This window comes from Hypanus sabinus, unplaced genomic scaffold, assembly GCF_030144855.1.
Source record: "Hypanus sabinus isolate sHypSab1 unplaced genomic scaffold, sHypSab1.hap1 scaffold_1438, whole genome shotgun sequence".
Lineage (NCBI taxonomy): Eukaryota > Metazoa > Chordata > Chondrichthyes > Myliobatiformes > Dasyatidae > Hypanus > Hypanus sabinus.
The window spans coordinates 6,833-78,921 of record NW_026779511.1 but is presented as its reverse complement, the minus strand read 5'-3'; the positions used below and the strand labels follow the sequence as shown (position 1 = coordinate 78,921).

Below are 72,089 nucleotides of genomic sequence, written 5' to 3'. Positions count from 1 at the left end.
CCTCACCTACACCCCTCACCAACTCCATAACCCCATCACCTACACCCCTCCCCATCTCCATAACTCCCTCACCTACTCCCCTCCCCATCTCCATAACCCCCTCTCCTACACCCCTCTCCATCTCCATAACCCCCTGACCTACACCCCTCCCCATCTCCATAACCCCCTCACCTACACCCCTCCCCATCTCCATAATCCCCTCACCTACACCCCTCCCCATCTCCATAACCCCCTCACCTACACACCTCCCCATCTCCATAACCCCCTCACCTACACCCCTCCCCATCTCCATAACCCCCTCACCTACACCCCTCCCCATCTCCATAACCCCCCACCTACAGCCCTCCCCATCTCCATAACCCCCTCACGTACACCCATCTCCATATCCATAACCCCCTCACCTACACCCCACTCCATCTCCATAACCCCCTCACCTACATACCTCTCCCTCCATAACCCCCTCACCTACACCCCTCTCCATCTCCATAACCCTCTCACCTACACGCATCCCCGTCTCCATAACCACCTCACCTACACCCAACTCCTTCTCCATAACCCCCTCACCTACAACCCTCCCCATCTCCCTAACCCCCTCACCTAAACCCCTCCCCATCCCCATAACCCCCTCACCTACACCCCTCGCCATCTCCATAACCCCCTCACCTACACCCCACCCCATCCCCATAACCCCCTCACCTACAACCCTCCCCGTCTCCATATCCCCCTCACCTACACCCCTCCCCGGCTCCATAACCCCCTCACCTTCACCCCTCCCCATCTCCATAACCCCCTCACCTACACCCAACTCCTTCTCCATAACCCCCTCACCTACACCCCTCCCCGTCTCCATAACCCCCTCACCTACACCCCTCTCCATCTCCATAACCCCCTCACCTATACCCCTCCCCATCCCCATAACCCCCTCACCTACACCCCTCCACGTCTCCATAATCCCCTCACCTACACCCCTCCCCAGCTCCATAACCCCCTCACTTACACCCCACCCCATCTCCATAACCCCCTCAACTACACCCCTCCCCTTCTCCATAATCCCCTCACCTACACCCCTCCCCAACACCATAATCCCCTCACCTACACCCCACCCCATCCCCATAAACCCCTCAACTACTCCCTTCCCCGTCTCCATAATCCCCTCACCTACACCCCTCCCGAACTCCATAATCCCCTCACCTACACCCCTCCCCATCCCCATAATCCCCTCTCCTACACCCCTCCCCATCTCCATAACCTCCTCAGCTACACCCCTCCCCATCTCCATAACCCCCTCACATACACCCCTCTCCATCTCCATAACCCCCTCACCTACACCCCTCCCCATCCCCATAACCCCCTCACCTACACCCCTCTCCATCTCAATAACCCCCTCACCTACACCCCTCTCCATCTCCATAACCCCCTCACCTACACCCCTCCCCATCTCCATAACCCCCTCACCTACACCCCTCTCCATCTCCATAACCCCCTCACCTACACCCCTACCCGTCTCCATAACCCCCTCACCTACACCCCTCCCCATCTCCATAACCCCCTCACCTGCACCCCTCTCCATCTCCATAACCCCCTCAGCTACACCCCTCCCCATCTCCATAACCCCCTCAGCTACACCCCTCCCCGTCTCCATAACCCCCTCACCTACACCCCTCCCCAACTCCGTAACCCCATCACCTACATCCCTCTCCATGTCCATAACCCCCTCACCAACACCCCTCTCCATGTCCATAACCCACTCACCTACACCCCACTCCATCCCCATAACCCCCTCACCTACACCCCTCCCCGTCTCCATAACCCCCTCACCTACACCCCTCCCCATCCCCATAACCCCCTCAGCTACACCCCTCCCTGTCTGTCACCCCTCATCTGCACCCCTCTCCATCTCCATAACCCCCTCACCTACACACCTCCCTGTCTGTCACCCCTCATCTACACCCCTCCCCATCTCCATAACCCCTCAACTACACACCTCCGCATCTCCATCATCCCATCACTACACCCCTCCCTGTCTCCATCACCTGTCAACTACACCCCTCCCTCTCTCTGTCACCCCTCAACTACACCCCTCCCCGTTTCCATCACCCCTCAACTACACCCCTCCCCATCTCCGTCACCCCTCAACTACACCCCTCCACGTCTCCATCACCTCTCAACTACACCCCTCCCCATCTCTATCAGCCCATCACTACACCCCTGCCTGTATCTGTCACCCCTGAACTACACCCCTCCCTGTCTCCATCACCCCTCAAATACACCCCTCCCTGTCTCTGTCACCTCTCAACTACACCCCTCCCTGTCTCCATCACCCCTCAACTACAGCCCTCCCTGTCTCCATCACCCCTCAACTACACCCCTCGCTGTCTCCATCACCCCTCAACTACACCCCTCCCTGTCTCCATCACCCCTCAACTACACCCCTGCCTGTCTCAATCACCCCTCAACTTCAACCCTCCCGATCTCCATCACCACTCAACTACACCCCTCCCCATCTCCGTCACCCCTCAACTACACCCCTCAACGTCTCCATCACCCCTCAACTACACCCCACCCCATCTCCGTCACCCTTCAACTACAACCCGCCCCATCTCCATCACCCCATCACTACACCCCTCCCTGCATCTGTCCCCCCTCAACTACACCCCTCCCTGTCTCCATCACCCCTCAACTACACCCCTCCGTCTCCATCACCCCTCAACTACACCCCTCCCTGTCTCCATCACCCCTCAACTACACCCCTCCCTGTCTCTCACCCCTCAACTACACCCCTCCCAGTCTCTGTCACCGCTCAACTACACACCTCCCTGTCTCCATGACCCCTCAACTACACCCCTCCCCATCTCCATAACCCCCTCACCTACACCCCTCCCCAACTCCATAACCCCATCACCTACACCCCTCCCCATCTCCATAACCCCCTCACCTACTCCCCTCCCCATCTCCATAACCCCCTCTCCTACACCCCTCCCCGTCTCCATAACCCCCTCTCCTACACCCCTCTCCATAACCCCCTGACCTACACCCCTCCCCATCTCCATAACCCCCTCACCTACTCCCCTCCCCATCTCCATAACCCCCTCTCCTACACCCATCTCCATAACCCCCTCACCTACACCCCTCGCCGTCTCCATAACCCCCTCACCTACACCCCTCCCCAACTCCGTAACCCGCTCACCTACACCCCTCCCCATCTCCGTAACCCCCTCACCTACACCCCTCCCCATCTCCATAACCCCCTCACCTACACCCCTCCCCATCTGCATAACCCCCTCACCTACACCCCTCCCCATCTCCATCACCCCCTCACCTACAGCCCTCCCCATCTCCATAACCCCCTCACCTACACCCCTCCCCATCCCCTTAAACTCCTCACCTACACCCCTCACCCTCCATAACCCCCTCACCTACACCAATCTCCATCTCCATAACCCCCTCACCTACACCCCTCCCTGTCTGTCACCCCTCAACTACACCCTCCCCATCTTCATCACCCGTCAACTGCACCCCTCCCTGTCTCTGTCACCCCTCAACTACATCCCTCCCCATCTCCAAAACCCCATCACTACACCCCTCCCTTTCTCTGTCACCCCTGAACTACACCCTCCCTGCCTCTGTCACCCCTCAACTACACCCCTCTCTGTCTCTGTCACCCCTCAACTGCACCCCTCCCTGTCTCTGTCACCCTTCACCTACACCCCTCCCCATCTCCATAACCCCCTCACCTACACCCCTCTCCATCTCCATAACCCCCTCACCTGCACCCCTGCCCGTCTCCATAACCCCCTCACCTACACCCCTCCCCACCTCCATAACCCCCTCAGCTACACCCCTCTCCATCTCCATAACCCCCTCACCTACACCCCTACCCGTCTCCATAACCCCCTCACCTACACCCCTCCCCATCTCCATAACCCCCTCACCTACACCCCTCTCCATCTCCATAACCCCCCTCAGCTACACCCCTCCCCATCCCCATAACCCCCTCACCTACACCCATCTCATTCTCCATAACCCCCTCACCTACTCCCCTCCCCGTCTCCATAACCCCTTCACCTACACCCCTCTCCATCTCCATAACCCCCTCACCTACACCCCTCTCCATCCCCATAACCCCCTCACCTACACCCATCTCATTCTCCATAACCCCCTCACCTACACCCCTCTCCATCTCCATAACCCCCTCACCTACACCCCTCTCCATCTACATAACCCCCTCACCTACACCCCTCTCCATCTCCATAACCCCCTCACCTACACCCCTCCCCATCTCCATAACCCTCTCACCTACACCCCTCCCCGTCTCCATAACCCCCTCACCTACACCCCTCTCCATCTCCATAACCCCCTCATCTACACCCCTCCCCATCCCCATAACCCCCTCAGCTGCACCCCTCTCCATCTCCATAATCCCCTCACCTACACCCCTCCCCATCTCCATAACCCCCTCACCTACACCCATCTCATTCTCCATAACCCCCTCACCTACTCCCCTCCCCGTCTCCATAACCCTCTCACTTACACCCCTCCCCGTCTCTATAACCCCTTCACCTACACCCCTCTCCATCTCCATAACCCCCTCACCTACACCCCTCTCCATCTCCATAACCCCCTCACCTACACCCCTCCCCATCTCCATAACCCTCTCACCTACACCCCTCTCCATCTCCATAACCCCCTCACCTACACCCCTCTCCATCTACATAACCCCCTCACCTACACCGCTCCCCATTTCGATAACCCTCTCACCTACACCCCTCTCCATCTCCATAACCCCCTCACCTACACCCAACTCCTTCTCCATAACCCCCTCACCTACACCCCTCTCCATCTCCATAACCCCCTCACCTACACCCCTCCCTGTCTGTCACCCCTCATCTACACCCCTCTCCATCTCCATAACCCCCTCAGCTACACCCCTCCCCATCCCCATAAGCCCCTCAGCTACACCCCTCTCCATCTCCATAATCCCCTCACCTACACCCCTCCCCATCTCCATAACCCCCTCACCTATACCCATCTCCTTCTCCATAACCCCCTCACCTACACCCCTCTCCATCTCCATAACCCCCTCACCTACACCCCTCTCCATCTCCATAACCCCCCTCACCTACACCCCTCCCCGTCTCCATAAATCCCCCTCACCTACACCCTTCTCCTTCTCCATAACCCCCTCACCTACACCCCTCCCCATCTCCATAACCCCCTCACCTACACCCCTCCCCATCTCCATAACCCCCTCACCTACACCCCTCTCCATCTCCATAAACCCCTCACCTACACCCCTCCCCATCCCCATAATCCCCTCAGCTACACCCCTCTCCATCTCCATAAACCCCTCACCTACACCCCTCTCCATCTCCATAACCCCCTCACCTACACCCCTCCCCGTCTCCATAAATCCCCCTCACCTACACCCTTCTCCTTCTCCATAACCCCCTGACCTACACCCCTCCCCATCTCCATAACCCCCTCACCTACACCCCTCCCCATCTAAATAACCCCCTCACCTACACCCCTCTCCATCTCCATAAACCCCTCACCTACACCCCTCTCCATCTCCATAACCCCCTCACCTACACCCCTCCCGTCTCCATAACCCCCTCACCTACACCCTTCTCCTTCTCCATAACCCCGTCACCTACACCACTCTCCATCTCCATAACCCCTCACCTACACCCCTCTCCATCTCCATAACCCCCTCACCTACACCCCTCTCCATCTCCATAACCCCCTCACCTACACCCCTCCCCATTTCCATATCCCCCTTCCCTACACCCTTCCCCGTCTCCATAACCCCCTCACCTACACCCCTCCCCATCTCCATAACCCCCTCACCTACACCCCTCCCCATCCCCATAAACCCCTCACCTACACCCCTCCCCCTCCATAACCCCCTCACCTACACCTCTCTCCATCTGCATAACCCCCTCACCTACACCCCTCCCCGTCTCCATAAAACCCCCTCACCTACACCCTTCTCCTTCTCCATAACCCCCTCAGCTACACCCCTCCCCATCTCCATAACCCCCTCACATACACCCCTCCCCATCTCCATAACCCCCTCACCTACACCCCTCACCATCTCCATAACCCCTCCATAACCCCCTCACCTACACCCCTCCCCATCTCCATAACCCCCTCACCTACACCCCTCCCCATCCCCATAATCCCCTCAGCTACACCCCTCTCCATCTCCATAACCCCCTCACCTACACCCCTCCCCATCTCCATAACCCCCTCACCTACACCCCTCCCCATCTCCATAACCCCCTCACCTTCACCCCTCCCCATCCCCATAACCTCCTCACCTTCACCCCTCCCCATCCCCATAACCCCCTCACCTACACCCCTCTCCATCTCCATAAACCCCTCACCTACACCCCTCTCCATCTCAATAATCCCCTCACCTACACCCCTCCCCATCCCCATAACCCCCTCACCTACACCCCTCTCCATCTCCATAACCCCCTCACCTACACCCCTCCCCATCTCCATAAACCCCTCACCTACACCCCTCCCCATCCCCATAACCCCCTCACCTACACCCCTCACCATCTCCATAACCCCCTCACCTACACCCCTCACCATCTCCATAACCCCCTCACCTACACCCCTCTCCATCTCCATAACCCCCTCACCTACACCCCTCTCCATCTCCATAACCCCCTCAGCTACACCCCTCTCCATCTCCGTAACCCCCTCACCTACACCCTTCCCCGTCTCCATAACCCCCTCACCTACACCCCTCCCCATCTCCATAACCCCCTCACCTACACCCCTCCCCATCTCCATAACCCCCTCACCTACACCCCTCCCCATCCCCTTAAACTCCTCACCTACACCCCTCACCCTCCATAACCCCCTCACCTACACCAAACTCCATCTCCATAACCCCCTCACCTACACCCCTCCCTGTCTGTCACCCCTCAACTACACCCTCCCCATCTTCATCACCCGTCAACTGCACCCCTCCCTGTCTCTGTCACCCCTCAACTACATCCCTCCCCATCTCCAAAACCCCATCACTACACCCCTCCCTTTCTCTGTCACCCCTGAACTACACCCTCCCTGCCTCTGTCACCCCTCAACTACACCCCTCTCTGTCTCTGTCACCCCTCAACTGCACCCCTCCCTGTCTCTGTCACCCTTCACCTACACCCCTCCCCATCTCCATAACCCCCTCACCTACACCCCTCTCCATCTCCATAACCCCCTCACCTGCACCCCTGCCCGTCTCCATAACCCCCTCACCTACACCCCTCCCCACCTCCATAACCCCCTCAGCTACACCCCTCTCCATCTCCATAACCCCCTCACCTACACCCCTACCCGTCTCCATAACCCCCTCACCTACACCCCTCCCCATCTCCATAACCCCCTCACATACACCCCTCCCATCCCCATAACCCCCTCACCTACACCCCTCCCCATCTCCATAACCCCCTCACCTACACCCCTCCCCATCTCCATAACCCCCTCACCTACACCCCTCCCCATCCCCATAACCCCCTCACCTACACCCCTCTCCATCTCCATAACCCCCTCACCTACACCCCTCCCCGTCTCCATAACCCCCTCACCTACACCCCTCCCCATCTCCATAACCCCCTCACCTACACCCCTCCCCATCTCCATAACCCCCTCAGCTACACCCCTCCCCATCTCCATAACCCCCTAACCAATGCCCCTCTCCATCTCCATAACCCCCTCAGCTACACCCCTCCCCTTCCCCATAACCCCCTCACCTACACCCCTCTCCATCTCCATAACCCCCTCAGCTACACCCCTCCCCATCCCCATAACCCCCTCAGCTGCACCCCTCTCCATCTCCATAATCCCCTCACCTACACCCCTCCCCATCTCCATAACCCCCTCACCTACACCCATCTCATTCTCCATAACCCCCTCACCTACACCCCTCCCCGTCTCCATAACCCTCTCACCTACACCCCTCTCCATCTCCATAACCCCCTCACCTACACCCCTCTCCATCTACATAACCCCCTCACCTACACCCCTCTCCATCTCCATAACCCCCTCACCTACACCCCTCCCCATCTCCATAACCCTCTCACCTACACCCCTCCCCGTCTCCATAACCCCCTCACCTACACCCCTCTCCATCTCCATAACCCCCTCAGCTGCACCCCTCTCCATCTCCATAATCCCCTCACCTACACCCCTCCCCATCTCCATAACCCCCTCACCTACACCCATCTCATTCTCCATAACCCCCTCACCTACTCCCCTCCCCGTCTCCATAACCCTCTCACTTACACCCCTCCCCGTCTCTATAACCCCTTCACCTACACCCCTCTCCATCTCCATAACCCCCTCACCTACATCCATAACCCCCTCACCTACACCCCTCCCCATCTCCATAACCCTCTCACCTACACCCCTCTCCATCTCCATAACCCCCTCACCTACACCCAACTCCTTCTCCATAACCCCCTCACCTACACCCCTCTCCATCTCCATAACCCCCTCACCTACACCCCTCCCTGTCTGTCACCCCTCATCTACACCCCTCTCCATCTCCATAACCCCCTCAGCTACACCCCTCCCCATCCCCATAAGCCCCTCAGCTACACCCCTCTCCATCTCCATAATCCCCTCACCTACACCCCTCCCCATCTCCATAACCCCCTCACCTATACCCATCTCCTTCTCCATAACCCCCTCACCTACACCCCTCTCCATCTCCATAACCCCCTCACCTACTCCCCTCCCCGTCTCCATAACCCTCTCACCTACACCCCTCCCCGTCTCCATAACCCCCTCACCTACACCCCTCTCCATCTCCATAACCCCCTCACCTACACCCCTCTCCATCTCCGTAACCCCCTCACCTACACCCCTCCCCATCTCCATAATCCTCTCACCTACACCCCTCTCCATCTCCATAACCCCCTCACCTACACCCCTCCCCATCTACATAACCCCCTCACCTACACCCCTCTCCATCTCCATAACCCCCTCACCTACACCCCTCCCCATCTCCATAACCCTCTCACCTACACCCCTCCCCGTCTCCATAACCCCCTCACCTACACCCCTCTCCATCTCCATAACCCCCTCACCTACACCCAACTCCTTCTCCATAACCCCCTCACCTACACCCCTCTCCATCTCCATAACCCCCTCACCTACACCCAACTCCTTCTCCATAACCCCCTCACCTACACCCCTCTCCATCTCCATAACCCCCTCACCTACACCTCTCTCCATCTGCATAATCCCCTCACCTACACCCCTCCCCATCTCCATAACCCCCTCACCTACACCCCTCTCCATCTCCATAACCCCCTCACCTACACCTCTCTCCATCTGCATAATCCCCTCACCTACACCCCTCCCCATCTCCATAACCCCCTCACCTACACCCCTCTCCATCTGCATAATCCCCTCACCTACACCCCTCCCCATCTCCATAACCCCCTCACCTACACCCCTCCCCATCTCCATAACCCCCTCACCTACACCCCTCCCTGTCTGTCACCCCTCACCTACACCCCTCCCCATCTCCATAACCCCCTCACCTACACCCCTCCCCATCCCCATAACCCCCTCACCTACACCCCTCTCCATCTCCATAACCCCCTCACCTACACCCCTCCCCGTCTCCATAACCCCCTCACCTACACCCCTCCCCATCTCCATAACCCCCTCACCTACACCCCTCCCCATCTCCATAACCCCCTCAGCTACACCCCTCCCCATCTCCATAACCCCCTAACCAATGCCCCTCTCCATCTCCATAACCCCCTCAGCTACACCCCTCCCCTTCCCCATAACCCCCTCACCTACACCCCTCTCCATCTCCATAACCCCCTCAGCTACACCCCTCCCCATCCCCATAACCCCCTCAGCTGCACCCCTCTCCATCTCCATAATCCCCTCACCTACACCCCTCCCCATCTCCATAACCCCCTCACCTACACCCATCTCATTCTCCATAACCCCCCTCACCTACACCCCTCCCCGTCTCCATAACCCTCTCACCTACACCCCTCTCCATCTCCATAACCCCCTCACCTACACCCCTCTCCATCTACATAACCCCCTCACCTACACCCCTCTCCATCTCCATAACCCCCTCACCTACACCCCTCCCCATCTCCATAACCCTCTCACCTACACCCCTCCCCGTCTCCATAACCCCCTCACCTACACCCCTCTCCATCTCCATAACCCCCTCAGCTGCACCCCTCTCCATCTCCATAATCCCCTCACCTACACCCCTCCCCATCTCTATAACCCCCTCACCTACACCCATCTCATTCTCCATAACCCCCTCACCTACTCCCCTCCCCGTCTCCATAACCCTCTCACTTACACCCCTCCCCGTCTCTATAACCCCTTCACCTACACCCCTCTCCATCTCCATAACCCCCTCACCTACACCCCTCTCCATCTCCATAACCCCCTCACCTACACCCCTCCCCATCTCCATAACCCTCTCACCTACACCCCTCTCCATCTCCATAACCCCCTCACCTACACCCAACTCCTTCTCCATAACCCCCTCACCTACACCCCTCTCCATCTCCATAACCCCCTCACCTACACCCCTCCCTGTCTGTCACCCCTCATCTACACCCCTCTCCATCTCCATAACCCCCTCAGCTACACCCCTCCCCATCCCCATAAGCCCCTCAGCTACACCCCTCTCCATCTCCATAATCCCCTCACCTACACCCCTCCCCATCTCCATAACCCCCTCACCTATACCCATCTCCTTCTCCATAACCCCCTCACCTACACCCCTCTCCATCTCCATAACCCCCTCACCTACTCCCCTCCCCGTCTCCATAACCCTCTCACCTACACCCCTCCCCGTCTCCATAACCCCCTCACCTACACCCCTCTCCATCTCCATAACCCCCTCACCTACACCCCTCTCCATCTCCGTAACCCCCTCACCTACACCCCTCCCCATCTCCATAATCCTCTCACCTACACCCCTCTCCATCTCCATAACCCCCTCACCTACACCCCTCCCCATCTACATAACCCCCTCACCTACACCCCTCTCCATCTCCATAACCCCCTCACCTACACCCCTCCCCATCTCCATAACCCTCTCACCTACACCCCTCCCCGTCTCCATAACCCCCTCACCTACACCCCTCTCCATCTCCATAACCCCCTCACCTACACCCAACTCCTTCTCCATAACCCCCTCACCTACACCCCTCTCCATCTCCATAACCCCCTCACCTACACCCAACTCCTTCTCCATAACCCCCTCACCTACACCCCTCTCCATCTCCATAACCCCCTCACCTACACCTCTCTCCATCTGCATAATCCCCTCACCTACACCCCTCCCCATCTCCATAACCCCCTCACCTACACCCCTCTCCATCTCCATAACCCCCTCACCTACACCTCTCTCCATCTGCATAATCCCCTCACCTACACCCCTCCCCATCTCCATAACCCCCTCACCTACACCCCTCTCCATCTGCATAATCCCCTCACCTACACCCCTCCCCATCTCCATAACCCCCTCACCTACACCCCTCCCCATCTCCATAACCCCCTCACCTACACCCCTCCCTGTCTGTCACCCCTCATCTATACCCCTCCCCATCTCCATATCCCCTCAACTACACCCCTCCCTGTCTCAATCTCCCCTCAACTACACCCCTCCCCGTCTCCGTCACCCAACCTCACCTCCCCCATCTCCATCACCCCTCAACTACACCCCTCCCTGTCTCCATCATCCCATCACTCCATCCCTCTCCATCTTTGTCACCCTCCCAGTCTATGTGACGTCACCACTGCACCCCTCTTTGTCTCTAAACCATGCCAGTTTTATCACCACACCACACTCCCCATCAAATCTTGTCTCTGTGTTTGGCTGCTTGGTGACGGTTCTCTAAGTTACTCTCGATATTTTCTTCTCTTCTCCTGCCACAGCCGGAGTGTTGTGAGGTGAGTGATCTGCTGGGTGTTTGGCGTCAATATCATCTCGGTTTTACATGACTCTCCCCGCGTCTTTCAGCCCCTCTGCTCCCTCTCTCACTTTGCACCATCCTCTCTATACCTTCTCTCTCCTCCCTCTCCCCCTCCTCCCTCCCATCCTCCCTCTCCCCTCCTCTCCCCCTCCCTCTCTCCTCCTTTCCCCCTCCTCTCTCCCTCCCCCTCCTCTCTCCCATCCTCCCTCCCCCTCCTCTCTCCCATCCTCCCTCTCCCCTCCTCTCCCCCTCCCTCTCTCCTCCTCTCCCCCTCCTCTCTCCCTCCCCCTCCTCTCTCCCATCCTCCCTCTCCCCTCCTCTCCCCCTCCCTGTCTCCTCCTCTCCCCCTCCTCTCTCCCATCCTCCCTCCCCCTCCTCTCTCCCATCCTCCCTTCCCCTCCTATCTCCCATCCTCCCTCCCCCTCCTCTCTCCCATCCTCCCTCTCCCCTCCTCTCCCCCTCCCTCTCTCCTCCTCTCCCCCTCCTCTCTCCCATCCTCCCTCTCCTTTCTCCCCCTCCCTCTCTCCTCCTCTCCCCCTCCTCTCTCCCATCCTCCCTCCCCCTCCTCTCTCCCATCCTCCCTCCCCTTCCTCTCTCCCATCCTCCCTCCCCCTCCTCTCTCCCATCCTCCCTCTCCCCCTCCCTCTCTCCCTACCTTCCTAACCTTTTTCCTCTCTCTCTATCCTTTCCTGCTTCCTTCACCCTCCTCCCCTTCCCTCTCCACCCTCCCCTTCTCCTTTCCCCCCTCCTATCCCTCTCCCCTCCACTCTCCCACCCTCCTCTCCCCCTCCTCTCCCTCATCCGCTCCCCATCCTCTCTCTCCCCTCCTCTCTCCCCCTCCTCCCCCTCCTCTCTCCCATCCAACTTCTTCCCCTCCTCCTCCACCCCTCCTCCCCTCCTCTCTCCTCTCCCCCTCCTGTCCCCCTCCTCTCCCATCCTTTCTCCCATCCTCCCTCTGCCCCCTCCCTCTCCCCCCTCTTCATCCCTCCTCTCCCACCCTCCCTCTCTCCCTACCTTCCTAACCTTTTTCCTCTCTCTCTATCCTTTCCTGCTTCCTTCTTTCACCCTCCTCCCCTTCTCTCCACCCTCCCTCTCTCCCCCCTCACCACCTCTCTCTGTCCCTCTCTCCCCTCCCCCCACAACAGAGTTTGGCTATTGGGTCTCTGGGAGCCCTGAGGCCTGGACGTGATCCTGATGCGCTGGTGCCAGTGGGGCTGGGTGGGGGTTGTAGAGGGAAGGATGAGTGGGAGGGGTGAGGAGGATCGATGAGGTTATGGACAGCATTTTGCCTTTTGGTGTTTTTTGTGTATCCCAGTGTGCGTCTCCTTTCCTCTGTCCTCCCCTCCCCCTTCTGCCTCCAGCTATTTCTCTCCCACTTCCCCTCCCTCTTTCCTTCCCTCATTCCCTTTTCCTACCTGCCCCTCCCTTCCTCCTTCTCTCCCTTTAGATCCCTCTCTCCACCTCAATCTGTTTCTCAGTATCACACTCTGGGATCGGACTGTGCATTCCCTCCCTTCTGCAGCCCCCGTTTCTCTCCGTCTCTCTAACCCTCTTCCTTCCTTTCCCAGCTGACCAGGTCCCTGGCAAAGACCTAGAGACGGTGAACAGAGCCTCCCCCACCCCCTCACTGCCGCATCAGATTGCGAGGGAGACTCCCAACCTTCTGTCCATGACGATGTTCTGTATCATCCCTCCATCTTTCCCGGAAGCCTGGCCATAATGAATGTGTCGGGGGGCGCGGTAGTGAGAGATGTGAGAGACTGCAAAAGATGGACACACAGTCTATACCCAAAATCTGTGAGGTGACTGGTTTCTCGGCTGTGCGTGTGTGTTGGTGAGTGCCTGCCTCTGTGTGCGCGTGATTATTTCTGAATATGTCTGTGTGAGTGTGTGTGTGTATCTGTGAGTGTGAGAGGGGTGGTTGTGACTGCGTTTCTGTGTGTGTGTGCGTGCGTGTCTGTGTGATTGTGTTAGTGTGAGGGGTGTCTGTGAGAAATGATTGTGTTTGTGTGTCTACCTGTTCAGTTGTGTGTGAGGAATGATTGACTGTGTTTCTGTCTGTGTGCGCCTGTCCAATTGTGTGTGTGTGAGGAATAATTGTGAGTGTGTTATGTGCGTGAGTGTGCACCTGTGCGTTTGTGCGTATGGGGAATAATCATGAGTGTCTTTGTGTGTGTGTGTGTGTGTGTGTGTGTGTGTGTGTGTGTGTGTGTGTGTGTGTGTGTGTGTGTTTAAAACAAGTTACCACTTAGTATTTTGAGGAAATTGGAAATGTATGGTTTTTTTTTGTCTGGAACTGCAAATTCAGATTCTGTACTTTTATTTTATGTACATCACACTGTATAATGCCTTGAAATCAGTCATATAAAGATTCAATTTGCCATTTAATTGTAGAATTGCACAGAAACTAATTGAGTGTTTCCAGAGCGATAAACAAACATACCACTTTTGTCAAAACTGCTACATGCTAACTTGTAAACATCTTTCTTTTACATATTCTGTGGTTCTGATTATTTGCTCCCAGTTATTGGACGCTGACACTTTAGTCTGGGAAGGTACATGTAGTTGTTTAACAAAACTGCACAGAATCTAGTATTTTTACATTAAAAAAAACATGTATTTTCAATTTCCTCAAAACACTTAAGTGGTAACTTGTTTTAAACAGTTTTTCTGTATCCACACAGTAGAGTGGTTTGGAATCAGTTATTTGAATGTACGTTTGTGTGTGAGGGCCTGTGCTTATTCTGTGAGTGTATGAGGGGTTTCATAGAGTAAAGGGAGTAACACAAGTAACACTCTGTACTTCTGTGTGTCGGAACAAGACCTGACAGCAGAACCCCCTCGATCTTGTGAGATGCTCACCCCAGTCCCCCCAGCCACCCCCTCCCACAAGCAGTGGCCGGTGAGGGGTGGGGGGGCACACCTGCTTGGAGAGGGGGAGTGACTGCAGCTGCCCACCAAGCGGGACCAACCTCACCCCCCCCCCCCGCGCAGGATGAGTTCGCAGTAACATCAAACGAGGCACTTGGGAGGTAGAGGGAATGGGGCGAGGGTGGAGGGTGGTGGGGTGGGAGTGGGCTGCATGGACTGATGCCCGGAAACCGACAAGTTGCAGTAAAGTGCTCTTGACATCATGGGCTCCAGTGACAAACGTCTCTCTAATGCTGAGATCTGAGTTGGCTGGGTGGGAGCACCATGCCGCGGGAGGGGCGGTGAGGGTGGGAGGTGGACTCTATTTCAGTGAGGTTGGGATGGATGGTGTCGTGGTAGTTAATAGTGTTAATCCTATCATACTCAGCCATTCCCACATGGGAGGAGTCCACAGTCTGTACACTAGGCTATCAATAAAGTTTCGTTGAATATCCTGCATGCTGGTGTCCTGGTGTGCTCTGCACTCTCCCTCAATATTCAACACAACATGGCACCATGAGCAGCAATGAATTGGTGCTACAGACCAAGTGAAATCCTCAACAAGCAAGAAATTACAGCAGGACTGTTCTTGTTTGTATATATTTATGAAAAAATATGCAGAGATTCCAGACATTTGTCAGCTGCTTATGCTAGTTGCTAATTGTATAAATGAGCAGAGAACTGGCCAGGGCTGCACCCAAAAGTGGATCGATTGTAATATTCCGTGGGCTGCCAGCCTGGGGAAGTGCAGAGAGACACAGACACAGCAGAGAAGTCGGTCAGGCTCTCAGGGAGAGAAAAGAAGACTTCTGTAGTCCAAATAGATAAAATAAAGAAACAAACAGGAAATTGGAGCAGTACTTATGTCTACTTACCTGGTGAAGCCCCCCAAATTATTTGATTTCTCTAAACCAGGGGACTTTGAGAGACGACTCAGATGCTTTGAGAGATTTACAGATGCAAGTGATCTCATTCAGGCTTCAGAAGAGCATCGAGTAAGCATGGGTGACAAAGTGGCTGACGGGTGGATTAGGACTGCCAAATGCAAAACAGTGCAGGACAATTCAAAACATATTTCACAAGAAAGCACAATGTGATATAAGAGAGGACAAAGTTCAACTCCAGAGAACAGGAGCCAGATGAAAGTGTAAATGACTTTATCACAGCATTGTACAAACACTGTCAGAACACTGTACAAATGGAAATCTGAGCGATGAGCTCATTAGAGACAGGATGGTTATCAGACTACTAGACACCAAATTGTCAGAGAGGCCTCTGTTGCAGGCAAACCTCACACTAGAGAAAGCTACTATTATAGTCAGGCAAGAGTGAAATGTTTGTCAGCCACAGGCAGAGCTCAGCACGAAAATGGTGTTTTACAATAACAAGGGTACAAACAAGGTGCAATGAGAAAGACAACAGAAGGAGGTGACAATAGAGCTCAGCTCAAACAAAACAGACAAGTGAAACAGAGCAGGTAAAATGGGGAGGGGAAGCAGGGAGGGGTTAGGCTGCAGAGGTGAAGAAGGAATGTAAGGCGAAAGCACTATGGGTAACAGAAGATGGCAGAATCATGGGAGAGGTGATAGGCAGCTAGAAGAGGAGGCAGAGTGAAAGTGGGATGGGGAAGGGAGAGGGAGGGAATTACCGGAAGTTGGAGAATTCGATGTTCATACCAAGGGGCTGGAGACTACCCAGACGGTAGATGAGATGTTGCTCCTCCAACCTGAGTTTGGCCTCATCATGGCAGTAGAGGAGGCCATGTATGGACATATGCAATACCAATATGGACCAATACAATAGAGTTGGCCGTCATAAAAGCCAGTGTCACTCAAAAACAGTTCTTCAAGAGGTTAAGGAAGACCATAATTCAGATGAAGAGAGAGCTTTCCTTGGGGCTCTAGATTCAAATAGAGAAAGCTGGAGCACTACGGTTCAGTTGCAGAATGTGGCAGTGTCATTCAAAATGGACACTGGGTCCGATGTCACAGCCATCCCTGAATGTCTGTTTACAATACTGGCGAAGAAAGCAAGCACTAGACAAAACCCAACAAATAAAGTTCTCATGGGCTAGGGAAACAACCTTAGTGTGAAAGGAACGTTTAGTACTTCCACCCGTAAAAACAAGTAGCAGTCGAAAGAGGATGTCTACGTTGTTCAAAACCTCTTCTCATCACTACTGGGATGACTTGAGAACGAGAATCTGAACCTCCGTGCAAGGCTGGATTCACTAAACAATGCTCAGTGGCAGGAAAAATACCCAGAGTTGTTCGCAGGCCTGTAAGAAGAGTACCCTATCCAACTGAAGCCAGGCATGATACCTTACTCTCTGACCACAGCCAGGAGTATACCAGTTCCATTGATGAATAAAGTCAAAGCTGAACTTGGGAGAGTGGAGGCACCTGACTTTATAACTAGAGTGAGTGGGCATTGTTCCTGTTTCCGAGCCAGATATAGCCAGGATCTGTGTTGACCTAACGAAACTGAATAATGCAGTGAGGTGGGAGAAGTTCATTCTGCCCTCTGTTGAGCACACATTGGGTTTGCTGAGCAGAGCAAAGTTCTTCACCAGACTAGGTGCAAACTCAGGGCTCTGGCAGATCCGTTTAGCCCCCGAGTCACAGAAGCTCACGGCCTTTATCACACCGTATGGACACTGTGTCTTCAAGAGGGTCCCCTTCCGGCATCTCGTCGGGCCCTGAACTCCTTCAGATGAGAATGAACGAAACTTTGGAGGGTCTGGAAGGGGTAGCCTGCCACATGAGCAATATACTCATCCTCTGAAGCTCAAGAGAGGAGCCTGACAAAAGCGAGGAAGCTGCCTTGGAGACACTGAAACAGGCTGGAATCACCCTGAACAAAAAGAAATGCAAAGTTACAAAGTTGGAGGTGAAGTTCTTAGGCCAGCAAATGTCCTCGGGAAGAGTGCAACCAGATTCAGACGAACTGGCAGGAGTTCAGAACATGGAACAACCGATGGAAGTATGAAGAGATCTGCATTTTCCTTGGTATGGGGAACCAGCTGGGACAGTTCATTTCAGATTTGGCAGAGAAAACAAAGCGACTACGAGACCTCCTCTCTCAGAGAAACGTTTGGACCTGGGATGCACCATAGGAGAAGTCGATCTCATCTGGGATTATCTGTCTGCCAACATTGGCGTACTTTGATCTGAACGAAGCAGCTAAGGCCTCAGCAGGTGCCTCTTCATTTAGCCCAGGGTGAGTGCTCATGCAAACCTGCAGTGGTGTATGAGAACCAGTGGCATATGCGTCAAGAGCACGCTGCTACTGAACACTGTTATGCTTGAATCAAAAGAGCGACATCGGCTCTTGTGTGGGCTTGTGAACATTTCAGCTGCTAATTGATAGGCACCGAATTCCTACAGAGCACAAGCCACTCGTCAGCCTCCTCAGCTGGAGACACTTGGACAACTTACCTCCACGTCTGCACAGATTCAGAATGGGGCTGTTATGACATTGAACATGCCCCAGGGAAATTTTTTCACAACACCAGATACCCTGTCGAGGATGCCACGCAACAGTGAGTGGACGGAAGCTGACTCCTTTTGGAAGGTACCAACATCTACTCAGCCCAGGTATGCAAAATCTTTCCTGTACCACGGAGTAAACTGGACAAAATTCACGCCAAGTTGAAAAAGGACCAAATCTGCAGCGAGGTCATGCAATACTGTGAGCAAGGGTGGCCAGCTGTTTCAAAAGGGGCTCACGAACTCAGACCATACTGGCTTGAGAGTGACACACACTCACCATTCTTCACACGCTGAATGCCGGAGGACTCAACGTCTATGGAAAAGAGTAAACGGTCCATGTTTCAAGATGAGACTCTTCGTCGGTTTTGAAATAGAAGATGAGATGTCAGAGTAAGAAGGTGGGGGGGAGGGGAGGAAGAAATACAAGGTGGTCGGTGATAGGTGAAACCAGAAAAGGGGGAAGGGTGAAGTAAAGAGCTGGGAAGTCAATTGGTGAAAGAGATAAAGGGCTGGAGAAGGGGGAATCTGATGGGAGGGGACAGAAGGCCATGGAAGAAAGGGAAGACGGAGGAGATGATGGGCAGGTAAGGAGAGAAGGTGAGAGAGGAAAATGGAAATAGGGAATGGTGAAGGCGGGGTGGGAGGGGAGTGGCAATTACCAATAGCTGGAGAAATCGATGTTCATGTCATCAGGTTGGAGGCTACCCAGATGGAATATAAGGTGTTGCTCCTCCACCCTGAGAGTGGCCTCTTTGTGACAGTAGAGGAGGCCGTGGATTGACAAATTGGAATGGGAATAGGAAATGGAATTAAAATGGGTGGCCACTGGGAGATCTGGAGATCTAGGTGCTCAGCGAAGTGGTCTCCCAATCTACGTTGGGTCTCACCAACATAAAGGAGGCTACACCAGGAGCACCAGATGACCCCAACAGACCCATAGGTGAAGTGTCGCCTCACCTGGAGGGATTGTTTGAGCCCTGAGTGGTGGTGAGGGAGGAGGTGTGGGGGCAGGTGAAGCACTTGTTCTGCTTGCAAGGGTAAGCGCCAGGAGGGAGATCGGTGGGGAGGGACGAGTGGACAAGGGAGTCACTTAGGGAGTGATCCTTGTGTTAAGTTGGGGGGGGGGAGAAAGATGTGCTTGGTGGTGGGAGCCCGTGGGAGGTGGCGGAAATTACGGGGAATAATGTGCTGGACACAGAGGCTGGTGGGGCGCTAGGTAAGGATCCCTATCCCTGGTGGGAGGATGGGTGAGGGCAGATGTGTGTGAAATGGAAGAGATGGTGAGGGCAGTGATGGTATGGGAGACAATGGCCTGGTGCTCCTTAGTGGGGTCCTGTTTGAGGGGTAAATAGGAGGAGGTGTCTGAGAGGTGTCGCCGAGTAGAGGTCAGTCTGCCAGACCACTTCAGCGCCCCTTTATCTGCAGGTTTGATGGGAGGTTAGGATCACTGCGGATGGAGTGGAGAGCTAAGCGTTCAGAAGGAGTGGGGTTGGAATTGGAGAGAGGAATAGTGAAGTCAAGATAGTTGATGTCCTGTCAGCAGTTGGCAAGGAAGAAGTCCAGAGCGGGGTGTCCAGGAAGAGGAGGACAGTTGAAGACGGAAGGGGTCATCGGTGTGGGGTGGAGAGTCCTTGCCAAAGAAACAGGCTCAGAGACAGAGGCAGCGGGAGAGGAGTTCAGCATCGTGGTGAGCACAGAACTCACTGAGGTGTGGGTGCAAGGGGACAAAGGTGAGGCCTTTACTGAGAGCAGAACGTTACCCTCAGAGAGGGTAAAGTCCGAGGGCATGGATGAGGGCTGAGATCAGAGGGGGGAAGGGGGTTGGTAATGCCTGAGTGGTAGGGAGGTTTGGGGTGTTCAGGGATGGTGGGGTGAGTCCCCAAGAGCCCAAGAGCTGGTGGTGGGACCTGAGAGAGACGGGGTTGCAGAGTGGTGGAGGGGCAAGGGGAGTCAGGGGTTCCAGCGGCAGCATGGAAAGTCCTGGCCTGGAGGTTCTGTCAGCCCTGTGGTTGCGTTGGGGTCATCTAATGTATCTGGTGCTCCTGGTGTGGCCTCCTGTATATCGGTGAGACCCGACATAGACAGGGAGACCGCTTCACCGAGCATCTACACTCCATCTGCCAAAAAGAGCGGGATCTCCCAGTTGTCCCCCATTTTAATTCCATTTCCCATTCCCATTCTTGTTCTGACGTCAGTCCATGGTCTCCACAACTGCCATGATAAGGCCATAGTCAAGTTGGAGGAAACGACACCTAGTATTCCGTCCGGTATGAGCAGCGATTTCTGCAACTTCCGGTAATTGCCACCCCCCACCATTCCCCATTCCCATTTCCCTCTCTCACCTTGCCGGCCCATTGCCTCCCTCTGGTGCTCTTCCCCTTTCCCTTTCTTCCGTGGCCTCTGTCCTCTCCTATCAGAATCCTCCTTCTCCAGCCTTTTATCTTTCACCAATTGATTTCCCATTGACTTCACCCCTCCCCCTCCTCCAGTTCCACCTATCACCTGCTGCCTTGTATTTCGTCCTCCCCCTCCTCCCACCTGCTTCTCATCTTTTATTCCAGTCCTGATGAAGGGTCTTGGCCCAGAACGTTGACTGTCTACTCTTTTCCATAGACACCCCCTGGCCTGCTGAGTTCCTCCAGCATTTTGTGCGTGTTGCCTGGATTTCCAGCATCTGCAGACTTTCTCCTGATTGTCATTCACCACTCTTGATGGTTTGCTGCTAAAGGATTTGTCATTCCTGCTTCTCTGTGCAACAAGATCATCGGTCAAATCCAGCAAGGGCATCAGGGCTTTGAAAAGTGTCGCCTGAGAGCGAGGCGATCCGTGCGGAGGCCTGGTCTCTGCACGCAGCTGGGAGAGGAAAGCAACATGAACTATGCAGAAGACTGCACGAGGATCAAGCTGAACCTTTCTGCCCCACGGGATTCCCAGACATTCCACGGCAAGTTGCAGGCATTTTCAAGTTGAAAAGGGACAAGTATCTTCTGACAAACAACACCCACAAAATGCTGGAGGGACTCAGCAGGCCAGGCAGCGTCTATGGAGAAGAGTGCAGTCGGCATTTTGGGCCGGGACCCTCGGCAGGGCTCCGGCATTCTGTGTGTGTTTCCACGGATGCTGCCGGGCCTGCTGAGTTCCTCCACGCATGTTGCTCGGATTTCCTGCATCTGCAGATTTTCTCTTGTCTGTGATTCAATACCTTCTCACTGTGGCGTACAACTCATGGAGTGTTGAGGTGTCCAGGCTTTCCCCTACATCCTCAGCAGCAGTTATACAGCACCTGAAAGCTGTCTTCACTCACCATGGAATACCAGAGACACCATGGGCCATAATCCAGCCACTCAGAATTCAAAATCTTCGCTAGGGACTATGAGTTCAAACACCAGCCACGCGGTTCATGGTGCCCAGAGACAAATGGAGAAGTGGAGAGGGAAGTGCAAACTGTTATGAGTCTCCTACTGAAGGCAAAAGACCCCTCAAAGCACTGGTAGCTTATCCCTCCACTCCTTTTGCAAATGACCACAGTCCATCAGAGCTGTCAACGGGGCAGAGACTGAGAACAGGCCTGCCCGTTCTTCCTTCCCCTCACTTACTGCGCTTACACAAAGTGAGAAGCTTTGAGACCACAGCTTGCGAAAACGCAGAGTGTCTCACCCACAGAGCACGTTCGTTGTCGCTGCTCAGGAGTGCTGAAGCCGCCTGGGCTTCAGACCAGTTCGCCAAAGGAACAATGGCCCGGCAGCGTGCGCCACCATCATTTGTGATCAGGACAGAGAAAAAGGCGGAACGGGTGTGCATTCGTGTCTCTTCAAAGTCCATGAAAGGTAGAGAAAGGACTAGAGTGGCCTGATCCTTATGACGGGATTCGGATCTCCATCCCCTCCAGCACTTCCAGAAGCCTGTCCCAGATTGGGCTGTTTATCTGTCCCACCACGGGGATATACTCCATAGCCTGACAGCTCAGGGAAACTGACTAAAGAGGCAGAATAATCCTCTCAGTTTGCCGGAGGGTTCAGGTACCCTACTTCATTAGATTCAGTGTTTTTAAAGAGTTCTAATGTCGAAAACATTTCACAAATGAGACTGTTCTATTCAAAAATGGAGGAAAGCAAAGAGAAAGACATTTATAATGTTGGCAATTCTTTTTTATATTTAGGTAAGGAGCATAAGGTTCTATGGGTAAACATAATGTGCTATGGCTCAATTTCAGTGACAACAATTTCAATGCAGTTCCGTAAACAAGAAGTACGTACCTAGTTTTTTCTATGACTTTTTTCAAGAAAGGCAGATGTAGTGGTAGTTAATAGTGTTAATCCTATGTCACTCAGTGAGCTGCTCCAACATGGGAGGAGTTCACATATTGTGCAAGCAGAGTTATCAATGAAGCTTAGTTGAAAATACTGCACGGGTGTCCTGGTGTGCCCTGCACCGTCCCTCAGCAATGACCACAATACACAATACTCCAAGCGCAGCCTTGAACAGCAACAGCGTAACGTCCCAGCTCCTCTCAGGAGTTGGTTTCGTATCACTGACGTGGGTCATAAATTTGTTGTTTTCTGGCAGCAGGACATTGCAAGATTTCATAATGTTGCTATAAGTTACAATAAGAATATTTTGAGACTGTCCACTGGTCAGAGTCAACCACGGATGATGTGTAATAATCTGTCTAAGACCTTCTGCCATCTCCCTGCTTCCTCCACTTTACCTTCCCTCCACTTGTCTTCGTGTCATTCACAAATTTGGCCATAAAGCAATCGATTGCGTCAATCAAATCATCGACATATAATGTAAAAAGAAGTAGTCGCAACGTCGACCCATGCCAAACATGACTAGTCACCGGCAGCTGGTCAGAAAAGGCTCCTTTTATTCCAACTCTTTGCCTCCTGCCTACCGGTCCATCTTTTATCAATGCTAGTATCTTTCCTGTAATACCCTGGGCTCTTACCAAGCAGTCTCATGTGTGGCGCCTTGTCAAAGGCCTTCTGAAAATCCAAGTCCACAACATCACCGATCTTCCTTTGTCTATCCTGCTTGTTATTTCCTCAAAGAATTCCAACAGATTTGTCAAGTAAGGTTTTTCCTTAAGGACACCATGCTGGTTTTGTCAGGGGAGTCCAAGTCCCCTGTGACCTCATCCTAAGTAATTGACTTCAACATCTTCCCAGCCGCTGAGGTCAGGCTAACTGGCCTACAATTTCCTTTGCTCTGCCTCCCTCCCTTCTTAAAGAGTGGAGTGACATTTGCAATTTTCCATTTCCCCGGAACCATGTCAGAATCTGGTGACTCTTGAAAGAGCATTGCTAATGCCTCAGCTACCTCTTTCAGAACCCTCATATCAATCCATCGGGTCCAAGTGACTTCTCAGTTTCCCAAGCACCTCCCTCCTAGGAATAACAACCGCCCCTGACTCTCTGAGCTTCCGCCACACTGCCAGTGCTTTCCACAGCGAAGGCTGGTGCAAAATACTTATTCAGTCTGCCCGCCCTTTCCCATGCCCCCCATTAATATCTCTTCAGCATCATTTTCCAGCAGCCCAATACCTACTATCACCTCTCGTTTACTCTTTATATATCTGAAAAACTTTGCTATCTTTTTTCATAGATTGCTAGCATACATTTATATTTCATATTTTTTCCTGTTTATTGGTTTTTTGGTTGATATTTGAAGGTTTCCCAATTCTCTATCTTCATTAAATGCCCTATTTTTTGCTTTTATGCTGACTTTGACTTCCCTTGCTGGCCACGGCTGTAATATCCTGCCTTTAGAATGCTCCTCTGGGAGTATCTCATTCCTATCTCATTCCTTTTAAATTGCTCCCAGAAACTCCAGTCATCCCTGCCCCTTCTGATCAACTTTGGCCACTTCCTCTCTCATGTCTCTGTAGTTCCCTTTAGTCCACTGTAGTACTGATGCATGCTTCTCCCTCTCAGATTGCAGGGTGAATATATTATAATCACTGCCTCCTAAGGGTTTCTTTACCTTAAGCTCCCTAATCAATTCTTGTTAAATTTGCAACAGACAATCCCATAATTGTTGATTCCCTCGAGGGCTTAACTACAAGTGGCTCTAAAAAGCCATTTTGTAGGCATTTTATCTCTTGGGATCCAGCACCAACCAGATTTTCCCAATCCCCCGTGAATATCTTAACATTACCTTTATGACATGCTTTATTTATCTCCCAATGTAATTTGTAAACCTCATCCTTCCTACTGTTCAGAGGCCTGAATATAATTCCCATCAGGATCTTTTTACCCTTGTGGTTTCTGAACTCTACACAAAGGGATTCTACATCCTCTGATCCGATGTCAACTCTTTTTAAAGAGTTGGTTCAATTTCTTACCAACAGTGAAGAAGTGTGAGGTTATCCACTTTGGGAGTAAGAACAGGAAGGCAGATTATTATCTGAACGGTGTAGAGTTAGGTAAGGGAGAAATACAAAGAGATCTAGGAGTCCTTGTTCATCAGTCACTGAAGGTGAATGAGCAAGTGCAGCAGGCAGTGAAGAAGGCTAATGGAATGTTGGCCTTTATTACAAAGGGGATTGAGTACAAGAGCAAGGAAATCCTCTTGCATTTGTACAGAGCCCTGGTGAGACCACACCTGGAGTATTGTGTACAGTTTTGGTCTCCAGGGTTAAGGAAGGACATCCTGGCTGTAGAGGAAGTGCAGCGTAGATTCACGAGGATAATTCCTGGGATGTCCGGACTGTCTTACGCGGAGAGGTTAGAGAGACTGGGCTTGTACACGCTGGAATTAAGGAGATTGAGAGGGGATCTGATTGCAACATATAAGATTATTAAGAGATTGGACAAGATAGAGGGAGGAAATATGTTCCAGATGCTGGGAGAGTCCAGTACCAGGGGGCATGGTTTAGGAATAAGGGGTAGGTCATTTAGGACAGAGTTAAGGAAAAACTTCTTCTCCCAGAGAGTTGTGGGGGTGTGGAATGCACTGCCTTGGAAGACAATGGAGGCCAATTCTCTGGATGCTTTCAAGAAGGAGCTGGATAGGTATCTTATGGATAGGGGAATCAAGGGATGTGGGGACAAGGCAGGAACAGGGTATTGATGGTAGATGATCAGCCATGATCTCAGAATGGCGGTGCAGGCTCGAAGGGCCGAATGGTCTACTTCTGAACCTATTGTCTATTGTCTATTGTTTATTACAGAGCCACTCCACTCCTTTGCCTACCTGCCTGTCCTTACAATTCAATGTGTATCGTTGGGTTAAGCTCCCAATTATAATCCTCTTTCAGCCATGGCTCAGCGATACCTGAAATGTCGTCCCTGCAAATCTCTAATTGTGCTACAAGATCATCTTTATTCCGTGCAATCAAACATAACACCTCCAGTCTTGTATTGGTCACCCTTTTCAGTTTGGTCCCCCTGTTACACTGCAGCTCATCCCATTGTTGCACGACACTCTGCCTCTGCTTGTAAACCAACAGGCTGTCACTCTGTTTCCCACCCCCCAGCCAAATTAGTTTAATTCCCCCCCAACAGCTCTAGCAAGTCTGCCCGCAAGGGTATTGGTCCCTCTCCAGCTCAGTGAAATCCATCCCTTCCCCAGAAGAGATCCCAGTGATCCAGAAATCTGAAACCCTGCCCCATGTACCAGATCTTCACCCACTCTTTCATCTGTGCTATCATCCTGTTCCTACCCTGACTGGCAAATGGGACAGACAGCAATCCGGATCCGGGTCACTACCCCGGAGGTGCCGCTTTTCAGCCTTTTTACCTATCTCCCTGAATTCTCTCTTTTCCTACCTCTGTCATCGGTACCAATACATACCAAGACGTCTGACTGCTCACCCTTTAGAATGCCATGGACCCGATCCAAGACATCCCTGACCCAGGCACCCAAGAGGCAACATACCACCCGGGTGTTTACCCCTCTGACTATCATTACTGCAGTCCTCTCCTTCCCACCATCACCTTCACTTCTGACTTGGTACCAGAGATCCGGTCACTGTGGCTCAGTTCCCCCACCCCCCTCAACAGCATCCAAACTCTTTACCGATGGGAACAGCTTCGGGGGTTCTCTACTGGCTGCCCATTTCCATTCCTTCTCCTGACAGTCACCCCTTTTCTTGCCTCCTGCAACTTCAGGGTGACTACCCCCCCTGTGGTTCCTATCTATCATCTCCTCAAGTTTCCTGTACGAGCTGGTGAGCAGCAACTCCAGTACCCCAACACATTCTCCAACCCCCTTCTCCTCCCATCCTCCACTTTCCTCTGTCCCCTTCCACCCGGAGGGTCGAGCGCAGACTGGGCGGAGTAGTTAATCCGGTGAACCCCGGGGTTGTTCTTGCACCCACCCGGCAGTAACTTTGGGCAGGAAGGACACCTTCCAAATGGTGCCTCCTCGTGCAATTGGATCCTCGATTTCCTCACTTGCAGACACCGGGCAGTTCAGATTGGCGACAACAGCTCCTCCACGATCTCCACCAGCGTGGGTGCATCACAAGGCTTTGTGCTCAGCCCCTGCTCCACCTATGTCTGTGTGGGTCAGCACAGCTCCAATGCTATATTCATGTTTGCTGACGACACCACTGTCACAGGCTGAATCAAGTATGGTGACAAATCAGCATACAAGAGGGAGATTGAAAATCCGGTGCTATAACAACAACCTCTTATCCAATGTCAGCAAGACCGAGGAGCATTTATAGACTTCAGGGGGAAGAAATTAGAGATCTCTGAGTCAGTTCTCATCAGAGGATCTAACGTGGCAAGGGTCAGTGTTTAAATTACTCCGTGTTATAATTTCAAACAATTTTTCCTGGCTTGGAAGTGCCATTATGAAGAGAACATGGCAACACCTCGACTTCCTTCAAAGTTTGCGAAGGTTTGGCATGGCATCTGAAACTTGGCCAACTTTTACAGTAGTGAAGAGTGCATTGACGGGCTTCATCCAGCCTGACGTGGAAACACAATACCCTTGAACGGAAAATCCTACAAAAAATCCCACCATTGAGCGCATCCTCACGGAGAGCAGAGGCAGGAAAGCAGCATCCATCATCAGGGACCCCACCACCCAGGACATGAGAGCCTCAGGACTCACACCACCAGCTTGAGGAAGAGTTATTACCCTCAACCATCAGGCTCTTGACCCATAACTTCACTTGTTCCACCATTGAAGTGTTCCCACAACCTATGGACTCACCTTCAAGAATTCTTCATCTCATAATTTATAACATTATTGTTTCTTTGTGTGTTTGCACAGTTGGGGCTCGTTGGCACTCGGATTGAATGCCCAAGTAGGTGTCGTCTTTCTCTGATTCTATTATGGATTTATTGAGAACTCCATTTGCATGGGACTCCTGCCGTTGTACTCTCACTCCCTCCCTACCGTTGTCCCATCCCTCGTCTCAACTCCCCTCCTCCCTCCCCCTTCCTTGATCCTTCATGCAGTTCCATCTTCTATTTTCCACACTGTCCCCATCATCTTTCACCTCTACCCCGCTCCATGAAACTCCCCTCCCATTTGCCATCCCCCTCCACCATCTCTGCACTTCACCACCATGCCGTTCCCCTTTCCCTTCAAAACCCTCCCACCACTCCACCTCCTGCCAGACATACTCAACCCCACCCACCTCTCACCACCCCTCCCCTAACTTCCCCTCCTCTCCCCTATCCATCCCCTCCACCCAACCCCTGTCCCCTCTCCCTAACCCTCCCACTCCATCATCCTCTATCTTCCCTCCTCCACTCCCCCTCCCTCCCCTTCCTTCACCTTCCTCTTCCCTCACCCTCCTCTTCCATTCCCTCTTTCCTCTCCCATTGCCCTCCCCTACCCCTCCACTTTCCTCTCCCGTTCCCCATTCCACTCCCCCTCCCCTTGCCCCTTCCCTACCCCTCTTCTCTTTACTTCCCCCTCCCCATCCCTCCCTTCCTTACCTCTTTGCTTTCCCCACCGCTTCCTTTACCCCTCCCCATCCTTTCCCATTCCAATCTCCCCTTTCCCTATCCACTTCCCTCCCCTTCTGCTCCCCCTGCCCCATTCCTTTCCCACCTTTGCTCCCTTACTCCTCCCTTCCCTTCTCCCCTTCCACCTTCTGTTCCATTCACTCTTCTCCTCCCTATCCTTCCTCCTCCCCTTCCCTTCCGCCTTCTCTCCTGCTCCTCCCCTTCTCTGCTTCCCTATCCCTTCTCTTCTCCCTTTTTCCTTCCCCCTCCACTCTTCCTTTCCCTCCTCCAACCCTTCCCCTCTCTCTCCTCCACCCCTTCCCCCTCCCCCTATCCTCCCCTCACCCCATTCCGCCCAATACCTCCCTTCCCTTCTTCCCTACCCTGCTTCTCTTCCCTTCCCCATCCCCTCCTTTCACCCCTTCCCTAACCCCCTCCACCTACCCTCCCCTACCTACTCTCCTTCCCTTCTCCCTTCCCTCCCAGTCTCCCCACTCCTCCTCTTCTCCCCTGTCCCCTTCCCTCCTCCTCTATCTCCCCCACTACCCTCCTTCTGCCCATTACCCCTCTCCCTCCTCCAACCCTACTCCTCTCGCTCCACCCCTTTTCCATCTTCCCCCTCTCCCCCTCCCCTACCCTCCCCACCCCATTCCGCCCTCTCCCCTAACCCTCACCCTTCCCCTACCCTCTCCCGTCCCTCCTCCCACTTACCCTCCTTTGTCCCTCCTCCACACCCTTCCCCCTCCCTCAGTCTTCCCCGCACGACCCCGTCCCCCCTTCATTCTCCCTCTCCCCTCTGTCCCCCCTCCCTCAGTCTCCCCCCCCCGGTCCACTCCCCTTCTCCCTCCTCCACACCCTTCATTCTCCCTCTCCCCTCTGTCCCCCCTCCCTCAGTCTTCCCCCCCCCCGGTCCACTCCCCTTCTCCCTCCTCCACACCCTTCCCCCTCCCTCAGTGTTCCCCGCACTTGACCCCGTCCCCCCTTCATTCTCCCTCTCCCCTGTCCCCCCTCCCTCAGTCTTCCCCCCCCCCGGTCCACTCCCCTTCTCCCTCCTCCACACCCTTCCCCCTCCCTCAGTGTTCCCCGCACTTGACCCCGTCCCCCCTTCATTCTCCCTCTCCCCTGTCCCCCCTCCCTCAGTCTTCCCCCCCCCCGGTCCACTCCCCTTCTCCCTCCTCCACACCCTTCCCCCCTCCCCGTCTCCTCCACTCCCTTCCCCCCTCCCCGTCTCCTCCACTCCCCTTCTCCCTCTTCTACCTCTCTCCCCACCCCTCTCCATCGTCCAGCTCCCTTCTCCTCCCCGTCTCCCTATCCCGCTCCCCTCCCCTCCCCCTCCCCTCCCCTTCTTCTCCTTCCCCTCCCCCTCTGCCCACTCCCTTCTCAATTCCCTTTCTCTCTCCCTCCACTCTCCCCCAACAGATCCACACTCCGGCGTTGTCAGTAGTATTTTATTGAGTCCAAGGTATTAAGTTTATAGACGAGAGACGCGCGGACACGGCGAGCGGCCGCCCCACCCTCCAGCCGTGAGGAGAGGGCAGACCGGGGCGTGGGTAGTGTGGGGTGGTGGAGGGGAGCCGGGGATCTGTTCACTCAGGCAGGAAGGACACGTCCGGGAGGTACCTCCGATCGCGGGGAATCCCCGCCGCTGCCCCCATCCCTGAGAGGCTCCCCCGCCCCCTTGGACGGCCCATCGGCCCGTCGCTCGGAACCTGTCCCCCCGGACCCTCCTCCTCCCCCAGCCGCTTGACCCGCAGCAGGTTGGGCGCCGCGGGGCTCAGCTCCGGGCTCCTCCGCACCCTCCGGGCACCTCCTGATGCTCCGGCCGCCTCGACCTCAGCCAGGAGCCGGCCCAGCACGTAGCGCATGGCTTCCTCCTCCTCGCCTTCGCCCTGCTCCTCCTCCGCCTCCTCTCCCCTCCCCCGGGCTGGCACATAGACTTGGCTCCGGGCCGCCGGCTCCTCGTAGTCCCGGTAGCCGCCCCTCGGCCTCCCTTCGGCCGGGTAGTCTTCGGCCAGCCCCAAGTCCCGCCAGGCCCGCAGCAAGCGGCTCAAGTAGACGGCCTCCCGCTCCTCCTCCCTCCGCCGCCGCTCCTCCTCCGCCAACCGCCGCAGGGCCTGCTCCAGCGGCTCCGGTCCCAGCGCCAAGCCCAAGGCCAGCCGCTCCAGCTGCTGCCGCTCACCGGGGCCCAACGCTGGGGGCATCGCCTCGCTCGGCGGGTAGGCCAACATGCCGGCCTCGTAGGGCAGGGCTTCTCTCCGGTGGCGAGTCAGCGACGCCGGCTCCGGCATGGGGGAGAGGGGCTGCGGGGGTGGAGAGAGACAGAGCTAGTGTTAGTAGGGTGAGGGGAGAGGGGCTGGATGAGAGAGAGAGAGAGAGAGGGCTGAGGGTGGGAGCTCGACCTCCAGGGGTCCCCAACCTTTTATGCCACGGACCCCTACCGTGAACCGAGAGTCCCGTGGACTCCAGGTTGGGAACCGCGGGAGAGTGGGGAAAATCAGAATCGGGTTTACTATCGCCTACACATGTCCTGCAATCTGTTCTTTCCCGGCAACAGTACACGACAATAAAACTGAATTATAATAAGCGTATACATGGAAATAAATTAAATCCGTAATACAGAAAGAGAGGGAAACTTGCTGAGGTAGGGTTCTTGGGTTCAACGTCCATCCAGAAATCGGATGGCAGAGGGGAAGAAGCTGCTCCTGAATCGTTGAGTGTGTGTTCAGGCAATGAGAAGAGGGCATGTCCTGGGTTCCTTACTGATGGACGCTCCTGATTTGAGGCATCGCCTTTTGAGGTCTTCTGGCCAGTGCCCGTGATGGAGCTGACTCTGCAGCTTTTCTTTCCAACACTGTGCATCGGAGCCTCTGTATCAGACGGTGATGCAGCCGGTTCGAATGCCCGTCCCGGTATATCCTGTTTACTTATTGAGCACAGCGTAGAACGGGCCCTTCCGATCCTCTGTACCCAGCAACCCCCCGAATCACGGGACGATCTACCAACTGATCGGTCTTTGGGAGGAAACTGGAGCACCCGGAGGAAACCCTCGTGGTCACGGTGGAAACATATAAATGTCTTACAGACATGGACGGGAATTGAACCGGCCAACATGCTGGTACTGTAGAGTGCATCTGCAGAAATTTGCATGTGTCTTTGGTGACATACCGGATCGCCTCAACATTCCTAACTTCCTCTCGCCAGAGTGCACAAAGTGGGACAAATCAGGAGGACGAGGGTAACGAGGACTTAGAGTTCGTAGGGACCGGGGCAGGAGGAGATTAGTCGGGATGGGGAAGGATGAGGGTGTCGATGGAGGAAGGTGGGGTGAGGGACTAGGGCAGAGAGAGGAGTCAGTAGGGTGGGGTAGGAGGTGGCAGTAGGGGGAGGTATAGAGGAAGAGGGATAGGGAGAAGCGCTGGGGTAGAGAGAGTGTTATTGTAGGTGAGATGAGGGGCTGGGGAGAGAGAGGAGAGTTAGTGGGAGTGAGGAAGGAGAATCTGTGTAATGAGGACGGGAAGATAGCAGAGAGGGGCCGGGAGCGAGAGAGAGATGGCAGAGGTGTCTGGAGGGTATAGAGGGGAGGGGGAAAGTAGGAGAAGAGGAGCTGAGGAGAGGGAGTTGGAGAAACTCAAAGTGGAGGGGGGAGTCAGGGGAAGGGAAGGCTGATTAATGAGGTGAGAGAGATGGGTGGGTTCGAAGGAGGAAAGGGAAGAGGGCAGAGAAAGTGAGGAGAGAATTAGTGGAGGTGAGGGAGAGATTAGGAGAAGAGAAGGAGGAAGAGGAGGGTCACAGGAGCTAAGCAGTAAAGGTGAGGTGCAGAGGAGAGATTGAGGGGTGGAGGATGGAGGAATGAGAGAGATAAATAATATAATGTATTCAGATAGTGGAGGAAATGGAACTTGCACCACACGGTCCCATCACACGTTCCCAGGGTCAGACACAGAGTGAATCTCCCTCCACATCATCCCATCACACACTCCCGGGGTCAGACACAGAGAGAATCTCCCTCCACACCGTCCCATCACACACTCCCGGGGTCAGACACAGAGTGAATCTCCCTCCACACCATCCCATCACACACTCCCGGGGTCAGACACAGAGAGAATCTCCCTCCACACCATCCCATCACACACTCCCGGGGTCAGACACAGAGTGAAGCTCTCTCCACACCCATCCCATCACACACTCCCGGGGTCAGACACAGAGTGAAGCTCCCTCCACACCATCCCATCACACACTCCCGGGGTCAGACACAGAGTGAAGCTCCCTCCACACCGTCCCATCACACACTCCCGGGTCAGACACAGAGTGAAGCTCCCCTCCACACCGTCCCATCACACACTCCCGGGGTCAGACACAGAGAGAATCTCCCTCCACACCGTCCCATCACACACTCCCGGGGTCAGACACAGTGTGAAACTCCCTCCACACCGTCCCATCACACACTCCCGGGGTCAGACACAGAGTGAAGCTCCCTCCACACCGTCCCATCACACACTCCCGGGGTCAGACACAGACTGAATCTCCCTCCACACCGTCCCATCACACACTCCCGGGGTCAGACACAGAGTGAAGAGCTCCCTCCACACCCGTCCCATCACACACTCCCGGGGTCATGACACAGAGTGAATCTCCCTCACACACCGTCCCATCACACACTCCCGGGGTCAGACACAGAGTGAAGCTCCCTCCACACCGTCCCATCACACACTCCCGGGGTCAGACACAGAGTGAATCTCCCTCACACACCGTCCCATCACACACTCCCGGGGTCAGACACAGAGTGAAGCTCCCTCCACACACCGTCCCATCCACACACTCCCGGGGTCAGACACAGAGTGAAGCTCCCTCCACACCGTCCCATCACACACTCCCGGGGTCAGACACAGAGTGAAGCTCCCTCCGCACTGTCCCATCACACACTCCCGGGGTCAGACACAGAGTGGAACTCTCTTTCGTCTTCACCGTCTCATCATGGACTCCTGGTGTCTGGCACAGAGGAACCGTCGTGGAGGGGGTTGGGCTCGTGATTAAAAGTCGCCACCCCGGTCAATGAGAGGGCTGCAGGGGGGCGTGACGTCAACATCCGGGCTGGGATGGCTTTGCATTTTGACCGGTTGCCGTGGAGACGGCGGCTGTTTGCGTAGTTAACAGCAAACACGCTGATAAAGATCAGTAAACAACTCAGGGTAGAGCCGGGGGGAGGGAAGGGGGCTCAACCCAATGCAGAGAAAGTCTGAGTTGGCAGGGCGTCTACGCAGTGCTGCGGGAGGGGTGCCGAGGGGGCTCTACACCGTGGAGAGTTGGTGAAGGAGTAGGAGGGGAGGTGTAATAGCTTGTGTTGGGATGCTCCCCACTTACCTGCGTGGAGTCATTCCACACATTCCGTATCCCCCACATTGGCTCTTGCACTCCACATCCGTCACATTACCTTCCCCCCTATCTACAAGTCAGGAGCGTGACGGGGCACTCCACTTGTCTCGGGTGAGCGTGGCTCCAGGAAATCTCGCAGGAGCTCGACACCCGTCCGGGGCAGAGCAGACTGCCAGTCTCTGAAAAGCTCGGTGTCTGACAGAGGGAGACAGAGATGGGGCAGAGACACACATGCAGAGAGGCAGGTGTGTGAAAGAGAACCTCAGAGAGAGAGAGAGAGAGAGAGAGAGAGAGAGAGAGAGAGAGAGAGAGAGAGAGAGAGAGAGAGAGAGAGAGAGAGAGAGAGAGAGATGGACAAGGGCAAAGAAGCAGTGAACAAGAGAGAGAGAGAGAGAGAGAGAGAGAAAGAGAAACAGAAAGAAGTGGAAATGGTGTGGATGAAAGAGAAGCAAGAGAGATAGACAGAAAGGGATGGGGGTTGACAGGAATAATAAATCAGCCATGATGGGATGGAACAGACTCAATGGGCTGAATGGCTTAATTCATCTCCTATATCGTATGGTTTTATGGTCTAAACAGGGGGATAGAAAAAGAAACAAAGAGCGAGAGACACTGTGCATGTGAAGGAGAGACTGAGAGGCAGCATTTCAATTGATTTGTTTACAACGAGGAGAGTCACGTAAGCATCTCACTGAAAACCTCAGACACCTGTTGTTAAAATGTCTCCCTTTTGCACAACTGCAGGTTATAGAGGAAAAAATGTTGTTAGAAGGCACTGCGCTTGCTCTGTCATCATCAGAGAGAGAGAGAGAGAGAGAGAGAGAGAGACGCACTGCGAAATGTTTGTTTCTTGGGGGACAAAAGCAAAAAAATGAAACGGAAGGGCGAGGGAATGAGAGACAGTAAGTGAAAGGGTGAAAAAAAGAGGAGCACAGTGAGTGAGAGAGGAAAAGATAGTGAGGGAAGGAACGATGGAGTGAAGGAAGAAATAGAGTGAAACAGAAGAAGAGTTAGAAAGGGAGCGAATGAGTGGATTAGAGATGGAAGAAGTGAGAGAGATAGAAGAGAGGGCGGAGGAGTTAGTGGGGTTTGGAGACAAAGGGGGCAAAATATAGGGGAATGAGCAAGGGAGTGGGGAAAGGTGAAATTGGACGGGAGAGAATGAAGTGGGGGGAGATAAAAGAGTGGGCATCTATGTAGCGAGGGAGATGAAGAGTGAAGAGAGAGATGTATAGAAAGAGAAAGGAACCAAGGAAACGTGAAAAAAGAGGAAGAAAATAAGATGTAATTGTAAGATTGAGAGAAAATATGGCGAAAGAGAGAAAGGAAAAGAGAAAAGAAAGCATAAGGGAGGTAGAGAGGAGGTTTAAGAGATGCAGGGAGAAGTGCTCACGTACAGGGAAAGTACAAGACAGAGGCATCGAGTGCCTGGGTGGTTTTCAGCACTGCGGACAGCAGCCGGTCAAGGACTGGGACCGGCGACGTGACTGCGCAGCAGGTTCGGGGACTGGGACCACCGACGCATTCAGCACCGCGGACAGCGCTCATGCGGGGGCTGGGACCGGCGAGACGCCGCTGTGTTCGGCAGGGGCAGACAGCAGCCGTCAGCGGCGACACAACACCAGACTGTCCCCTGTGGGACCCTCCCTGCTCTCAACCCCATGGCATTTCTCCAACTTACCTTGCTCTTGGCTGGTTGCAAGGAACTGAGGGCGAGGCAAAAGGATAGAAGAAGCGAGCACAGACCCGGGCCCATCATCTTGAGTGAGGCTGCCCTTGGCTGGCGGAGAGGGTGGAGCGAGCTGAGCGGAACGAGGGACAAAGCAGAAATGGGCAGCGGAGAGTGGGAAGAGCCAGGCACCCAAAGCAGCGGAGGGAGGGATGGAAGTGGGGAGGAGACCGAGCTGAATCATTCAGTCAATCACTCGGTGTTGGGGGGGTGGGGGGGATGTTGTCGTGTGAGCGAGAGTGAGATAAGGAGGAAGAGAGAGAGAGACAGAAAGAGAAAATTAGAGAGAGAGAGATAGTTACTCAGGCAGATGGATAGATAGATAAATAGATACACAAATGAACAGACAGGCAGAAATACAAAAAGATAATGACTGTTGGATAGGTACGTAGAGAGATAATCTTCGTGCCAAAAGAACCAGCCACCTTCTCATTCTCTCCACGTTTATACTCCCAATGGATCCCACCAGATTAATTCATCCCACCATCCACATTCCCAGTGGGACCCCGCCCTTCTCAATCACGCCATTGTCAACACTCCCAATGGGACCCATCTTTTGCCATTCACTCCCAAAGTCCACACCCACAATGGACCTCACCCCATCCCATTCATTCCCATCGTCTACTCTCACAACAGGACCCACCTCTTCCCATTCACTGCCACCGTCCGCACTCCCAGTGGACCCACTCTTTCCCATTCACTCCCAATGGGACCCACTCTTCCCATTCACTCCCAATGGGATCCACTCCTTTCCATTCACTCCCAATGGGATCCACTCTTTCCCATTCACTCCCAATGGGGCCCACTCTTTCCCATTCATTCCCAATGGGATCCACTCTTTCCCATTCACTCCCAATGGGGCCCACTCTTTCCCATTCATTCCCAATGGGGCCCACTCTTTCCCATTCACTCCCAATGGGACACCACTCCTTTGTATTCACTTCTCAATCGCTCCCAGTGGACTGTCTACTTCTCATTCACTCCAACCACATTTCAAATGAGACCCTATCATTTCTCATTCACCCCAACCGTGGACACTCCCAGTTAGACCCCAGCTTTTCCCACAGTCCACACCTCCATTGGAACTGCACCAATTCACATTCACTCTCCCAACGGAACTCCACCCTTTAACAATTCACTACCACCGCCCACTCTTCGAAAGGGATTCCACATCTTCCAGTCATTCCTACCATCACCACACTCCCAATAGGACCCCACCCTTTCTATTCACTCTCACCATCCACACTCCCAATGGGATCCAACCCCCCCCCCCCCATTCACTCCCACTGGGATCCCACCCCTTCCCATCATTCCCACTACCCACACTCCCAATGGGATACCGCTTTTCCCCATTCACTCCCACCATCCAAAGTCCCAATATGACTCCACCCATTCCCATTCACATCCACCGGCTGCACGCAATGGGATCCCATCTCTTCCCATTCACTTCCACCGTCCACACTCTCAATGAACCTTCCTATTCAACTCCCACTGTCCGCACTCCTAATGGGAACCCACCCCTTCACATTCCCTCCCCCTGTCCACATTCCAAACGGGGACCGTTGACACTCCTACCCTTTCATTCTCAATAAGATCTCATCCCTTTGCATTCACTGCCGGATGGCACCTCACCTTTTCCCATTCACTCCCACTGGCTGAACTCCCAATTGGACCCTGTGCCCTCCTATTCACTCTCACTGTCAACTCACCCAAAGGGACCTGCCTCTTAAAACATAGAAAGCTACAGCACATTATAGGCCCTTTGGCCCACAAAGCTGTGACAGACATGTAACCTGCTCTAGAAGCTGCCTAGAATTTCCCTACCGCATAGCCCTCTATTTTTCTAAGCTCCATGTACCCATCTAAGAGTCTCATAAAAGATCCTAATGTATCCACCTCCACCACTGTCACAGGCAGAGCATTCCACACCCACCACTCTCTGTATGAAAAACTTAACTCTGACATCCTTCCTGTACCCATTTCCAAGCACCTTAAAACGATGCCCCTTCATGTCAGCCATTTCAGCCCTGGGGAAAAGCCTCTAACTATCCACACGATCAATGACCCTCATCATCTCGTTCACCTCTATCAGGTCACCTCTCATCCTCTGTTGCTCCAAGGAGAAAAGGCATGCTCATAAGGCATGCTCCCCAATTCAGGCAACATCCTTGTAAATCTCCTCTGCACTCTCTCTATAGTATCCATATCCTTCCAGTAGTGAGGTGACCAGAACTGAACACAGTACTCCAAGTGGGATCTAACTAAGGTTTTATACAGCTATAGCATTATCTCACAGCTCTTGAACTCAATCCCACGGTTGATGAAGGCCATCACACTATACGCCTTCTTAACTATACTGTCAACTTGTGCAGCAGCTTTAAGTGTCCTATGGACATGGACCCCAAGATCTCAATGATTCTCCGCAGTGCCAAGAGTCTTACCATTAATATTATATTGTTACGTACCCCATAACTGGGTGTCTGACCAGCAGAGAAAGAAGAATCCGTTGGAGTCTGGTGGTACCAAACTAAAGGTGTTTATTAGTAAACTACACAATACAATATCAAAAATGCAAATATACATATAAAACAAGTTAGCAGTTATAAATCTAAAAGTATGGGAATAATAATAATCAATAATAAACAAGCTCTATCGATGTCTAGGGGTAAATGAATTGTCATAGAAAAGTATAGAGTTCAGTTCATAAATGCTGAAGTAGTTATGGTTGTGTTGAAATCATTGGACAGAGAGCGAACGAGAGGTAACAGCTACAGCAGCCAAACCTTCTTTTGCTTTCTTAATCCATCGTATCGTTGTGGTCATTCAGTTATGACCCCTCTGGTCTTCTGCTAGACCGTTCTTCTGTGGTGGACTCATCACTCTGGCATGAGTGGACACACACACAAGACCCCACCGGCCCTGCTGTAACACAGTGAGCTTTACTGACCGATCTCCTGGTTCAGTCTCCGAAACTCCCACCTTTCCTGTGGGTTCCCAACACTCAGTAAGTGTCCACTGGGGTGTCTGAAGGGTGTCTCTCCAGACCTGTCTTTTTATCCCCACTCACGGGGTCTCAGCTATCCATCAACTCTGAATGACTGTGTCCATCAAATCAGGCCACCCCTGCTGTCTCCTGAGGAATGGTAAAGAGCAAAGTACAGTCCTTGTAGTAGAAGATAAATAATCCAGGAAGAGTCATAATACAGTAAATCAGCAGTCTCTCTCCCCCTCTTATCTGTAGCAAATGTTCTTGCCTGGGCTTTATCTCTCTCTCTCTCAATAGCAGCATAGCAACAGCAATAGTTCATAGTTCTCAGTGGGGGGTTGGGAATGGTTAACTCTGCACCCCATTGTCCATCAGGTCTGTCCATCACTCATAACAATATTCTGTCTTCAAATTTGACCTACTGAAATTAACTACCTCACACTTTCCAAGGTTGTCAAGCCAAGGGCTGGTAGTGGGGACAAGCTCCCACCACCTAAAAGTGCTCACGGCATGCGCCTCAAATAGTCTCTGACAACCAAGTCCAACTCCTGGCCTTCTCGCGTGGCTTACCCTCTAAGCCTGGCAGAACCATTTCTACTGACAGGAGAAGGGGCAAAGGTGGGTCCTGGTGCTCTGAAAACCAGTGCTTTGGGTAGATGGAACTCATCAGCCTGGGAAGGCAGTCCATCTGAGAGAAAACTCTGTGTTCAACCTTCTGCTGTCTTGCGGCCGTACTCACTCACGGGAAAGGCTTCGGGAGTAAACCCTGAGGACAAATCCGGAGCTGGAGTCCCTAAGGCAGTCCGACGTTGCCTTCAATCTCATTCTGGCAACTCCTGCGATGACTCTGGTGCCAAGCTGTATCGGCCCTCGCCCTTCCCTTGGACAACATCAGTGGCGTGGAGAGGGGAGACCGGCAGCATGGGCAACTGCCAGTCTCCCATACCACCCTGCCCAGGCCTGAGCCCTGGAGAGGACACTCCAGTAGGATTTCCAGTCACAGATCCATGGTCTTGTGAATCTAACAGATGCCACCACACTTAACTTGGCGGAACTCCATCTGCCACTTTTCAGCCCAGTTCTGCATCTTATCGATGTCCCGCTGTAACCTCTGTCAACCATCCAGACGATCCACAACACTCCCCACTGTTGTATCATCAGCAAACTTACTAACCCATCCTTCCTCTTCCTCATCCGGGTCATTTATAAAAATCACCAAGAGGAGGGGTCCCTGCAGAACACCACTGGCCACCATCCTCCATGCAGAATATGACCCGTCTACAACTACCCTTTGCCTTCTTTGGTCAAACCAATTCTGAATCCACAAATTAATGTCCCCTTGGATCCTATGCCTCATTATTTTCTCAATGAACCTCGCATGGGGAAGCTTATCAAATGCCTTACTGAATCCATATACACTACATCCACTGCTCTACCTTCATCAATGTGTTTTGTTACATCCTCAAAGAATTCAGTCAGCTTCAAAAGGCATGACAAGGCCATGCTGACTATACTTAATTAGATTAGGTCTCCCCAAATGCTCAGTATCCCTGCCATCCTCACCCCTTCCCATTCACTCCCACCGTCCCCTGTCCCAATGGGATTCCATCCCTTTACATTCAGTCCCTCTGTACACTCTCCCAATGAGGCCACCCCTACCCTTTCACTCTCAATGTGACCTCATCCCTTCCCACTCACTTCTACCATCCACAATCCCAGTGGAACCCCCACCTCTTCCCTTTCACTCCCACAGGCAGCACTCTAAATGGGACCTCACCTTTTCCCATTCACTCCCACCATCAATTCACCCACATGACCACAAGACATTGGTACAGAATTAGGCCATTTGGCCCATCGAGTTTGCTCCACCATTCAATCATGACTGATCCCTTTTTCCACTCCTCAGCCTCACTCCCCGGCTTTCTCCCCATAACCTTTGATGCTGTGCCCAATCACGAACCTATCGAGCTCTGCCTGAAGTGTATCCAACCACCTGGGTAACAGATTCCTCAAATTCACCACCCTCTGGCTAACGAAATATCTCCACATCTGCTTTAAATGGATGCCCTTCTATCCTGAGGCTGTGCTCTCTTGTGCTAGACTCCCCCACCATGGGAAACATCCTTTCTACAAAAACATTCGAAAGGTTTCAATGAGATCCCCCCGAGCCATCAAACGTTCCTCAGATGATAACTCCTTCGATCTGGGAATCATCCTTGTGAGCCTCCTCTGATGCCAGCACATCCTTTCTTAGATGAGGAGCCCAAAGCCATTAAACCTTGTAAAGCCTCGGCATCACATCTATCCTCTTGTATTCCAGAACTCTTGACACGAATGCTAAGGTTGCACTTGCTTTCCTCACCACCAACTCAATCTGCAGATTAACCTTTAGCAGATTCTGTACAAGGACTCCCAAATCCCTTTCATCTCTGAGTTTTGGATTTTCTCCCCGTTTAGAAAGTGGTCTGCACATTTATTTCTTCTACCAAAGTGCAAGACCATTCATTTTCCAATACTGTATTTCATTTGCCACTGTCTTGCCATTCTCCCGATCTTTCTAAGACCTTCTGTAGCCTGTTTCCTCAACACTACCTGCATCTCTTCCAATCTCCACATCATCAACAAAGCCATCTATTCCATCATCGAAATCATTGATATACAGTGTGAAAAGAAGCCGTCACGACTCCGACCCCTACGGAGCACCACTAGTCACTGGCAGGCAGCCAGAAAAGGATCCTTTTGTTCTCACTCGCTGCCTTTCTCCTTTCTCAAACAGTGGAGTGACATTTGCAATTTTCCAGTGCTCTGGCACCATGCCCGAGTCCAATGATTTTTGAAAGATCATTACTAATGCCAGACGGCATCCCAGAGCAGGTACTGGGGATGTGCGCAGCACAACTGGCAGGTGTGTTTACAGAGATTTTTACTCTCTCCCTCTCCAGTGTAGAGTGCCCTCCTGCTTTAAAAAATCCACCATTGTCTCTGTTCCTAAAATGACCAAGGTAACATGTCTGAACGCCTGGCATCCTGTCGCACTCACCTCAATAATAAGCAAATACTTTGAGAGGCTGGTCAAGGATTACTCACACTGGACCCCCTACAATTCACCAGCCGACACAACTGATCAACAGATGACACAACAGCCACAGCTCTACACACCGCCCTTACACATCTGGAGAAGGATGCTTGTGTGAGAATGTCGTCCTTGGACTACAGTTCAGTATTCCACACCAGAGTTCCCTCCAGGCTCGACAAGAAGCTCAGAGACCTCGGCCTTGGTGCAGCTGGATCTTCCTGTCAGATCGCCGGAAGCTGGTGAGAGTGGGCTCCCTCTGCCCCCCGACCTTCAACACAGGAGCCCCTCAGGACTGCATCCTAAGCCCCCTCCTTTACTCTCTGTACACCCATGACTGTGTCGCCACCCACAGCTCCAATCTGCTAATTAAATTTGCTGACGACACCACACTGATTGGTCTAATCTCAAATAATAATGAGGCAGCTCACAGAGAGCAAGTCATCACCCTGACACAGTGGTGTCAAGAAAACAACCTCTCCCTCAGTGTTGAAAAAACAAAGGAGCCGGTTGTGGATTACAGGAGGAATGGAGACGGGCTAATCCCTATTGACATCAGTGGATCTGGGGTTGGGAGGGTAAACATCACTGAGGATCTCACGTGGTCTGTACACACCAGCTCTGTGGTGAAAAAGGCACAACAGCGTCTCTTTCACTTCAGATGGTTGAGGAAGTTTGGTATGGGCCCCAAATCCTAAAGACTTTCTACAGGGGCACAATTGAGAGCATCCTTACTGGCTGCATCACTGCCTGGTATGGGAACTGTATTTCCCTCAATCGCAGGGCTCTGCAGAGAGTGGTACCGACAACCCAGCACATCTGTAAATGTGAACTTTCCACGATTCAAACATTTACAGATAAATGTGTGTAAAAAGGGCCCGAAGGATCATTGGGGACCCGAGTCACCCCAACCACAAACTGTTCCAGTTGCTACCATCTGGGAAACAGTACCACAGCATAAAAGCCAGGACCAACAGGCTCCAGGACAGCTTCTTCCACCAGGCCATCAGACTGATTAATTCACGCTGACACAACTGTATGTGTATGCTATATTGACTGTCCTGTTGTACATACTATTTATTACAAATTACTATAACATGCAGCTTCAGACGGAGATGTAACGTAAAGATTTTTACTCTCCATGTATGTGAAGGATGTAAGTGATAAAGTCAATTCAAATTCAAATTCACAATCTCCACCGCTACCACTTTCAGAATCCCAAGGTGCAGTTCATCTGGTCTAGCTGACTTAAGTACCCCTAGATCTTTCTGCCTTTTGAGCACCTTCTCCTTGTAATAGTAACTGCACTCACTTCTCTTCCCTCACACCCTTCGACACCTGGCACACTGCTTGTGCATTCCACAGTGATGACTGATGCAAAATACTCATTTAGTACATCTGCCATCTCCTTGTCCCCTGTTAGTATGTCTCTGGCCTTAATTTTCAGCAGTCCTAATATCCACTCTCATCTCTCTTTTATTTTTTTACATACTTGAAAAAGCTTTTACTATCCATTTTGATATTGTTTGCTAGCTTGCTTTCATATTTTCAACCTTTTCATCCTAATAATTCTTTTAGTTGCTCTCTGTAGGGTTTTAAAAGCTTCCAGATCCCCACCTTCCGCTAATTTTTGCTTTGTTGTGTGCCCTCTCTTTTGCTTTTACATGAGCTTTGACTTCCCTTGTCAGCCACGGTTGTACTATTCTGCCATTTGAGTATTTCTTTGTTTTTGGAATACAGCTATCCTGCACCTTCCTCATTTCTCCCAGAAACTCAAGCCTGCCAGCATCTCCTTCCAACTTACTTTGGCCGACTCCTGTCTCATACCACTGTAATTTCCTTCATCCCACTGAAATACTGCTATGTCTCAATTTACTCAATTGAACTCAATCATGTCGTGATCACTGGGGAAATCCTAAGGGTTCTTTCATCTTAAGATCCCTAATTGCCTCTGGGTCGTTACATAATCCAGTTTAGTTGATCCTCTAGCTGACTCAATGACAAACTGCCTCTAAAAAGCCATCTCACAGGCATTCAACAAATTCACTCTCTTCAGATCCATTACCAACCTAATTTTCCTAATCGACGTGCATGTCAATGACTATTATGACCTTGCCCTTTTGACATGCTTTTTTTAATTTCCCAAAGGGACCCACCTCTTCCCATCATCCTGCCATCCACACCCCCAGTGAGACCACACCCTTTCTCATTCCCTCCCACCGCCCACATTCCCAACAGGACACAAGCCCTCCCCATTCACTCCCACTGTCCGTACCCCATCCGTTCCTATTGCTCACACCGTCCGCATTCCAAATGGGACTCCACAACTTCCGATTCACCCTCACCGTCTGTACTCCCAAAGGGAACTCACCACCTGTCTATCACTCCCAGCGACAGCTCTCCCAGTGGGATGTCCCCCATTCAAATTCACTCCCATTGTCCACACTCCCAGTGGAACCACACTCCATCCCACTCACTTCCAACAGGACCTCAATTCCTCCCATACACTCCCACCATCCACTATACCCCATCCCATCCCATTCACTTCCAACAGGACCTCAATCCCTCCCATACACTCCCACCATCCACTATACCCCATCCCATCCCATTCACTTCCACTGTCCATGCTACCAGTGGAGCATCAAACCTCCTATTCATTCCCACCATCCACACTCCCAATGAGACCACACCTCTTCCCATTCCCTCCTGATGAAATGCTACCCCTTTCCATTCACTCCCATGCTCCCAGTGGGACCCAGTCCATTTAAATTCTGCTATTCACACCAACTTCTCATTCCCCCAATGGGACTCATCTCTTGCCATGAACTTCCACCATCCACAGTCCCAATAGAACCCCGCCCTTTCCCATTCACCCCGCCCTTTCCCATTCACCCCACCCTTTCCCATTCACCCCAACCTTTCCCATTCACCCCGCCCTTTCCCATTCACCCCACCCTTTCCCATTCACCCCACCCTTTCCCATTCACTCCCACCGTCCTCACTCCCAATAGAACCCCGCCCTTTCCCATTCACCCCACCCTTTCCCATTCACCCCGCCCTTTCCCATTCACCCCACCCTTTCCCATTCACCCCAACCTTTCCCATTCACCCCGCCCTTTCCCATTCACCCCACCCTTTCCCATTCACTCCCACCGTCCTCACTCCCAATAGAACCCCGCCCTTTCCCATTCACCCCACCCTTTCCCATTCACTCCGCCTTTTCCCATTCACTCCGCCTTTTCCCATTCACCCCACCCTTTCCCATTCACCCCGCCCTTTCCCATTCACCCCGCCCTTTCCCATTCACCCCACCCTTTCCCAATCACCCCGCCCTTTCCCATTCACTCCCACCGTCCTCACTCCCAATAGAACCCCGCCCTTTCCCATTCACCCCACCCTTTCCCATTCACTCCGCCCTTTCCCATTCACCCCACCCTTTCCCATTCACTCCGCCCTTTCCCATTCACCCCACCCTTTCCCATTCACCCAGCCCTTTCCCATTCACCCCACCCTTTGCCATTCACCCCGCCCTTTCCCATTTACCCCGCCCTTTCCCATTCACTCCCACCGTCCTCACTCCCAATAGAACCCCGCTCGTTCCCATTCACCCCACCCTTTCCCATTCACCCCACCCTTTCCCATTCACTCCGCCCTTTCCCATTCACCCCACCCTTTCCCATTCACTCCGCCCTTTCCCATTCACTCCGCCCTTTCCCATTCACCCCACCCTTTCCCATTCACTCCGCCCTTTCCCATTCACTCCGCCCTTTCCCATTCACCCCACCCTTTCCCATTCACCCCACCCTTTCCCATTCACCCCAACCTTTCACATTCACCCCAGCCTTTCCCATTCACCCCACCTTTTCCCATTCACTCCGCCCTTTCCCATTCACTCCCACCATCCACACTCCCAATAGAAACCCGCCCTTTCCCATTCACCCCACACTTTCCCATTCACCCCGCCCTTTCCCATTCACTCCCACTGTCCTTAATCTCAATAGAACCCCACCCTTTCCCATTCACTCCCACTGTCCTGAATCTCAATAGAACCCCACACTTTCCCATTCACTCCCACTGTCCTTAATCTCAATAGAACCCCACACTTTCCCATTCTCTCCCACTGTCCTTACTCCCAATAGGACCCCACCCTTTCCCATTCACTCCCACTGTCCTTACTCCCAATAGAACCCCACACTTTCCCATTCACTCCCACTGTCCTTAATCTCAATAGAACCCCACCCTTTCCCATTCACTCCCACTGTCCTGAATCTCAATAGAACCCCACACTTTCCCATTCACTCCCACTGTCCTTAATCTCAATAGAACCCCACACTTTCCCATTCACTCCCACTGCCCTTAATCTCAATAGAGCCCCACCCTTTCCCATTCTCTCCCACTGTCCTTACTCCCAATAGAACCCCACACTTTCCCATTCTCTCCCACTGTCCTTAATCTCAATAGAACCCCACCCTTTCCCATTCACTCCCACTGTCCTGAATCTCAATAGAACCCCACACTTTCCCATTCACTCCCACTGTCCTTAATCTCAATAGAACCCCACACTTTCCCATTCACTCCCACTGTCCTTAATCTCAATAGAACCCCACACTTTCCCATTCTCTCCCACTGTCCTTAATCTCAATAGAACCCCACCCTTTCCCAATCACTCCCACTGTCCTTAATCTCAATAGAACCCCACCCTTTCCCAATCACTCCCACTGTCCTTAATCTCAATAGAACCCCACACTTTCCCATTCACTCCCACTGTCCTTAATCTCAATAGAACCCCACACTTTCCCAATCACTCCCACTGTCCTTAATCCCAATAGGACCCCACCCTTTCCCATTCACTCCCACTGTCCTTAATCTCAATAGAACCCCTTTCCTATTTACTCACACTGTCCTTAATCTCAATAGAACCCCTTTCCTATTTACTCACACTGTACTAATTCCAAATGGGACTCCAACCATTCCCATTCACCCCACACTCCGCACACCAATAGGATCCAAAGACTTCCCATTCATACACACCGTCCACAGTTTCAAAGGGACTACATCCCTTCCCATTCACTCCCACCGTCCTCAGTTCCAAAGGGACTACATCCCTTCCCATTCACTCCCACCGTCCTCAGTTCCAAAGGGACTACATCCCTTCCCATTCATTCCCACCGTCCACAGTCCTAATGGGGACAGTAGTCACTCTCACAGATCACACACCTAGTGGACCTCACCATTTCCCATTCACTACCATTGCCACAATGTTTTGCGGTACCAGTACATCAGAATATAAATTATAAATTACAATAGAAATTATATATAATAAAAAGAAAACTAAATCAATTAAGTTGTGCAAAAAAGAGGAAAATAGTGAGGTTGTGTTCAGTGTCCATTCAGAAATCTGATGGCGGAGGGGAAGAATTGTTGAGTGTGTGTCTTCAGGCATCTGTATCTCCTCCCTGACGGTAGTGATAAGGAAAGGGCATGTCCTCGGTGTCAACGCTGGCGAGACTAGTGCCCATGATGGAGCTGACTGACTTTCTGCAACTTATTTTGATCCTGTGCTGCATTCCACCCCGCCCCCATACTAGACCGTGATGCCACCAGTAAGAACGCTCTCCACGGTATGTCTGTAGAAATCTGTGACTGTCTTTGGTGACAAATCAAATCAATTGTGCCTTCGACATGTTGGCTGCCAACTGCAGCCCTCAGTGGCTGTATTTAAGGCAGGTGCTGGTGGCTTCCTGATCCGTCGGGGCACCAAAGGCAGGTGTACGGGGTTGAGTGCCATCCGGGATCAGCCGCGATGGAATGGGGGAGCAGTCTCAAAGGGCTGAATGGCCTGTTTCTGCTCCTGAGTCTTATGGTCCTGGGCCAGTATTTCAGATTGTCCCCGGGTCTTCAGGTTCTTCCTTTCCCAGGGATGAGGAGCTTCCGTGGGCATTTCGGTGGGCAGCTCGGGGCTTTTTACGGGATGGAGCTGGGCTCAGGACTGCCCATGGCAAAGATCTACCATATCTATACCCCTCGTAATTTGCATATTACTCTAGAACAGCGGTTCCGAATCTTCTTTATGCCCTGGACCAATACCAGCAAGCAAGCAGAGGAGGGAAGGTTCCATGGACCCCACTTGGGAACCCCTGCTCTATAAGCTCACTTCTCAGACATTTTCACTCCAGACTTCCCAGTTACCCATCTCTCCTCATTGCTAAAGATCTTCAGACCCGATACTGAAAGTCTTTTAGACTAATGCTTTAATGTGATCTTTGCTATTTGTGCAATTACATTGCACATTGAAATTGAATCTATATGTCTCTAACACATTAATCTCAATTCCTTAGAGATTACTTTAAAAAGTGACACTGTTTGGTTTCTGAAATACACTGCGGAACAATCCCTTTCGAGTCGTGCCTCCCAGCAACCCACTGGTTTAACCCTAGCCTAATCACGGGGCAATTTACAATCTACCGACCGTAGATTGGACTGTAGGAGGAAAACCCACGCGGTCATGGGGAATTGAACCGGGTCACTGGTACTGTGTAACCACTGTGCTGCCCTTCTATAAATTATAGCATTCATTCTTAAATACTGCACCTTGGTAGGTCAAAAATAAAGAGACAGAACACTGTTCAGGGGAGAGCGTTAATGGGTTAGTGTCAATGAGCAGAGGGATCGTGAGGTCCAAGTTCATAGCTCCCTGAATCTGGCTCCACCGGCTGATCGGGCGGTCAGGAGGGCTTACGGCATCCTTGCCTACATCACTTGAGGCATAGAGTTCAAAAGTCAGGAAGTGATGCTGCAGATTTATAAAACTTTAGTTCTGCCTCATCTGGGGTAGTACATTCAGTTCTGCTCGCCCCAGTAGGGGAAGGGTGTCAAGACATCAGGGAGGGCGCAGAGGAGGTTCACTAGGATGCTGCCTGGGTGAGCTCTAAGAAACTCGGGCTGTTTGCTCGGGGCTGAGGCGAGACCTGATTGAGGTTTATAAGATTATGAGAGGGATAGATTGAGTAGTCCGACAATAACTTTTTTCCCCAAGGTTGAACTGTCTGATACCAGGAGTATTTAATATGAGAGGGGGTAACTTCAAAGGGGATATGAGGGGCAAGATTGTTAACACACAGAATGGTGGATGTCTGGAACAGGCTGCCTGGGGTGGTGATAGAGGCAGATATATTAGAGACTTTTAAGAGACAGTTTAATGTGAGGAAAATGGAAAAATTGTTTAGCAGAAGAGATTAGTTTAGTTGGCCACTTGATTGCTAATTTAATTAGCTTGGCACAACAGGCCTGTTCCTGTTCTTTGTTCTGGATTCATTATTCATTTGACTTGAATCAGCTTCACATAAAACTAGAAGTCATAGGAGCAAATGAGGCTGTTTGGCCCATCAAGTCTTCTCTGCCATCCCATCATGGCTGGTTTATTAATCCTCGCTTGCCTTCTCCCCATAACCTTTGACACACTCTACGAATATAGAACTTATCAAACTCCACCTTAAATGTGACTTGGCCTCCACCGCACCGTGTGGTAATGAAATCCACCGATTCACCAACTTTGACTGGAGGAATTCCTCCTCATTTCTACTCTAAAGAGACGTTCTTGTTCTCTGTGCCCAGTGCCCTGTGGTCCTTGATTCCCCCACTTTAGGAAATATCCTCTCCACGTCCACTCTATCCAATATTTGCTAGGTTTCAATAGGATCCCTTCCCCCTCCATTCTTCTAAACTCCAGTGAGTACAGGCCTTGAGCCATCAAACGCTCCTCACATGTTAATCCATTTATTCCCTGAAAGCATTCTATGAACCTCCCCTGCACCCTCCTGAATGTCAGCATATCCTTTCTTAGATAAGGGGCCCAAAACTACTCACAATTCATCGATGGAACTCGGATGAGAAATTGAAGAAAAGATGCGATCCTAAGGCCATGAGATATAGGAGCAGAATTAAATTATTTGGCCCATCGAGCCTGCTCCCAATTCTATTGCGGCTGATTCACTATCCCTCTCAACTCCTTTCTGCGATCTGACACCCTGCCTAATGAAGAACTTCTTAATCTCTGCTTTAAATACACTCAATGATCTGGCCTCCACAACCATCTGTGTCAATTAATTCCACAGATTCACCACCCTCTGGCTAAATAAATCCCTCCTCATCTCTGTTCTAAATGGACGTTCTTCTATTCTGAGGCTGTGTCTTCTGGTCCAAGACTCCCCCACCATAGGAGACATCCTCTCCACACCCACAGTATCTTGGCCTTTCAATATTTAATAGGTTTCCCCTCTCTTTTACTCTTTATATATCTGAAAAAAACTTCTGGTAACCTCTTTATCATTATTGGCTAGCTATCCTTTGTATACCATCTTGTCCTTCTTTATGACTTTGTTGGTGCCTTCTGTTTGTTTTTAAAAACTTCCCACTGATCTTTGTTACTCTGGGATCATTATTATGTGCAGTGTTGTATGACATCATCATTATGTGCCGTGTTGTATGACATCATCATTATGTGCCGTGTTGTATGATATCATCATTATGTGTCGTGTTGTATGATGTTGGCTGTCTTGGTCTTTCCATGGCCATGATTGTTCTTGGCAAATTTTTCTACAGAAGTGGTTTGCCATTGCCGCCTTCTGAGCAGCATCTTTACAGGACAGGTGACCCACCAGCTGTTCTCAAATGACAGAAAATGTTGACAGAAGCTTCCACGAAGTAACGTGCCATTAATTTCCCCTTTATAAAGAACTGGCAGAAGAATTGCCATTGGAGGCTTTCACAAAGATTTTGTGTCGCGGGATGGCGGGTCGGCAGCCACAGGGTTGATTGGGGTGAGGATGTGGGAGGGAGTGAGAGGTTTCATCTGCACGTTCAGTGTTAGAGAGGTCAGGACCACCACACAAAAGAGGACCAGCTTCAGTACAACGATGTGGCTCATAACAAGCTTTCCTGGAGCTGGATTCTGACCGACCTGCAGGAACGATGAGGGTGCACGTCCACAGCGTGTTCGAGGGTGACGAAGGCTGAGACCCTTTGTTATTCAACATATAGAGTAACAAATCCCCAGGAGAGGGTTACAGGCTGGGATCTAATCCAGGAGTTCAAGGGGTTTATACAAAGTATAACAGATCCCATCAACAGTGGCCGTTCCCATCAACAATAAGTACACCGTTTTGGATACTGTTGGTGAGGATGACCTACCAGGAACGAGCTGCAGTGGTCCTGTCTCTGGCACTGAGGTTGGACCCTCGACTAGGAAGGGGAGGAGGGAAGAGAAGAGAGCGGTATTGCTAGGGGATTCTATAGTCAGGGGGGCAGATAGGAGATTTTGTTGGGAAAGATCGGGAGTCTCGGATGGTATGTTGCTTCCCTGGTGCCGGGGTCCGAGACATCTCAGATCGGGTGCAGGTTATTCTCGAGAGGGAGGGCAAGAATCCAGATGTTGTGGTCCATGTAGGGACCAATGACGTGGGTAGGATGAGTGAGGGGTCCTGTGTAGGGAGTTCAGGGAGTTAGGTGCGAAGCTGAGGAGCAGGACCTCCAGGGTAACAATCTCAGGATTGCTACCTGTGCCACGTGCGAGTGAGGCAAGGAACAGAAGGATTATACAGATTAATACGTGGCTGAGAGGATGGTGCAGGAGGGAGGGCTTCAGGTTTTTGGATAATTGGGCCTTGTTCCAGGGAAGGTGGGATCTGTTCCGAAGGGACGGTTTACACCTGAACTGGAGTGGTACTAACATTCTTGCAGGGAAGTTTGCTAGTGCTTCTTGGGGGGGTGGGGTTTAAACTAAATTTGCCAGGGGGCGGGGATCCAGAATGTGAGAGAGGATAGTGAGAGGAAGAATAAAGGACAGGTGGGGACTACACGGTTCCAGAATATTAAGTGTGTAGTAGAGAAGGGTGAGGCTGAACAAGTGATAAGGAGGACACATGTAGAGAGATGGCCTGACAGAACATGGAGTTAAATGTGCAGAAAGAATAAGTAAATTTAGGAAGGACAACAAAATTCTAGGGGCGTATAGCTCGATGGGAGTTCGGGGAGATGGGTTAAGCACAATAGGCAGAGATTCAAACAGAGAGAGGAGAAATGGGCTAAAAATTCTATATCTGAATGCACAAAGTGTCAGGATTAAGGCGGATGAGCTTGAAGCTCAGGTGCGAATGGGTAACTATTATGTTGTTGGGATAACGGAGACATGGCTGTAGGGAGATCAGACCTGGGAAATGAATGTACAAGGGTATACGTGCTATCGTAGGGACAGAAATGTGGGCAGAGGGGGTGGGGTGGCCCTGTTGGTGAGGAATGAGATTCAGTCCATTGCAAAGGGGGGACATAGGATCAGGAGAAGTGGAGTCTGTGTGGATAGAACTGAGGAACAGTAAGGGCAAAAGGACCCTAATGGGTGTTGTCTACAGGGCACCAAACAATAGCATGGATATTGGGTGCAAGTTGAATAGGGAGTTAACACTGGCATGTGGCAAAGGTAATGTCGCAGTAGTTATGGGGGATTTCAACATGCAAGTGAACTGGGAGAATCAGGTTGGTGCTGGACCCCAGGATAGGGAGTTTGTAGAGTGCCTACGGGATGCATTCTTGGAACAGCTTGTACGAGAGCCGACCAGGGACAAGACTATTCTGGATTTAGTGTTGTGTAATGAACAGGATTTGATAAGCGATCTTGAAGTAAAGGAGCCATTAGGAGGTAGCGACCATAATATGGTAAGTCTTTATCTGCAATCTGAGAAGGATAAGGGCAGCTCGGAGGTGTCAGTGTCGCAGTTGAACAGGGGAAACTATGGAGCCATGAGGGAGGAGCTGGCCAAAGTTAACTGGACGGATATCCTAGCAGAAAAGACAGTGGAACAGCAATGGCAGGTATTCTTGGGAATAATACACAAGGTGCAAAATCAGTTCATCCCCCAGAGAAGGAAGGATTCAAAGGGGGGAAAGGCGCCACAGTGGTTGACAAAGGAAGTCAGAGATTGCATAGCATTAAAAAAAAGGAAATATGACAGAGCTAAAGTGAGTGGGAGGACAGATGATTGGGAAATTTTTAAGGAACAACAGAACTTTACAAAGGCAATACGGGGAGAAAAAATGAGGTACGAACGCAAGCTAGCCAGGAATATAAAGGAGGATAGCAAAAGCTATTTTAGGTATGTGAAGAGAAAGAAGATAGTTAAGAACAAAGTTGGGCCCTTGAAGAATGAATTGGGTGAAGTTGTTATGGGAAACAGAAATGGCAGAAGAATTTAATAAGTACTTTAGATCTGTCTTCACTAGAGAAGACACAAACAATCTCCCAGATGTATGGATGGGACAAGGACATAGGGTAACAGAGGAAATGAAACAGATTGATATTAGGAAGGAGACAGTGATGAGTAGACTGATGGGACTGACAAATCCTCAGGTCCAGATGGTCTGCATCCTAGGGTACTAAAGGAGGTGGCCCTGGAAATTGCTGATGCATTGGTAATCATTTTCCAATGTTCCTTAGATTCAGGATCAGTTCCTGAGGATTGGAGAATGGCTAATGTTATCCCACTTTTTAAGAAAGGAGGGAGGGAGAAAACAGAGAACTATTGTCCTGTCAGCCTAACATCAGTAGTGGGGAAGATGCTAGAGTCCATTATTAAAGATGAAATAGTGGCATATCTAGATAGCAGTGATAGGATTGGGCTGAGCCAGCATGGATTTACCAAAGGCAAATCATGCTTGACTAATCTATTGGAGTTTTTCGAGGATGTAACCAGGAAGTTAGACAAGGGAGATCCAGTGGATGTAGTGTACCTCGATTTTCAGAAGGCATTTGATAAGGTCCTACATAGGGGATTGGTGGGTAAAATCAAAGCTCATGGCATTGGGGGAAAGACATTGACATGGATAGAAAACTGGTTGGCAGATAGAAAGCAAAGGGTAGCGGTGAATGGGTGTTTCTCAGAATGGCAGGTGGTGACTAGTGGGGTGCCACAGGGCTCGGTATTGGGACCACAGCTGTTTACGATTTACATCAACAATTTAGATGAAGGCATTGAGAATAACATCAGCAAATTTGCTGGTGATACTAAGCTGGGTGGCAGTGTGACATGTGATGAGGATATTAGGAGAATTCAGGGTGACTTGGATAGGCTGGGTGAGTGGGCAGATACTTGGCAGATGACGTTTAATGTGAATAAGTGTGAGGTTATCCACTTTGGGAGTAAGAACAGGAAGGCAGATTATTATCTGAACGGTGTAGAGTTAGGTAAGGGAGAAATACAAAGAGATCTAGGAGTCCTTGTTCATCAGTCACTGAAGGTGAATGAGCAAGTGCAGCAGGCAGTGAAGAAGGCTAATGGAATGTTGGCCTTTATTACAAAGGGAATTGAGTACAAGAGCAAGGAAATCCTCTTGCATTTGTACAGGGCCCTGATGAGACCACACCTGGAGTATTGTGTACAGTTTTGGTCTCCAGGGTTAAGGAAGGACATCCTGGCTATAGAGGAAGTGCAGTGTAGATTCACAAGGTTAATTCCTGGGGTGTCAGGACTGTCTTACGCAGAGAGGTTAGAGAGACTGGGCTTGTACACGTTGGAATTAAGGAGATTGAGAGGGGATCTGATTGCAACATATAAGATTATTAAGGAATTGGACAAGAGGCAGGAAATATGTTCCAGGTGCTGGGAGAGTCCAGTACCAGAGGGCATGGTTTGAGAATAAGGGGTAGGTCATTTAGGACAGAGTTAAGGAAAAACTTCTTCTCCCACAGAGTTGTTGGGGTCTGGAATGCACTGCCCCGGAAGGCAGTGGAAGCCAATTCACTGGATGCTTTCAAGAAGGAGCTAGATAGGTATCTTATGGATAGGGGAATCAAGGGATATGGGGACAAGGCAGGAACCAGGTATTGATAGTAGATGGTCAGCCATGATCTCAAAATGGTGGTGGAGGCTTAAAGGGCTGAATGGTCTACTTCTGCACCTATTGTCTATCCCCAGAAGTGAGTTACAGGCTGGGATCTAATCCAGGGTTTTGGAGGTTTATATAGAATAACAGATCCCCAGGAGTAGGTTACAGGCTGGGATCTATTCCAGGGATGGGGGGGGTGGTTTATATATAGAATAACAGATACCCAGGAGTAGGTTACAGGCTGGGATCTAATCCAATAGTTCAGGGTGGGGCTATATATGTGGGATAACATCCTCAAAATAGGGAACTATCCCCACACCCATATCTCTTTGAGAGTTTGCATTCATCCCACTCTCCTGGTTACTGGGTAGTGGGGTGGATGGTAATGGATGAGTGTGGTCAGCGTCTTATCACCCCGGCAACCAGGCCTCCAACGTACTGTCCACGCGGTTTCCCCAGCAACTGCCATGAAAGCTCGGCTGTTGTGGTTACTGTTCCCTTGGCTGCACCGTTGCTAGGCAACAGGATTTTAAAAAAATTGTCCATCCCTCGACCTCCCTCCACAATGAGGCTGGTGTTGGTTGTTAGTCATCCCTCCAATTCCCCTGTCGCAAGTCAGGACTTGAGATTGAGGGAGGAAACAGTCTGTTGTACTGGAATTGAATTATTATTGTCACTTGTACTGAGATACAGGGAAAAGCTTGTCTAGCACCCTGTTCATTCAGATCAGATCATTACACAGAGCATTGAGGTAGAACAAGGTAAAACAATAACAGAATGCAGAATAGAGTGTCGCAGTTACAGAGAAGCGCAGTGCAGGTTAATGATAAAGGTGAAAGATCATAACGAGCTGGATTGCAGGCTGAAGAATTCATCTTATCATAAACAGAAGAGATTCTGCAGATGCTGGAAGACCAGAGTAATCCACACACACAAAGTGGTGGAAGAACTCAGTACCTATGGAGGGGAATAAATAGTCGATGTTAGTGTGGTTCCCCTGTCCTCCTCCCCTCTCATCCGGCACCCTCACCAATTAGATCTCTTCTTCAGCTCTTCCACATCTGACATCCTGTCTCCCTTCACCACACTCCCCGCCTGATTCTGTTCCCCTTAACCTGACCTTGTCAGTGACCCCATCCCTTCCCTACACTCTCTCCCTCCCCCACACCCCTCCAATCTGTGTGACTCACCTCCCCTACACCCCTACCCATCAGATACCCATCATAATCTCCATGGCCCCTTCCTTCCCTATACCCCTCCCCTACACCCATACCCATCTCCTTAACCCCCTACTTCTCCTATACCCTTGCCCTGTGTGACCCCCTTCCCTCAAAACACCCCTCACTCTGTGACCCTCTGTATCCCCAACACCCCATCTCATGACCCCCCTCCCCCTCCCCTACATGTCTGCATATCCATAACCCCTCTGGCCACTGCACCCCAATTTAGATCATAGCCAGTAACCTACCCCTGGAGATCTGTTATTCTATATATATATAACCCCCCACCCCTGATCCCCTGAATTAGACCCCAACCTGCTATATATATCTGTTACTGTATGAACACCTGACCCACTGGATTAAACCCTGCTTTGTAAACTACTCCCAGAGATCTGTTACTCTACTTACAAACCCCTGGATTAGACCCCAGCCTTTAACCCACTCCCAGAGATCTATTCTAAATATAAACTCTTGAACCCTTAGATTAGTACACAGATTTATTCTATATCAGAATAAGGTTTATTATCACCGGCATGTGACGTGAAATTTGTTAACTTAGCAGAAGCAGTTCAATGCAATACATAGTCTACAAGAGAGAGAAGAAAATAATAATAAATTAAATAAAACATAATAATAAATAAACAAGTAAATCAATTACATATATAGAATAGATTTTTAAAAGTGTGCAAAAACAGAAATACTGTATATTAAAAAAAGGTGAGGTAGTGTCCAAAGCTTCAATGTCCATTTAGGAATCGGATGGCAGAGTGGAAGAAGTGTTCCTGAATCGCTGAGTGTGTGTCTTCAGGCTTCTGTATCTCCTACCCGATGGTAACAGGACATGCCCTGGGTGCTGGAGGTCCTTAATAATGGAAACTGCCTTTCTGAGACACCGCACCCTAAAGATGTCCTGGGTACTTTGTAGGCTAGTGCCCAAGATGGAGCTGACTAGATTTACAACCTTCTGAAGCTTCTTTCGGTCCTCTGCAGTAGCCCCTCCATACCAGACAGTGATGCAGCCTGTCAGAATGCTCTCCATGGTACTATAGAAGTTTTTGAGTGTATTTGTTGACATGCCAAATCTCTTCAAACTCCTAATAAAGTATAGCCACTGTCTTGCCTTCTTTATTGACTACATCAATATGTTAGAGATCTTGATACCGAGGAACTTGAAGCTGCTCACTCTCTCCACTTCTGATCCCTCTATGAGGATTGGTGTGTGTTCCTTCATCTTACCCTTCTTGAAGTCCAGAACTAGCTCTTCTGTCTTACTGATGTTGAGTGCCAGGTTGTTGCTGTGGCACCATTCTAGTAGTTGGCATATTTCACTCCTGTATGCCCTCTTGTCACCACCTGAGATTCTACCAACAATGGTTGTATCATCAGCAAATTTGTAGAAAGTATTTGAGCTATGCCTAGCCAGACAGTCACGTGTATACAGACTAAGTAGAGCAGTGGGCTAAGCACACCTCCAAGGTGCACCGGTGTTGATCGTCAGCGAGGAGGATATGTTATCTCCAATCCGCACAGATTGTGGTCTTCCAATTGGGAAGTCAAGGATCCAATTGCAGATGGAGGTACAGAGGCCCGGGTTCCGCAACTTCTCAATCAGGATTGTGGAAATGGTGTATTAAATGCCGAGCTATAGCCAATGAACAGCATCCTGGCGTAGGTGTTTGTGTTGTCCAGGGGGGGTCTAAGGCTGTGTGGACTGCCATCGAGATTGTGTCTGCTGTTGACCTATTGTGGTGATAGGCAAATTACTGTGGGATCTGTTGCAATGAGTTCATTAGAATCTATATCCCAACCTACAAACTCCTTGCTGGCCAGAAAGAACCATTGCCCACAAATCAGTGAAGTTGAATGAATCTAAGACTGTGGAAGCAGACAGACCAATTGCCTTTGTTCCTGCCATGAGGGAGGAGATGGAGGCTGCCATTGACAGGGGTATTTAAAATTATGAAGGGGATAGATAGATTTGACATGGATTGGCTTTTTCCAATTGAGAGTAGGGGAGATTCCAACAAGAGGACATGAGTTGAGAGCTAAGGGGCAAAAGTTTAGGGGTAACATGAGGGGGAACTTCTTTACTCAGAGAGTGGTAGCTGTGTGGAACAAACTTCCAGTAGAAGTGATAGAGGCAGGTTCGATTTTGTCATTTAAAAAAAAAATTGGATAGGTATATGGACAGGAAAGGAATGGAGGGTTATGGGCTGAGTGCAGGTCGGTGGGACTAGGTGAGAGTGAGTGTTCGGCATGGACTAGAAGGGCTGAGATGGCCTGTTTCCGTGCTGTAATTGGTATATGGTTATATTTTATGAAGAGACTGTCATCAGTGCTTTAGAGATGCCTCAGGTAATCTGCCAAACTAAGCATCAATTCCAAATAAGAAGTTATTTGTGAGGTGCTCTTTGGTCGGATATAACATGCAGGTTTTTGACTGTTCGGTCTGAATCTGTTCTGCGTGATTCAGGCTGGTTGCTGATAGAGAACAAAGAGCCATTAATTACCGATTGTCACACACGACCTACAGCCAATGACTGGAATGTAACACTTGAATTGGTAAGAAATGAATATAAAAGCAGATGCCTCCTGTGTGCTGGCGGCAGTAACTCTGTAAAACAACCAACATGGATGAGGGGGACCCCAAGGATGTGGAGACTCAAAATGCGAAACAGAAAAATTCCCTCTCCTGGGAATACTTCGCTTCAGTATTCACTACGGAAAAGGACCTTGGTGACAGTGGACTGGAGAGCTTGGAGCATATAGACATTAAGAAAGAGGTTGTGCTGGAGCTTTTGGAAAGCATCAAGTTGGACAAGTCACTGGGACCGGATGAGATGTATCCCAGGCTACTGTGGGAGGTGAGGGAGGAGATTGCTGAGTTTCTAGCGATGATCTTTGCATCATCAGTGGGGACAGGAGAGGTTCCGGAGAACTGGAGGGTTGCGGATGTTGTTCCATTATTCAAGAAAGGGAGTAGAGGTAGCCCAGGAAATTATAAACCAGTGAGTCTTACTTCAGTGGTTGGTAAGTTGATGGAAAAGATCCTGAAAGGAAGGATTTATGAACATTTGGAGAGACATAATTAGGAATAGTCAGCATTGCTTTGTGAAAGGCAGGTCATGCCTTACAAGTCTGATTGTATTTTTTGAGGATGTGACTAAACACATGGATGAAAGTAGAGCAGTAGATTTATTAGTTATGGATTTCAGCAAAGCATTTGATAGGCTTATTGAGAAATTAATGAAGCATGGAATCCAAGGGGACCTTGCTTTGTGGATCCAGAACTGGTTTGCTCACAGAAGGCAAAGAGTGGTTGTAGACGGGTCATATTCTGCATGGAGGTTGGTGACCAGTGGAGTGCCTCAGGGATCTGTTCTGGGATCCCGACTCTTCATGATTCAGGATGAGGAAGTGGAGGGATGGGTTAGTAAATGTGCTGATGACACAAAGGTTTGGGGTGTTGTGTATAGTGTGGAGGGCTGTCAGAGGTTACAGAGGGACATTGATAGGATGCAAAACTGGACTGAGAAGTGGCAGTTAGCGTTCAACCCAGGTAAGTGTGAGGTGGTTCATTTTGGTAGGTCAAATATGATGACAGAATAGTAATGGTAAGACTCTTGGCAGTGTGGAGGATCAGAGGGATCTTGGGGTCTGAGTCCATAGGACACTCAAAGCCGCTGTGTAGGTTGACTCTGTGGTAAGGAAAGCATACACTTTCATCAATAGTGGGATTGAGCTTAGAGGTAACGTTGCACCCCGGTCAAGCCCCACTTGGAGTACTGTGCTCAGTTCTGGTCACCTCACTACAGGAAGGATGTGGAAACCATAGAAAGGGTGCAGAGGAGATTTACAGGGATGTTGCCTGGATTGGGGGAGTGTGCCTTATGAGAATAGGTTGAGTGAATTTGGCCTTTTCTCCTTGCAGCGGCAGAGGATGAGAGGTGACCTGATAGAGGTGTACAAGATAATGAGAGGCATTGATCATGTGGATAGTCAGAGGCTTTTCCCCAGGGCTGAAATGGTTAGCATGAGAGACTGGAGTTTTAAGGTGCTTGGAAGTAAATACAGAGATTTCAGGGGTAAGTTTTTTTATGCAGAGTGGTGAGTGTGTGGAATGGGCTGCCGGTGACAGTGGTGGAGGCGAGTACAATAGGATCTGCATAGGTACATATAAGTTAGAAAAATAGAAGGCTATGGATAACCCTAGGTAATTTCTAAAGTATGTACATGTTCGGTACAGCATTGTGGGCCAAAGGGCCTGTATTGTGCTGTAGGTTTTCTGTGTTTGTATTGGACTAGGAGGATCTGTTATTCTACATATAAATCCCTGGATATGATCCCAGTCTGTAACCCACTCCTGGGGATCTGTTATTGTATATGTAAACCCCGTACCCCTGCATTACACCCCAGCCTGTAACCTACTCCTGCTGATCTGTTATTTTGTTTATAAATTTCCCAAACCCCTGGATTGCACACGGAGGATGAGAGGTGACCTGATGGAGGTGCACAATTTAATGAGAGGCATTGACTGCGGATCGTCAGAGGCTTTTTCCCAGAGCTGAAATGGCTAGCACGAGAGGGCACAGTTTTAAGGTGCTTGGATGTAGGTACAGAGGTGATGTCAGGGGTAAGTTTTTTTACACAGAGAGTGGTGAGTGCGTGGAATGGGCTGCTGGTGGCAGTGGAGGCAAAAATGATGGGGTCTTTTAAGAGACTCCTGGATGGATACACGAAGCTTAGAAAAACAGAGGGCTATGGGTAAGCCGAGGTAAAGACATGTTCTGCACAGCTTTGTGGGCCAAAGGGCCTGTATTATGCTGTAGGTTTTCCGTGTTTCTAACCAAGCTGATGCACTTGGGTTGGCATAATGGTGCCTGCCTTTCCTGCCACAGACAGCAGAGTATTCCAATTCTTTAGTAATGGGGTGGTGTAAATAAGTACAGTGACATGCAAAAGCTCAGGCAAAACTAGATTGCCTATTACAAACAGTAGTTGGTCAAAATTTCTGTTACTATGTTTCTGCGAATAGCTATGCGAGTAAAAGATGACCTGATTTTCAAAAGGCATAAAGTTAAAGATGACAGATTTCTTTAATATTTTAAGTAAGGTTACTTTTTTATTTCCATCTTTTACAGTTTCAAAATAACAAAAAAGGAAAAGGGCTTGAAGTAAAAGTTTGGGCACCCTGCATGGTCAGTACTTAGTAACACCCCCTTTGGCAAGTATCACAGCTTGTAAACACTTTCTGTAGCCAGCCCAAAAGTCGTTCAATTCTTGTTTGGGGGATTTTCACCCATTCTTCCCTGCAAAAGGCTTCTAGTTCTCTGAGATTCTTGGGCCGTCTTGCCTGCACTGCTCTTTTGAGGTCTATCCACAGATCTTCGATGATGTTTAGGTTGAGGGTCTGTGAGGGACATGGCAAAACCTTCAGCCTGCGCCTCTTGAGGTAGTCCATTGTGGATTTTGAGGTGTGTTTAGGATCATTATTTTGTTGTAGAAGCCATCCTCTTTTCATCTTCAACTTTTTTACAAACGGTGTGATGTTTGCTTCCAGAATTTGCTGATACTTAATTGAATTCATTCTTCCCTCTACCAGTGAAATGTTCCCCGTGCCACTGGCTACAACACAAGCCCAAAGCATGATCGATCCACCCCTGTGCTTAACAGTTGGAGAGGTGTTCTTTTCATGAAATTCTGCACCCTTTTTCTCCATTGCAGCCAGAAAGTTCTATTTTAAAACACAAAAATACAACTGCAGATGCTGTGGATCAAAGAATATGTACACGGCGCTGGAAGAACTCAGCAGGTCAGGCAGCAGCCGTGAGAAAAGAGTAGCCAACGTTTTGGGCCGAGACCCTTCATCAGGAATGGGGAGGGAAGAGATGGCCGAAGCCCAGTAATAGAGATAGGGGAGGGGGTAGGGCCCAGAGGCGCCGGGTGGAGAACCAATCAGAGGAAGGATAAAGGGGGGAGGGGATAAGCATGGAAGAACTGTAGAGGTAAAGGAACAGAAAGTTGAAAGGGGAGAGAGGGACCTGGGATAGGGGGAGGGAATTACCGGAAATTGGAGAATTCAATGTTCATACCACCAGGCTGGAGGCTACCCAGACGGTAGATGAGGTGTTGCTCCTCCAACCTGAGTTTGGCCTCATCATGGCAGTAGAGGAGGCCATGTATGAACATATCTAGATGGGAATGAGAGGCAGAGTTGAAGTGGGTGGCAACCGGGAGATCCTGTCTATTGTGGCGGACGGAGCGGAGGTGCTCGACGAAGCGGTCCCCCAATCTGCCTCGGGTCTCGCCGATGTAGAGGAGGCTGCACCGGGAGCACCGGATGCAACAGATTACCCCAACAGACTCGCAAGTGAGGTGTTGCCTCACCTGGAAGGGCTGTCTGGGGCCGGAATGGTGGTAAGGGGGAAGGTGTGGGGTCAGGTGTAGCATTTGCGCTTATAGGGATAAGTGCCGGGTGGGAGTTCTGTGGGGAGGGACGTGTGGACCAGGTAGTCGAGGAGGGAACGATCCCTGTGAAAAGCTGAGAGGGGTAGGGAGGGAAAGATGTGCTGGGTGGTGGGGTCCTGTTGAAGGTGGCGGAAGTTGCGGAGGATAATGTGTTGGATCCGGAGGCTGGTGGGGTGGTAGGTGAGGACACGGGGAACCCTGTCCCTGTTGTGGTGATGGGAGGATGGGTTAAGGGCTGAAGTGTGGGTGGTGGAGGAGATGCGGGTGAGGGCATCTTTGATGACGCCAGAACGGAAACCACGATCCTGAAAGAAAGAGGACATCTGAGAAGTCCTGGAACGGAAAGCCTCATCCTGGGAGCAGATGCAGTGGAGACAGAGGAACTGGGAATAGGGATTGGCAATTTTAAGTTCTGTTTTAACTTCATCAGTCCACAGGACTTGTTTCCAAAATGCAGCAGGCTTGTTTAGATGTTCCTTTGCAAACTTCTGATGCTTAATTTTGTGGTGAGGACGCAGGAAAAGGTTTTCTTTTGATGACTCTTCCACGAAGGTCATATTTGTGCAGGTGTCGCTGCACGGTAGAACAATGCACCACCACTCCAGAGTCTGCTAAATCTTCCTGAAGGTCTTTTGCAGTCAAACGGGGGTTTTGATTTTCCTTTCTAGCAATCGTACGAGCAGTTCTCTCGGAAAGTTTACTTGGTCTTCCAGACCTCAACTTGACCTCCACCATTCCTGTTAACTGCCATTTCTTAATTACATTACGAACTGAGGAAACGGCTACCTGAAAACGCTTTGCTATTTTCTTGTAGCCTTCTCCTGCTTTGTGGGCATCATTTCTTTTAATTTTCAGAGTGCTAGGCAGCTGCTTAGAGGAGCCCATGGCTGCTGATTGTTGGGACAAGGTTTGAGGAGTCAGGGTATTTATAAAGCTTTGAAATTTGCATCACCTGGCCTTTCCTAACAATGACTGTGAACAAGCCATAGCCCTAACAAGCGAATTAAGGTCTGAGACCTTGGTAAAAGTTATCTGAGAGCTGAAATCTCTTGAGGTGTCTAAACTTTTCCATGGTGCTCCTTTCCTTTTTTTCCACTCTCAAATTGTACAAAACAAAAATAATACACTAATCTTGCTTAAAATGTTGAAAAGAATGTTTCATCTTGAACTTTATGACTTTTGGAGTTCAGTTCATCTTCTACTCTCTTAACTATTCACAGTAACAGATATTTTGACCGGGGTGCTCAAACTTTTGCATGCCATTGTATATTTTGTTTCTATTCTGTATTTTCTGTGGATTCTTCTCTTTATTTTTTAATATGATTGTAGTTATATTGTGTTGTGCCTTATATTCTGATTTATGTGCAGTCTGACATTAACTTTAGATCAATAGACCATGACATAGGAGCAGAATTAGGCCGTCTGGCCAATCAAGTCTGCTCCACCGTTCAATCATGGCTGATCATTTTTTTCTATGTCCTCGTCAACCCCAGTTCCTGGCCTTCTACCCATAACCAATGATTCCATGTCCAATCAAGAATCTATCAATCTCTGCCTTAAATACACCCAATGACCTGGCCTCCACAGCTGCATGTGGCAACAAATACCACAAATTCACCACCCTTTGGCTAAGGAAATTTCTCCGCATCTCTGTTTTGAAACAGTACCCCTCTATCCTGTGGCTGTGCCCTCTTGTCGTAGAATCTCCCACCTTGGGGAACATTCTTTCTACTCTGTCTAGACCTTTCAATATTCAATGAGATTCCCCCCTCATCCTTCTGCATTCCAGCAAGTACAGACCCACAGCCATCAGACGTTCCTCGTATGATAACCCTTTCACTCCTTGAATCATCCTTGTGAACCTCCTCTGGACCCTCTCCAATGCCAGCACATCTTTTCTAAGATGAGGAGCCTAAAACTGTTCAAAATTCTCAAGGTGAGGTCTCACCAGTGCCTTATAAAGCCTCAGCATCACACCTTTGCTCTGGTATTCTAGACCTCTTGAAATGAATGCTAACATGGCATTTGCCTTCCTCACCACCGACTCGACCTGCAGGTTAACCTTTAGGGTGTTCTGCACAAGGAACCCCAAGTCCCTCTGCATTTCAGATTCCTGGAATTTCTCCCCGTTTAGAAAATAGTCTGCACATTCATTTCTACTACCAAAGTGCATGACCATGCATTTTGCAACATTTTGTTTCATTTGCCACTTTCTTACTTATTCTCCTAATCTAAGTTCTTCTGTATCCTACCTGTTTCCTCAATGCTACCTGCCCCTTCACCAATCTTCAGATCATCTGCAAACTTGGCAAAAAAGCCATCTATTCCATCATCTAAATCATTTATATACAGTATAAAAAGCCAACACCGACCCTGTGGAACACCAGTAGTCACGGGGAGACAACTAGAAAAGGATCCCTTTATTCCCACTCGCTGCCTCCTAGCAATCAACCAATGCTCTAACCATGTTAATAACTTTCCTGTAATACCATGGGCTCTTATCTTGTTTAGCAGCCTCATGTGTGGCATCTTGTCAAAGGCCTTCTGAAAGTCCAAATATACAGCATTTACTGCCTCCCCTTTATCTACCCTACTTGGAATCTCCTCAAACAATTCCCACAGGTTCATCTTTATTGGTAACTAAAGATGGTATGTCTTTGTGCCAAACATTGCCCTCAGTTTGAGAGAGATTGGGCCTGCCAGGAATTCACACAGAACAAGAATAAGTACCGAGCTATTACCTTGTTTACTTGATGAAATTATTTTGTAAATATTGGCATCTTTTTTCACTGTTTTCACATATTTTAAACGCACCTAATAAACACCTTTGCACTACAGTGCTAAGCGACTCTTTGGTCATAACTTGCACATTTAACAGAAGACCAATGTACCAAAAGCGTTCTTTACGACACTATCTACATGTGACGTCACTTTCAAAGAATTATGGACCTGTATTCCCGGATCCCTTTGTTCTAACACACTCCTCAGTGCCCTGCTGTTCACTGTATAAGACCTACACTGGCTGGTGCTACCGAAATGTAACACTTGTCTGCATTAACTGCTTTTTGCCATTTTCAGCTGGTTCAGATCCTACGCCAACTCTGACAGTCTTCCTCACTGTCCACTACACCTCCAACCTTGGCGTCATCCATAAATTTGCTGATCCAGTAAACTACATTATCACCCAGATCACTGATAAAGATGACAAACATCAACAGACCCAGCACTGATCCCTGCGGCTCCAGTTAGACAGGCAACCATCCCACAAAGCCAATGTCTAATCCAATTTACTGCCTCAGCTTGAATGTCAAGCAATTGAACCTTCTTGACCAACCTCCCATGCAGGACCTTGTCAAATGCCTCGCCATGTTCATGGAGACAACATCCACTGCCTTGCCTTCATCCACTTCCCTGGTAACTACTTTGAAAAACTCTACAATTCGTCAGAGATGACCTACCACACACAAAACCACATTGATTATCCCTAATCAGCCCATGTCTATCCAAATACTTGTAATTACAATCCCTTAAAATACCGTCCAAATGGACTCTAGAGTCTATTTGGGTAGAACTCGGAAATAGGAAGGTGCAATCTCAGTGATGGGATTGAACTACAGACCCTCCAATAGCCACCAGGACATTGAGGAACAGATATGTAATCAGATAAAGGAAATGTGTAAAATTAATAGGGTGGTTGTCAGGGGAGGATTTCAACTTCCCTTATATAAACTAGGACCTTCTTAGTGCATGGGGTTTAGATGGGGCAGAATTTGTTAAGTGCATCCAGGAGGATTTCTTAAATCAATACGTGGACAGTCCAAAGAGAGGAGGGGCCGTGCTGAACCTGGCCAGGTGACTGACCTTTCAGTGCATGAACAGTTAGGAAGCATCGGGAAGTTCATTGGGATCACCAGGAAAGGTATGTTCCTATTAGAAGGAAGGACGGGGATGGAAAGATAAGAGAACCTTGGATGTCCAGAGAGGTGATGAATTTAGTCAAGAAGGTAAAAGAAAAAGTGTGTAAAGCTTTGAAAGTCAGGATCAAACAAAGCACGAGAAGTACAAAGAAGCGGCCATTTAAAGTCCTTGACACGTAGGATTAATGTGAATCCCAAGGCATTCTGTACACGTAGCAAGAGGATAATTCAAGGATAAAAGGGAGAACATTTGCTTGGACAGAAAGTGAGGTAGTTAATGAATACTTCGTTTCAGTTTTTACCAAGGAAAAGATATGAAGGACCAGGAGATCAGTGTAGAGTGTACAATATATATTAGGGTGTTTAGAGGTCAAGGAGGAAGTGTTGGGCCTCCTAATGGGTATTAAGTTGGGTACGTCCCCAGGGCCTGATGGGATTTACCCCAGGTTAATAAAAGAGGCAAGGGACGAGATTGCTGGGGCCTTGATCAGTATCTTCATGTCCTCTCTAGGCACAGGTGAGGTCCCAGAGGGCTGATAAGTGGCTAATGTACCTCTATTTAAGAAGGGAGCAAGGGAAAATCCTGAAAACTATAGGCTGCTGAGTCTCACATTAACTGATGGGAAATTACCAGCGAAAATTCTTAGGGAAATATGAACATTTAGAAACCCATGGCCTAATTAGGGAGAGCCAGCATGGCTTTATGCTGGGTAGCATGCCATGCTGTCTTACCAATTTGATTGAGTTTTTTGATAAAGTAACTAGGGAGGTTGATGAGGGTAGGGCAGTGGATGCTGTCTACATAGATTTTAGTAAGGTGTTTGACAAAGTCCTTCAGGGAGGCTAATCAAGAAGATTAAGATGCATGGGGTTCGATTCAGAACTGGCTTGCACACAGAAGACAGAGTGTAGAGGTTGAAGGGATTTATTCCAGGTGGAGGTCTGTGGTTAGTGGTGTTTCGCAGGGGTGTGCACTGGGACCTCTCCCGTTTGTAGTGTACGTAAATGACCTTGATGAAAATTTAGGTGGGTGAGTTAGTAAGTTTGTGGATGATACCAAGGTTGGTGGAGCAGTGGATAGTGTAGAAAACTGGCAAAGAATATAGCACAATATTGATCAGTTGCAGATATAGGCAGAGAAGTGGAAGATGGAATTTACCCCAGATAAATGTGAGGTGTTGTACCTTGGTAGGACAAATGCAAGGAGACAGTGCACTGTTTAAGGGCAAGATCCTTAACAGTGTTGCTGAGCAGATATTTTGGGATCCAAGTTCATAGCTCCTTGTAAGTGGCTACACAGGTGGTTAAGGAGGCTTATGACATGCTTGCTTTTATTACTCGAGGCACTGAGTTCAAAAGTCAGGAGGTTATGTTGCAACTTTATAAAGCTCTGGTTGGACCACATCTGGAGTATTGTGCACAGTTCTGGTTGCCCCACTCTAGGAAGGATGTTGAGGCGTTGGAGAGGGTGCAGAAGAGGTTTATCAGGATGCTGCTTGGTTCAGAGGGCGTGTGCTATCACGAGAGAATGGATAAACTTGTGTTGCTTTCTTTGGACAGGCAGAGGCTGAGGGGAGATCTGAGGGAGGTTTATAAGATTATGAGGCATCGACAGAGTAGACAAAGAGTATCTTTTCCCCAGGGTAGAAATGACTAATACCAGAGAGCATGCATTGAAGGTGAGAGGGGGTAGGTTCATGGGGAATGTGAGGGAAGATTTTTTACTCAGCAACTGGTGATAGGGGTAGAGGCAAGGATGCTAGAGGCTTTTAAGTGATGTTTAGATAGGCACATGAATGTAAGGAAGGGATATGGATATTATGTAGGTAGGTTAGGTGTTTCTGATCTGCTTTTTAGCTGGTTTAGTTAGGCATGATATTGTGGGCCGAATGGCCTGTTCCTGTGCTGTACCAACTTTCCCACTACTGATGTCAGGCTCACTGGCCTGAACAACATTGGCTATCCTCCAATTCTCTACTACCTCACCTGTTGTTCAGGAAGACTTAAATTTCTTTGCTAGGGCCCCTGAAATTTCTGTACGTGCCTCCTACAGTGTCCAAGGGAACACCTTGTCAGGGCCTGGGAATTTATCCACCCGAATCTGCCTCAAGACAGCAAACTGCTGTAAGTTGTACAGGGTCCATGACTTTGCTTCACTTCTATAGAGACGCTGTCCGTCTCCTGAGAAAATACAGATGCAAGAACAAAACTTCCATTTAAAGTCTCCCCCATCTCCTCTTGCTCCATGCAATGATTACTATTCAGATCTTTCAGAGGACCAAATGTGTCCCTTGCAATCCTTCTGAACTTAACATATCGGTAGAATCCCTTGGGATTCTCCTTCACCTGTCTGCCAGAGCAACCTCATGCCTTCTTTTAGCCCTCCTGCTCTCTTGCATTTCTTATACAGGTATCCCCCGCTTTATGCCACTTCGCTTTTACGAAAGACCTACATTAGTACCTGTTTTTCGCTAACCGAAAGAAATCCAAAGAGGATTTTCGCTTTTACGAAAGAAGGGGGAAAAGCGAAAACAGTGTCCAGCGTTTGTTTTGCAGCGAGCCGTTATAGAGGCAGCGCGCACCCCGAGCAGCGAGAGTGGCGCCACCAAGCTTCTTCCCCGGGAACTACACTCAGCAGCAAGCCGCCATTGCTTTGAACGGCGTGAGATTTCCGCCACGATTGACAGTGATTGCAGAAGTGTATGACTTTAATTTTGAAAGGGCATGTAGGGTTAGGGCAGGCTTGCAGGATGTTTTGAGTGCTTACTAAGAACTGTGTGATAGAAAAATGTGTGAACCTTCCAGTGTGCTTGGTCTTCCCGATTCCGCTAAGTGAAACTACACTGTACATACATTATTTCTACTTTACATAGGCTGTGTATTTATCATATCATTCCTGCTTTTACTATATGTTCGTGTTATTTTAGGTTTTATGTGCTACTTGGTATGATTTGGTAGGTTATTTTTTGGGTTTGGGAATGCTCAAAAAATTTTCCCATATAAATTAATGGTAATTGCTTCTTCGATTTATGCCATTTCGGTTTACAAAGCGTTTCATAGGAACACTCTACTTTCGGATAGCGAGGGAAACCTGTACTCCATAAGCACCTCATTTGTTCCTACTTGCCCGTACCTGCTATGCGCCTCCTTTTTCTCCTTAAACAGGGCCTCAATATCTCTTGAAAAGATAGTTAGATAGATACTTCATCGATCCCAAAGGAAATTACAGGGTCACAGTAGCATTACTGGTGCCCAGGTATAAATATTAGAAGAGAAGTAGAAAGAATAAAAAATAAGTTACCGCAAACAGTCTAACAGGAGGGGTTCATCACTTCCCTAGCTACATATTGAGTCATGACAGAGCCTAATGGCTGACAGCATGAATGACCAAGCTTCCCTAAACCGGTTATCTTTACCTGTTATTCTGACAGGCACATACAAGCTTCGTACTCTCAAAATTCCACTTTTGAAGTACATCAAGTACAGTTTTGTCAAAAAAACAGCCTGTCCCAATCCACATTTATAAGATTATTTCTATACCATCAAAATTGGCCTTTATCCAATTTACAATCTCAGACCTATCTTTTACAGATCTTTCTACAGGTTTGTTCCTCTAGATCCCATGGAGTGCTGCGTGGTCTATAATACTGTATGGTCATACCTTTCTTATTCCCTGCTCCACCCATAAAGGCTCACTAGACGAGATCTTCAGTCTGTCTTGACTAACCAGAGCTGACTAATAATGCCACCCCTCTCCCTTTAACGCTCCCGCTCTGTCATTCTTAAACAATGGAACCCTGGAATATTGAGCTGCCAGCCCTGGCCCTCCTGTAACCAAGTCTCAGTAATGGCTACAATGTCATAATTCCATGTGTTAAGCCAAGCCCTAAAATTAATCTCCTTTCCTAAAATGCTTCTTGTATTGAAATATATGGTCAGAACATTAGTCCAACCACACTCAACCTTTTGATTCCAGGGTTTTGATTTATAAACCCCTCAAATCCCTGGATTAGATCCCAGCCTATAACCCACACCCAAGCATCAACTATTCAATATAAAACCCCCCAGAACTCCTGGATTAGATTGCAACCTGTAATCCACTCAAGGTGTATCTGAAATTCTGTATATAAACCCCACTGAACCCCAGGATTAGATCCCAGCCTGTAACCCACTCCCAGGGAACTGTTATTCTATATATTGTATAACCCCCCCCCCCCCCCCCCACACCAAACCCCTGGATTTGAGTCCAGCCTGTAACCCACTTCCCGAATGGAAGAATGAGGAGAGATTGAGGATAAATATCTGCAAGTCCCACTCTCTATGTGAGGCCTGACCTTTATTCCACAAGAAGCCGCAGGAACATCAATTACAGAGCACTGACGATAATTCTTCACACACGGGGTGCAGACATGCGAGCTGAGGGTGGGAGAGAATCATCTGAGGCAGGGAGGTAGCGGACGCAGGGCAGGAGGTGGGGGAAGAGTGAAGGAGGGGTAGAAGGAGGAGAGGGGGAGGAGGGACGGGGGAGATAGAGATGGGTTGAAAGGGGAGAGATTGGGGAGAGAGAGAGAGAGAGAGAGAGGAGGGGGAGAGAGCTTGGCAGAGATGAGCCTCAAGGAGTGCTGTACTGACAGGGTGGTCTATGAGATGGGATAGGGAACACCAGTGTTGTCCTGGGATGGGACCACTGTGCTAGGGAGAGGGTGCAGGTCCAAACCCTGAGCCAAAAGTCACTGCACGGTGTTGTCATTAACCATCCCCACCCCATTTCCCCTTCCCTCACCACCATCCGGGCCTGAACCTCTCCCACACCCCCGCTACCCGGCAACACTGGCACGACTTCAGTTGAGGTCCGGAGGGAAGAGGTTGTTGTGTCACGGTGAGGATCAGCGGACATTCAGCATCTGTGGGGAAAGAAGAGGTCAGGAGAAGTCAGACTGTCTCATTGTACCCTCCCGTTCCCTCCCCAACCCCTCCAACCCTCCTGAACCCATGAGAAGGGACACCAGTCACAGATTTCATTAGTAAGGATTGGACTCCTCGCTGCCCTTCCCTCCTCACCACCCTATTCCCTCTTTGGCACTCCCTCCTCCGGGCCACTGCCACGGGGTGGTAAACACTCCTCAACACTCCCTCTTCACTATCCCTCTTGCAGAACGCCACTCCTTCCTCTCTGCCCCCCCCCCCCACACAACGCAGCATTCCTAATTCAAAGCCCCTCCCACAGCACAGTGTTCACAGCTCAGTGCCCCCCGCGGTCCGTCTCGAAGGACGCGGTGGTGAATGACCCCAGAACTGGTGGAACAGTGGACAGTAAACGTTAGCTGGGGAGGTGGGCTGAGGAATGGCAGATGCCGTTTAACTTGGACAAGCGAGAGGTCTTATATTTTGGGAAGTTAGACCAGGACAGGACTCTCACTGCAGGGCCCTGGAAAGCGTTGTAGAACGGAGAGACCCAGGGGTACGGGTGCATGGTGAAAGTAGTGACACTAGACAGGTTGGTGAAGAAGGTGTTTGACACTGAGTTCAGGAGTTGGGATGCCATGTTACACCCATACAAGACATCATTGAGACCAGACTCGGAGTATTGTGAGCAATTCTGGCTCCCCAGCTGTAGGAAGGATGTCATTAAACCGGAGAGGGGGCAGGAAAGATTCACCAGGACGTTCCCGGGACTGGAGGGATTGAGAGGCTGGACAGACTGGGACTGTTTTCCCTGGAGTGAAGGAGGCTGAGGGGTGACCATATAGAGGTTTATAAAACCACGAGGGGGTGTAGATAAGTGGATGGTCACAGTCTTTTTCTCAGTGGGGGGGGGGTCTAAAACTGGAGGGCACAGGTTTAAAGTGAGAGGGGAGAGATTTAAAGGGGCTCCGAAGGGCAACTTTTTCACCCAGAGGGTGGTCCCTATATGGAACAAGCTGCCAGAGGAAGTGGTTGAGACAGGTACATGAACAACATTTAAAAGTACGGGGATATGGATAGGAAAAGTTTAGAGCAGGGGTTCCCATCCTGGGGTCCACGGGCCCCTTGGTTAATGATAGGAGTCCACGGCATAAAAATGGTTGGGGAACTCTAGTTCAGAGGAATATGGGCCAAGAAGGGCATCCTAGTCGACAGGGACAAGGGGGCCAAAGGGGCTTTTCCTGTACTTTGTTAC

The 72,089-nt window shown here is 50.4% G+C and overlaps 2 protein-coding genes across 2 annotated transcripts in view; both read right to left on the bottom strand.

Annotated features, from left to right (window-relative positions):
* Positions 1-29,713: 29,713 nt before the first annotated feature.
* On the bottom strand, positions 29,714-35,471 carry LOC132386968 (proSAAS-like). The gene is made up of 2 exons (XM_059959327.1): positions 35,342-35,471; positions 29,714-30,587 (listed from the first exon to the last, which is right to left on the bottom strand). Exons 1-2 carry the CDS (start codon positions 35,417-35,419, stop codon positions 29,874-29,876), a joined length of 792 nt encoding a protein of 263 aa, XP_059815310.1. The 5' UTR covers positions 35,420-35,471; the 3' UTR covers positions 29,714-29,873.
* A 34,746-nt stretch (positions 35,472-70,217) lies between these two features.
* Positions 70,218-72,089, bottom strand: part of LOC132386969 (isocitrate dehydrogenase [NAD] subunit gamma, mitochondrial-like) — a 6,185-nt gene continuing 4,313 nt past the window's right edge. Inside the window, exon 5 of the mRNA XM_059959328.1 lies at positions 70,218-70,833. The gene's annotated coding sequence lies outside the window, so the exon portion shown is untranslated. The remainder of the gene's footprint in view (positions 70,834-72,089) is intronic.

Coding starts and splice junctions, on each gene's coding strand:
- LOC132386968 (XM_059959327.1), bottom strand. CDS start 35,419: ATGATGGGCCCGGGTCTGTGCTCGCTTCTTCTATCCTTTTGCCTCGCC. Junction 30,588..35,341: donor TGCAACCAGCCAAGAGCAAG/GTAAGTTGGAGA, acceptor CCACCCCCGCAG/CCCCTCTCCCCCATGCCGGA.